The following is a 72,089-nucleotide window of genomic DNA, read 5'->3' as shown; positions in this document are numbered from 1 at the left end:
CTCTACCTAAAAAGACTGAGTGCTCTGCTACTCTACCTTTTAAGATTCAAAGAATAAAGGGAGTGCTTCGCCATGTGCTTTTTGCCAGGCATCCCCCTTGGTCTGCAGGAGGAATGGGAGAAGAACATGAGGGACTGAACTTTTGCAACAGAGGAGGGAACAAGAGCCAGGTCAGAAACAAACCTCTGGTCAGAAACTGATTAAAGTCAAGATTTTCACAGGAAGCTCTCAATTGATATGGAGATGGGTTTCCTGTCCAATTAGAGCCAGTGGGGGTGGGAACGGTGGGGGGGTGGCGGGATGTAGGGGTAGAGTCAGATGAAGTGGGGGACTGAGTTATGCACCCCACAGCAGCCATCACTGAGGCTGCTGGTTATCCTAAGGGAGAGATCTGCTGATTGCTCCAAAGCCTTCCATAGCACCACAGAGAAGTGAGATGTCACAGGAGACCCAGAGGCCTGGCACCCAGCCAGGGCTACCTCTCGCTTCATTGATGTTAATTTGGATCTAATGCTATGAGGGAGAGGAGGGAGGTCCTCTTGCAGGAGGTGGCCACTTTGTCATGCAGCAGAGCTGCCTTTCTGTTCAGCGTCATCTCCCTCTGCCTCCTCTTCCTCCTCCTCTCTTCTGCTCCTTCTCCACATCCAATCAGCTGTCTCCTTCCAGGGCCTCATCATTCTCAAGGTCTACACCTCTTTGGAGGGCCATGTAATGGAGAGCACAGCAGACCACCACAATGACCGATACCCTTGCAGGAGGACCGGAATTGCATCTGTAGAAGCCTAGGGGTCTGCTCAATGGTTGTCCTACTGAGCAGGTGGCCTTGGCTGTATTGCCTCTGTACCTTTGTCTGGGGGTCCTGTAGAGGGTGAGTAGTCGTGTCTTCAAGGGATATCCCTTGTTCCCTAGGATCCATTCATGCACTTTGGGGGTTGGAGCAAAGATCTAAGGCAGTCTGGATTGGCAAAGGATGAAAGAGTCATGGCACTGGGGGAATCCAGTGATGGCAACAAAACCCAATGCCCACTGTCCCTGTGATGGTGTGTCTGTTGTGAAATGAATGTGCTGTCAAGCTGTAGAAAAGAGGGCATCAGTAACCTGCAAGTTGCAGTAGTTTGCAGCCATTTGTGAGATGCGACCAAGGTCTGCAGTTGATCCTTGGAAGGAACAAGAAGTGAAGACGTTCAAGGCCACAGTGACTTTGACAGCCACTGGCAGGGTATGGTGACCAATGCTGTGAGCTGCAAGGTGCAAGGTCTTCCCGTCAGCTGATCAGAAACTGACAGCTCCTGAAATCTGTGCGCCCCTTTAAATATTCCTCCACCCCCTCCAACAAACTCTTAGCGAGCTTGTAAACTAATTTAGTTGGTCTGAATTGGGAAGGGAACGGGTTTCCTGTCCAATGTTAACAATGCTGGCGTCAGGAGCAGCATCTTGTAACTGACATGCTGGCCGGTGCCATTATTTTCAGGCCCCCCCACCCACTGTTCCTGACTTCGGGGGGAGGGCTCAAAAATTCAGCCCAAGGTCAGGCAGAACGGCACCAGGAGAGAGGGACAGGAGGGCAAGGTGGACTCCTTCCCTTCTGCGGGTATAGGACCGCCTTCCTTCTCTGGCCTTCCATTGCCACATCCAAGAATTTGTGCACCCTCTCACTCAGTCCTCGAGCCATCCTAAAACCTGCTGCTGTATTTCAGCCAGCACACTCCACATCTTCACTGAAAGTGGGAATCCACAAATAGGACTTAATTTTGAAAGCTCGCCATTGATGACATAGAGGGCGCAGCCACTGCATCCCCGGCAACAGCGTCCGGCGTCACCTTGCAGGTGCCGACGCCGTTTTTAAAGGGCTTCAAGCCCTTCAGTGACATTTAAATTTTTAAAGGCCCTGGTCTCCAGGAAATAAAAATAAAATATTATTGCAACTTTGACTCCCATCTCCCACTACCCCCCAATGAGTGATCTGTATACAAATTTCCCTCTCCCCCAGAAAAAACTTTAATTCATATCCCAAACTTTCCCCCCCCGAACTCTTCCCTTTGACCCTCAACCCCTTTCCACCAAAAATGCAACCAATCGCTTTCTTTTTTGCCACCCCACGGCCCTAAAATATTCACTCCTCCACCCTCCTCACCAGTTTCATGCCTCAGATCTCAGAACGGAGGTCCGAAGGTACGGGAGTTCTGGCCACCAGCCAGAATATCGGTGTGGGACGGCCGTCAGGAGAAGGTAAGTGCTTTTGCATGTATTTAAATTTATTTAAATATTTAAATGAAGGCTCCACTACCGAGCGGCGGGGGTACCACCCCGGGGCCTCGCCACTGCCGGTAAAATGCAGCGGGACCTTCCCGGCATCGAGGCCTTTGGGGGGGATCTCCTGGAAGTATTTTCTGGGCCCCACCGCCATGACCCCTGACGTCAGGGGGCTTACAAAATTCAGCCCATACTGTTCCATGGACATTGTGTCTAATCAAAGCAGCTGATTTAGCACCTCCAGAGAATTTCAAATTATGGTGATCAGAAATTATGACTAAAATTGCATGTTAAAACCAAACTTTCAAACAGGCACTTGTTTAGGGCCTGTTTTCACGTTTTCACTAAAATATCTCCCATAATATATCTGCTATGATGTACTTAAAAGGAACAAGACATCAAAATGCATCTTCAGTTCTTTTTAACCATAGCGCCATAGACTCTATAAATCATTGAAATGCCAATAAAGCTGTATAGTTGATATGAAATATTTAGTTACAAAAGATGTAATAAAGGTTATTGCAAAAAATAAAAGCTCATGGTGTATGGGGTAACATATTGGCATGGATAGAAGATTGTTTAACTAACAGGAAAGAGACAGTAGGCATAAATGGGTCATTTTCTGGTGGGCAAGATGTAACGAGTGGTGTGCCACAGGGATTTGTGCCTCAACTTTTTGCAATTTATATAAATGACTTAGATGAAAAGATCGAAGGCATGGTTGCTAAATTTGCTGATGGCCCAAAGATAGGTAGGATAGTAGGTTGTGAAGAGGACATAAGGAGGCTACAAAGGGATATAGATAGGTTAAGTGAGTGAGTAAAAATCTGGCAAATGGAGTATAATGTGGGAAAATGCAAAGTTGTCCATTTTGTCAGGAAGAATAGAAAAGAAGCATATTATCTAAATGGTAAGGGATTGCAGAGCTCTGAGATGCAGAGGGATCTGGGTGTCCTAGCACATAAATCGCAAAAGGTTAGTTTGCAAGTACAGCACGTAATTAGGAAAGCTAATAGAATATTATCGTTCATCACGAGGGGAATTGAACACAAAAGTAGGGAGATTATGCTTCAGTTATACAGGGCATTGGTGAGACCACATCTGGAGTATTGTATACAGTATTGGTCTCCTTATTTAAGGAAGGATGCAAATGCGTTGGAAGCAGTTCAAAGAGGATTTACTGGGCTGATACCTGGAATGGGCAGGCTATATTATGAGGAAAGATTGGACAGATTAGGCTTGTATCCGCTGGAATTTAGAAGAGTAAATGGTGACTTGATTAAAACATAAAAGATCCTGAGGTGCCTTGACAGGGTGGATGTGGAAAGGATGTTACCCTTGTGGGAGAATCTAGAAATAGGGGTCACTGTTTAAAAATAAGTGGTCGCCCATTTTAAGTGGGCGGCACAGTGGCGCAGTGGTTAGCACCGCAGCCTCACAGCTTCAGCGACCCGGGTTCAATTCTGGGTACTGTCTGTGTGGAGTTTGCAAGTTCTCCCTGTGTCTGCGTGGGTTTTCTCCGGGTGCTCCGGTTTCCTCCCACAAGCCAAAAGACTTGCAGGTTGGTAGGTAAATTGGCCATTATAAATTGCCGCTAGTATAGGTAGGTGGTAGGGAAATATAGGGACAGGTGGGGATGTTTGGTAGGAATATGGGATTAGTGTAGGATTAGTATAAATGGGTGGTTGATGGTCGGCACAGACTCGGTGGGCCGAAGGGCCTGTTTCAGTGCTGTATCTCTAAAAGACAGAGATGCAGAGAAATGTTTTCTCTCAGAGGGTTGTGAGTCTTTGGAACTCTCTTCCTCAAAAGGCGGTGGAAGCAGAGTCTTTGAATATTTTTAAGGCAGAGATAGACAGATTCTTGATAAGCAAGGGGGTGAAAGGTTATCGGGGTAGGTGGTAATGTGGAGAAATCAGTTCAGCCATGAACTTATAGAATGGCGGAGCAGGCTCGAGGGGTTGATTGGCCTACTCCTGCTCCTAATTCATATGTTCATATGTCTGTATTAAAAAGCATAAAATCAGAGATTTATAGGTCACTATTTATGAAAATCATTAATGTTTCATTTGTATTATTCATACAGACTTTAATAGGCACCCAATAAGATTAAGCAAAGCTAACATAAAGCTGTGATTAAGGCTGAAGATCAACTAAGGGTTAGAGATTGAGGTATTTATAAAGATTCAGCCCTAAAGGTTGCCAGAGATAACAGATTCCATTACCTTGCTGCCACAAAGAAATAGACTGATATGAAGAGAGATGCTGAGAAGAGATTTCAAACCACTTTGTTAAGATGTGGATGATATTTTCCACAATACAGTAGAAGGCAAACAAATATCAAGCAATTGCTTAAAGGAGAATGTTGCTCTAATTCTGCTGAAATGTTTCAAAAATTTCAAGCTCCCAGCAAATCTGCTGTGGCATTGCTTACAGGAGGTAAAAATATTCTCTTATTTATGCCATGGAACACATGCCAGGGCCATTATATGGAAACTGCTATCCTCATGCTAAACCATGCAGGACATAAGTAGGTAATCAGACACGGAGGTTCTTGCACTCAATTTGATATGATCTTGATTTTGCAACTAAAAATGTGTACAAGCATTTGGAAGCTGTGCTGCCATCCAATATGAGCTGATTTCCTTCTCAAATACCATGCAAATGCATGGAAATGTCATCTGAGCATTTGGAAGAGACCTCTGCTCCAGTAGTGCTGTTTGCCCACGTTAAACTGGAAATAAGACTTACAAAGGACAGTTTGGCCTTTGAAAGATGGCTTCTTGAAGATGTATAGCAGTTTTCAGAATTGCTTGCTAAGGTTTTTTTTTTGCTTATTCTATTGCCTTATTTGCATTTTCATTGGTACGTCATGTTTCATTGCTCACTGAAATGATATTTTTTGTCTTGCAACACTTGTATTTATAACGCCAGTTCTGCAACAGTTTTGCTTCTGGCCACTATTCCACTCATAGCAAGCAAAGCATCAGGATGGGGTTCCTTTGGAGATTCCATTGGCAATCCTAGATTTAGAGGAGGGATAAGGAAGCAGGGTGCAACTGTTATCTACACTCATGTCATTAACACAGGACCCACATTTACTAATCCGGACAGTCCTTCCTAGGTATGTCAGAGAAGGCCCCATTACTAGGGAAGCTGTCACATAATTACATCATCTCCTGTAGATAATTTTGACCATAGGGGTAGCTGCTCCAAGTTACCACCAGTGAAATATGTCAAATCAGTTGGATCCCCCCAAGTAAAGTAAATGACAGAGCCTTGTTTGCAAGCTGCAACATGCTCATCATTTTCCCAATGACAAAGGAACATTAGCTCAACACACTACAGTCTGTTTTGTTCCGTGGTAACCCAGGATTCCAAGGAGGATAGATAGCACCCATGTGATCATCCAGTTTCTTCACAGTAACTCCAGAGACAGCATTACTGAAAGGGCTTCAATTATATTTCCATTCTATTAACAGGCCCATGTTGTCAGGTCTTGGAACCTTATCACGTAAGTCAAAAACTAATTTCCGTGAGGCACCTATGGTATCTTCATTATGAAACAGTCTACCATGTCAGATTATTTGAAGGAGTAGGAAGAGTCCACATCAATGTAGCTTTTGGAAAATGGTCAGGTAAGCCCGGGGACAGTACAATGCCAGGACCAAAACATCGGAATGTGTATCATGATGGTTAGAAAGGTTATTTCACTTTCATAAAGTTCTTCATCCTCACCTTGTAGGAAAAAAAGCACACATGCCCATGAGAGGCATTGTTCCAGGGTAGAGTGGCCCACCTGGCAATATTAACGTCAATGGAGGAGAAGGCCATCGACCTTGGCAGGGCAGCCACAGTCGCCAAGGGCGAGATTATAGGATCATAGGATCATAGGAAATAGAAGCAGGAGTAGGCCATTAGGCCCGTTGAGCCTGCTCTGCCATTCAAACAGATCGTGGCTGATCATCTACCTCTATGTCATTTTTCCCGCGCTATTCGCATATCTCTTGATGTTATTAATATCCAGAAATGTATCAATTTCTGTCTTCAACATGATCAATGATTGAGCTTCCACAACACTCTGGGGTAGAGAATTCCACAGATTCACCACCCTCTGAGTCAAGAAATTCCTCCCCATCTCAGTTTTAAATGGCCTACCCCTTATTCTGAGACAGTTTCCCCTGGTTCTAGACTCACCAGCCAGAGGAAACATGATATCCACATCTACCTTGTCATTTATTTATTTTATTTTATTTAGAGATACGGCACTGAAACAGGCCCTTCGGCCCACCGAGTCTGTGCCGACCATCAACCACCCATTTATACTAATCCTACATTAATCCCATATTCCCTACCACAACCCCACAATTCTCCTACCACTTACCTATACTGGGGGCAATTTACAATGACCAATTTACCTATCAACCTGCAAGTCTTTGGCTGTGGGAGGAAACCGGAGCACCCGGAGAAAACCCACATGGTCACAGGGAGAACTTGCAAACTCCACACAGGCAGTACCCAGAATCGAACCCAGGTCGCTGGAGCTGTGAGGCTGCGGTGTGTTCTGAAAGTTTCAATAAGATCACCTCTCATTCTTTGAAACTCTAGAGAATGCAGGCCCAGTTTCCAAAATCTCTCATCATAAGACAATCCCGCGAGGTATGTCTCCAACCAACAGAGAGTTTTCCCCTTGATTCCCATTGACTCCAGTTTTGCTAGGGCTCCTTGATGCCATACTCAGTCAAATGCTGCCCTGATGTCAAGAGCAGTCACTCTCACCTCACCTCTTGAGTTCAGCTCTTTTGTCCATGTTTGAACCAAGGTTGTAATAAGGTCAGGAGCTGAGTGGCCATTGTGGAACCCAAACTGAGTGTCACTGAGCAGGTTATTGTTAAAGAAGTGCCACTTAATACCACTGTCGACGACACCTTCCATCACTTTACTGATGATCAAGAGTAGACTGATGGGGTGGTAATTGGTCGGATTGGATTTATCCTGCTTTTTGTGTACAGGACATACCTGGGCAATTTTCCACATTTCCAGGTAGATGCCACTGTTGTTGCTGTACTGGAACAGCTTGGCTAGGGGCACAGCAAGTTCTGGAACACAGGTCTTCAGTACTGTTGCTGGAATGTTGTCAGGGCTCATAGCCTTTGCAGTATCCAGTGCCTTCAGTTGTTTCTTGATATCACGAGGAGTGAATAGAATTGGCTGAAGACTGGCATCTGTGATGCTGGGAACTTCAAAGAAGGCTGAGATGGATCATCCACTCAGCACTTCTGGGGGAAGATTGTTGCAAAAGCTTCAGCCTTATCTTTTCCACTGATGTGCTGGACTCCCTCATCATTGAGGATGGGGATATTTGTGGAGCCACCTCCTCCTGTTAGTTGTTTAATTGCCAACACCATTCATGACTGGATGTGGCAGGACTGCAGAGTTTAGATCTGATCCGTTGGTTACGGGATCGCTTAGCTCTGTCTATCGCATGCTGCATTCATTTCCAGTATATCTCATTTGATGTGCTGCCAGATTGTCTTATGAAGCAGCTGTTGAGAGATAGGGGGGTGAATAACTGATGTGTTCTCTCTTCTGCAGGCCAATGCTCTAGGAGCAGCAGCTGCTGGTTGTGGCAGTCGTGCCAGCCTCAGAGGACATAGAAACATAGAAAAATAGGAGCAGGAGTAGGCCACTCGGCCCTTTGAGCCTGCACCGCTATTTAATATGATCACGGCTGATCATCCAAACTCTGTACCCTGTTCCATCTTTCTCCCTGTATCCTTTGATCCCTTCAACCCCAAGAACTATATCTAACTCTTTCTTGGGCGGCACAGTGGCGCAGTGGTTAGCACTGCAGCCTCACAGCTCCAGGGACCCGGGTTCGATTCTGGGTACTGCCTGTGCGGAGTTTGCAAGTTCTCCCTGTGTCTGCGTGGGTTTCCTCCGGGTGCTCCGGTTTCCTCCCACATGCCAAAGACTTGCAGGTTGACAGGTTAATTGGCCATCATAAATTGCCCCTAGTATAGGTAGGTGGTAGGGAAATTTATAGGGACCGGTGGGGATGTTATTGGAATGTGGGATTCGTGTAGGATTAGTATAAATGGTTGGTTGATGGTCGGCACAGACTCGGTGGGCCGAAGGGCCTGTTTCAGTGCTGTATCTCTAAACTAAACTAAACTTGAATATATTTAATGATTTGGCCTCAACTGCTTTCTGTGGTAGAGAATTCCACAGGTTCACCACTCTCTGGGTGAAGAAATCCCTCCTCATCTCAGTCCTAAATGGCTTACCCCTTATCCTTAGACTGTGACCCCTGGTCCTGGACTCCCCCGCCATCAGGAACATCCTTCTTGCATCTAGCCTGTCCAGTCCTGTTAGAATTTTGTAGGTTTCTATGAGACCCCCTCTCATTCTTCTAAACTCTAGTGAATACAAGCCTAATCTACCCAATCTCTTTTCATACGTCAGTCCTGCCATCCCAGGAATCAGTCTGGTAAACCTTCGCTGCACTCCCTCCATTAGCAAAAACATTCTTCCTCAGATAAGGAGACCAAAATGGCACACAATACTCCAGATGTGGTCTCACCAAGGCCTTGCATAATTGCAGAAAGATATCCTTGCTCCTGCACTCGAATCCTCTCGCTATGAAGGCCAACATACCATTTTCCTTCTTAACTGCCTGCTGCACCTGCATGCTTACTTTCAGCGACTTGTGAACACAAGGAAACTCAGGTCTCGCTGCAACTCCCCCTTTCCCAATCTATCGCTGTTCAGATAATAATCTGCCTTTCTGTTTTTGCCACCAAAATGGATAACCTCACATTTATCCACATTATACTGCATCTGCCATGTATTTGCCCACTCACTCAACCTGACCAAATCACACTGGAGCTTCTCTACATCCTCCTCACAGTTCAGACTCCCACCCAGCTTTGTGTCGTCTGCAAACTTGGATATATTACATTTAATTCCCTCATCTATATCATTAATATATATTGTGAATAGCTGGAGTCCTAGCACTGATCCCTGAGGTACCCACTAGTCACTGCCTGCCATTCGGAAACCAACCTGTTTATTCTTACTCTTTGTTTCCTGTCTGCCAACCAGTTCTCTATCCATGTCAGTACCTTACTCCCAATCCCATGTGCTTTAATTTTGCACATTAATCTCTTATGTGGGACCTTATCGAAAGTCTTCTGAAAGTCCAAATACACCACATCCACTGGTTCTCCCTTATCTATTCTACTCGTTACATGCTCAAAAAATTCCTGTAGATTTGTCAAGCATGATTTCCCTTTCGTAAATCCATGTTGACTTTGTCCGATCCTGTCACTGTTTTCCAAGTGCTTTGCTATTACATCTTTCATAATGGACTCTAGCATTTTCCCCACTACTGATGTCAGGCTAACCGGTCTATAACTCCCTGTTTTCTCTCTACCTCCTTTTTAAATAGTGTGTTACATTAGCTACCCTCCAATCCATTGGAAGTGTTCCAGAGTCTATAGAATTTTGAAAAATGACCAGCAATGAATCTACTATTTCTCGGGCCACTTCCTTAAGTACGATGGGATGTTGATTATCAGGCCCTGGGGATTTATCGGCCTTCAATCCCATCAATTTCCCTAACACCATTTCCCTACTAATACTGATTTCATACAGTTCCTCCTTCTCACTGGACCCTATGTTCCCCAGCATTTCTGGGAGTTAATTTGTGTCCTCTTTAGTGAAGACAGAACCAAAGTATGTATTTAATTGGTCTACTATTTCTTTGTTCCCCATTATAAATTCCCCCGTTTCTGACTGTAAGGGACGAATGCACTCCAAGGTTCCACCCTCATGGGAGTCAAACACACCCTTCACCAACGCAGATATATGCATCTTGGTGGGGCTTCAGGTGACTTTAACTGACACAAGATGTCACATGTGAGCAGGATCATATGCTGGAGCTAGAGGAAGCTGTAGGCTGTCCACATCGGAGAATGGAGGACAGCTCCAGCCACGCTTATGCAGCTGGAGATGCAGCGCTTCGGGCGTCACCAACAAAGCGGGTGCTTGTGGACTACCAAAGGGAGATGAATGGTCATCAGTCACAGTTTCCTGAGCTAGTGCAGACCTTCGCGCAGGAAATGGAGGAGTCCACTCATGACATGAGCACCATTATGTCTCTGGCATATGAGCTCATGAGCTCCTCCACGGAAAGAGTGGCCACCCTCATGGAGAGTCATATGTGGCAGATGTAGGAGGAGTGAACTGGCATGAGCAGAATGTATGATGCATTCTGTAACGTTGACTGCTCCGTTGACACATAAAAGCACGGGCTGGCAATCAGGTTCTCTCGTACTCCTAGTAAGTGAGGACGTGCAGTTGGGTCATGAGGCAGGAAGCGATGATGTTGATGGTGCCACTACTTCTGACACTGGCCTGTCTGTTCCTCTGACTGAATCACACAATAAGCTTCACTTCCCCATGACCAAGGCGGTCCCTGCAGAAATGAAGCTGGCGCAGCCACAGGCCCTGTGTCTCCTAACAGAGGAAAATGTGAGGGATTTTTACCTTAAAATGTAGCTCTCTGGAGAGAGAGGAGAGAGATCACAACAAAAAAAAAACCTGTCCAGCCAAGAGTTGTGAGAGATCCAGCAAAAACCAAAGAAGGAACCCTGCTGCGAATTCTACACTTCAACTTGGTGCACCACGTGCACCACGCTTCAGAGGACAGGCATTTCAGTTGGCAGGAGACCTCTTGAGCAGCCTGCCTCCACATCTGCTTCAGCCATGGGGCAGCACCCCTTGGGAGCTCTCGTATGCAGCGGTCGCATCACTTTGGGTTTCACCTGGGTGCAAATTCTGCGCCTGAGGGAATCCTGCCCTAGAGCCAAACCCCCTGGCCCTCTGTGCTTGACTGGCTGCATCTGTGGCAAATGTGATGAAGTCCGATGCCCTCTCAAGACGTGCATCCGTCACCTGCGTTATGCAATGGCCGGCTGATTGCGAGATCCCACAGAGATCTTTTGCTGACCCCTGAAACGAGCTAGATGCTGGAATGTTAAAGGTCACTGTCACCTTGACAACCACTGACATAAGGTGTCCCCCTGCGCCTTGAGGCCGAATCTCCTCCTCCAGGCATGCACACAGATCAGCCACCATTTCCCTTTTGTACGGCCACGTGGTAAGGAGTGTGGGTGGTTCCCACTGTTCACCTCCCAACTGACCACAGCAAGAGTTTTTGCTACAAGGGTTTTAACCCATTGTGTGTAATTTGTCAAATAAACAGACAGTGGCAGATTTTCTTGTAGGTTTAAAACAGAAGATTAACTATTTATTAACAGTATTCATTCCCGAAATGGTCACAATCGCACCCACACACGCATTCACTTGCGCACACACACAAGAATAGATAGTTAGAGAGGAAAAGGGTAAGTGGCTTGAAGTGAAGTATGTGTTTGGGGTTCAGGGTAGACCTGTGGAATCTTCTCAGAGGACAGTTTCTCTTTTAAATTTGCAGACCTGGGTTGTTGTAGATTTTTCTGGTGACTGAGACTTCAGTCTGGATTTGGTGGTCACATTCAGTTCTTTGCTGCACCAAATTGAAGTGTAGAATTCGCAGCAGGGCTCCTTCTTTGGTTTTTGCTGGATCTCTCACAACTCTTAGCTGGACAGGTTTTTTGGTGATCTCTCTCCCCTCTCTCCAGAGAGCTACTTTAAAAGGTAAAAATCACTCACATTTGCCTCTGTTAGGAGACACAGGGCCTGTGGTGACAAAATATGGATCTGGATGTGGTAACTTCACACCTTCTTTGTTTCAGAGGAACCCATTCAATTCAGGAATGTCTCTGAAGAAGGGTCACTGATCTGAAACGTTAACTCTGCTTCTCTCTCCACAGATGCTGCCAGACCTGCTGAGTATTTCCAGCATTTCTTTTAGATTTTTTTTTAGATTTAGAGATACCGTACTGAAACAGGCCCTTTGGCCCACAGAGTCTGTGCCGACCATCAACCACCCATTTATACTAATCCAACATTAATTCCATATTCCTACCACATCCCCACCTGTCCCTATATTTCCCTACCACCTACTATACTAGGGGGCAATTGCTAATGACCAATTTACCTATCAACCTGCAAGTCTTTGGCATGTGGGAGGAAACCGGAGCACCCGGAGGAAACCCACGCAGACACGGGGAGAACTTGCAAACTCCACACAGGCAGTACCCAGAATTGAACCCGGGTCGCTGGAGCTGTGAGGCTGAAGTGCTAACCACTGCGCCACTGTGCATGAATGTCTCTTGATGGTTTCAGGATGGGTGTAATTGACATCTCATAGCTTGGACTATAACCTTTAGCCCTTAATGGACAGTGAGACAGTTTGAATATACAAGCTCAGTCAGCCTGACTTTTGGTGGCCATTTTACAGCACATTGTCCACTTTTTTCTAAAAACAAAAGTTGATTTTTTAATAATGCTTCAGGTTGGTTCTGTATTTTCATTGCTGCTCTTCTTATGAGCATGACACTTTATAGGCACAGCTGTCAGGGGCATTAATGTTCAGACACGAAGCTGATCTTTTTGCAGTACACTCTATGCAGTGGGTAATGCCTCCTTGCCCCTCCTGCCCCTCGCCCAGCATCTCTGCGTCCCTCTGCACCTGGGCACTGCTTGTGCTGCTAAGGATGCTTCTCCTCATCACTGCTCCGGCCCAGTTCTGAGTAGGTGGCCCCCATGTCCCAACACAGACACCTCGAATGCAGAAACTACCTGGCACCTTATAGTGACCAAGATTGACCACAACTCCAATAAACCCCCTCTCTTTCAGAACCCTCAGTAGAAAGTCTGTGTCCATGGGCTCCTCTTTGCAGTTTCCCCCTTATGAACAACTATTGCATGGCTGCCACTTACCTCAATGGCCTCCTGCTGTGCAGCTGCGCATTTGCTTGTACAAGGTTCTGACACAGTGTGTGGGGCAAAGTGCCCCTCAATTGGCTGCCGAATGAGTTTAATTGATGGCCAGCTGCTTTCTGACAGTTAATCGTTCTGCCCGAGATGCTGCCTCTGGAAAAATCGTGCGGACTTGTCAACACATTGGGCAACTGGCATGCCACGCTCCTGCATGAAATTTCTGGCACACCTGCCGCTGAATCTGTGTCCGCTTCCATGGCAAAATCCAGCCTATTGTGTCCATCGTTGTTTATCCTAGTTTAGGAAGAATATCAAGGACATGGTGAAGGTACTGAAGGGATTAACTGAGCTGCTACCAGAATTGAGAGGCTTCACTTATGAGGAGAAACTAGGGCTCTTTTCAAGTGAATACAGAAAATGAAGAAAAGATAGAGATGTTCAAAATTAGGAACTGTTTTAATAAGGTAAAAAGAGGGAAATTATTTGCATTGGCCATTGATTTGATGAATGGCAGGCATACATTTAAGATCACCACCAAAAGCATGAGAGAAGAGGTTAGGAGATTTTTCTTTTTAAGCAGAAGATTATTAATAGAATTCCCAACACAAATCAGTGCTGGCAACAGAATTTATTAATGCTTTTGTGGATAAATATTTAAAACTGTAACACTCTATGATTGATTGGTCAGCGTATTTGGATTTCATGAAATAAACAGGATCTATGGGAAAGTTCAGCTGTGTTGACACAGTAGAATCCCTGAACTGAAATAGGTATGAATGAAGTTTTTCAAACCTGCTTACCATCGCTGAGTAATCTTTTGCTGATGTAGGCTGTTGGATTTTGAATTGTTCATACTGCAAAACACCCACTGAGAATTAATAAATTGCTGTTTAATACTACTGAAGATTTGCTTTATGAAGAATTTTGTAGTTTTCTGTGTTTGGTTTCTATCTGTGCGCTGACAGAGGTAATAGATTGCACAATCAGTCATGAACTTGGTTTCAGACAATAACCATGATCTTATACGTCATTGTTTGAATCTGTTAGAACATATAAACCTCTCCACAGGATGTCCTGGGGCCATAGCTGTGGTTCACTGATCCTCGCAGCTCTGGGAAGGGGGAATTTAAAGGAGGCCTCACTGGCTCCCTCGCCTGACGTCAAGAGGCGACTTCCAGGCAACGACTAGGCTTCGGACTCAACGGGGAACCTGTCCGTCATTGGGAAGATCCTGGAGGTGTCACCAATTTGACCCCAAATCGGGGCTTAATCAAGCATAATTGAGCCGCTGTTATGCAGGTAGCCGTGGCAGGTCAGACCCTGCCTCTGGCAGGATCGCTTGGAGGTGGGATCGCGACGGGGAGCTGCCCTGATGCGAGATTCTCTAATTTTGCACGTGGTTCCACCTCCAAACTTGTCTCCGTGGGACTGGGACAATTCAGCCCAGAGCCTCTAAAATCTGGAAAGTCCGGAGATGCAGAGGTCCTACTGATATTAACAACAGGATCTCATTAACATTTACTTCGTCTGTTTTCCGCCTGGTTGACAGCTCGATTGACTGGCTGGCCAGCTGCTGGGCAGGAAGATCAATTGTTACGATCAGGTGAGGAGGGGGTCACAAGGCTTCTCTCTTGTCCTTCTTCTTATTTGACCGCAACAGGGTTTTTTCCTTCTTAAACAGTGTTTACTACTTCAGTGAGTGTTTTACCTTTTACCTTTGTTGTAATCTAAAAGAACCAATCGGACAGGTTTTCCTGAGTTTAAACAAGGAGTGAGCACCTGGAGTACTGTGTGCAGTTTTGGTCCCTTACCTTCGGAAGGATATCATTGCCATAGAGGGAGTGCAACGAAGGTTCACCAGACTTGTTCCCGAGATGGCGGGACTATCCTATGAAGAGAGATTGGCGAAACTGGGCCTGTATTCTCTAGAGTTTCGAAGAATGAGGGTTGATCTCATTCAAACCTACAAAATACCTAAAGGGATAGACAGGGTAGATGCAGGTAAGATGCTTCCCTTGGTTGGGGAGTTTAGAACCAGGGGACACAATTTCAAAATAAGGGGGAAGCCACTTAGGACAGAGATGAGAGAAATTTCTTCACTCAGAGGGTGGTGAATCTTTGGAATTCTCTACCCCAGAGGGCTGAGGAAGCTCAGTCATTGAGTATGTTTAAAGTAGTGTGGGGAAAAGGCATTGAAGTGGATGATTAGCCATGATCGTATTGAATGGTGGAGCAGGCTCGATGGGCTGAATGGCCTACTCCTGGCCTATGTTCCTGTGTTCCTATGTTCCTATTATACTTAAAAGTCTAAACACATTCTAAATAAAATAATAAAATTAAGCTAAACTTTCACGCACACACCCACACGCAAATCACACACACACAAATAGATTACAGAGTGATGAAGAGTAGATTTGTGTTGGTTTAGAGTCCAGAACAAATAAAAATAATACACCGTCTATGGTCTGGTAGCCTTAGTGGTCTTCTGGTTGAATTTGTGGTTCTGATGTTCTGCGTTGATAGTTGTTCTTGGAGACAGTTAAGCAGATGGCTACCTTATCAATGTCTTTGTCCTGGATCTAGCAGTCAGCAGCTGGGCTTTGCATGCCCCACCAGGCCTGCTGGAGAGTGAGAGAGAGAGAGAGAGAGAGACATTCCTTCTGGCTTCTGCTCAGATTGAGTTTCTGGCTTGTCTGCTTGTCCAAGGGAAACTCCCTGCTTTCACAGAGATGCACATGACTGTCTCAGTGTATACTCTGGTATCTTCTACTGAGATTCAAGTTTAGGAATTTCCATCTCTCAAGCCTCATGGTGCCACTGTTTTCCCCTGGAGGGGTTCACCCTTTCAATGTTCATGTTCCAGGATGGCTTTAAATGTCTTGCTAATAAAAGCAATCTCAGGCAGCTCAATCAATACGACAAGCCATTATTTTAGGTACAGTCAAATCAGACATGTGTCTCCACTTTTGACGCCTTGGAATGTGCAAGTTTTACAAATGCAAATGATGGCGGCCATTTTTAGCTGTGGCAATGTCTTTGTGAAAGTTGTCTGTAATATTCCAGCTTTCCTCCTTTTTTAAATTTTAATGTAAGTTTCCAACCAATGAATTAAAAATCCTAATTTCCTTGACACAATTGAGAAGGAGAGATTGGACCTTTGAATTGGAACTTGGTGGGAGGGGGTCAGGGCTCAGCAGCTGGCTGGAGATTGGAATTTGACAGAAGGAGGATTGCTGAATGTGGCAGCAGAGAGAGACCATGATTGGTAGGCTGGAGACTGAAGGTTTCTGTAAGGGGCTAGGAGAATCACTTCTGCACTTCCTGGTCCACATGGAGTGCCATAAAAAGCACTAACCTGCCAGAGCCGGCAGATTCATTTCACTGTCGGGTTTTCTAAACCCTGGGAAACCTGGTCAGCAGCTGTTATATTTGAATCAGGCTCCTGAATGCATTGTGGGAGCCTGATGTAAATATTATAACAAAGTTCCCACCTCTCCAAGATGGGAGACACGCACGCCACGTAACCCGTGGCAGAAAAATGGCGAAAGTCGCTGTAGTGTATTGTTCATTCGATATGTAGTGCATTGTTATTTGAGGCCACCATCTATGCATGGTGTATTATGTGCAGTATGCCACTAGAGGGAGGTGATATAAAGTTCCAGTTTGCAGCAGAAATACAGAATGTAGTGCCATGTGTTTCATCCAGAGATTTACAACACCAGATCTACAATGTGAGATCGTACAGGCATGTCCTTGGAGAGTTGGTGACGTGTTCCCTGATTTTAAATTTTAACACCCTCTCCCTATCTCTGTCTTGTCTGTTTTGATGGGTGAAGGGGGGAGGGTTAATACCGAGTCCACAGTAATTGTGTATGTATTGATCCTGTGTAATCAAATAGTCCTTACATCTTTCTTTTTAATATTTTTTTGAAAAGGCTATTTGTTTCCAGAGGCTGGTTGTTAGTAGAGTGTTAGTTTTGAAATGAATGTAGAAGCTAGTCAAAATCAACACCTTTGTTTGAGAATTAAAATAGATGACTGATGTTAATAAACCAGTCTGTTCAAGTTCCCATTGCCAGCTCCTATTGTTTCTGTGCTGAATTTTTTAGTGCTGTGCAATGCAACATTTGGCATTTTGGTCACCTAGGTGTCAATATTAATGAGACTTACAAGCCCACCACCCATCCCTTGGGCAGGATGGTGTGTGGGAGGGGTTTACATTATCCAAGTCAACTTACTGACTGCACCATTCCTGGTGACATTTTATCTTCACCATCTTTGAAATTGGCTGAGGGTCCCATTGCAGGCAGGTCTAATATAAATCTAATGATGTTATTGTCCCTACATTTAACACTCAGATTCGGGAGATCCAGTCGGGGCCAACCCTGAACGCACTACCATAGCATGAGTTTGAGAAGTGGTCAGAAGAGGCCAAGGTAAATTTTTAAAATATACTTTTATATGTAATATATGAGCTCCAGGAGAAGCAGGAGAGCTGTCCTAGACCCTGGAAGGAGTCCATGGGTCTCCCCAATCCTGGCCTAGTTTTTCTCTCCCTCCAGCCACATTGTCTTTGCAACTACCCCATTGCCCCCTCCTAATCACCACAACACTTAGCTTATGCTGTTCCCCATGATGCCTGGCTCCCGCCCTAGTCCCAGCACCTGCTTGCTTACCCTAACCATTCCCATCGGGCTTCAGACTTAGAGTTGCCAACTCTTGTTGGAGGCATTCCTGGAGTCTTGATCACGTGGTATTTTGACCACATGGCACCTGTCCATGTGATCATATGACATCTGACCATGTGACATTCAAGCACATTTGTCACATGCCTTCTACAAATATTACTGCATTACTGCATATACCTTGGGTCTCCTGTAGTTGAATATTTTTGCTTCTGTTTTTGCAACAGCAGTTGTTGTGAGACAAGTTCCAAGAACAGAAACCATCCATGAGCATGAGAAGGGGGGACGCTGAGGAAAGAGGGAAAACCTGAGGGTGAGGAACAGGGGAAACTGAGGAACCCCATCCCATTTCAGAGATGCCCCCACTTCAGACCCCCCTCTCCCGATTTCAGAGCTCCTCCCAATGTGGAAATCTGTAATTCCTGAGCTTTCCCGACTTCCATCTCTCCAGCCACTTGCAGACGATCGCAGCTTTTCTGCAAGTAACATCACCAAGCCGGAGGCTTCTCTAACACCAGCTGGTGATGTCAGGAAGCTGGGGGTGTATGGGGTTTAGGCACACCACGGCAGGAAATGTAAATTGCTGAATCTCCCGAGCTGCTGGAGGCAGCTCTAGGAGGAGGAACTCCTGACCTCAGGCAACTCCTGGCCATTTCCACGAAGTTTACATGAGGCTCGGCAGTTAAAATGATCTGAGCCACATATCCGCCATGACTTGGGTGCGCCAGGCTGTTCAGACACCCTCTGCCCCCCCATGCACCAAACTTACCCGGAGCTGAAATTGTCCCCCTAGATTCAACATCAAGCACTCCCAGATCAGGTATATTATCGTAAAATGTGCCTCAGTTCAGCTTTGAATGACTATCTGCCAATATATAAGAGCTCGGCATTCACCTTGGTGCAACATCCAGTCTCTGCTGATTTTGTTTTTCTTTTGGGGGACCTTTTTTTTTTACATTCTTCTTCACTCTTTCCAGTTTATTTCCTGTCTCATCACCTTTCTGTAAATTCCCTTTGGCCAGATTTCTACCTTGCATCACTCACTTTTTCTGCAAACCAAGCAATACTTGAAATAGCTCTGCCCCTCATATGAATAATGGAAAAAAAGAACATGAAAGGAATGGGTCAAAATAATAAATGGTGGAAAGTAAGGTATATAACTAAAATAACCAAGATAAAACAGCTACTACAAATGGAACTATTTATTTTGCTTCATATAAAATATTCTGAGTCAGGCACAATTTTGTGGAATGAAATCATCAGCAGAAGAAACTCCAAAGGAAAGTAAAACAATAAATTCTGTAAGAAAAAAATGTACTAAAGAAACAAAGAAAAATAGCTATACTGTACCCAAAACCATGGGTAACTCAACAGACTGACATCCAGAATAGCAGCACCTGGGAATCTACTGACATCAAAAGAAGAACCAGATTTGGATGGCAGATATCCAGAAGCATTGGGACATCACTAACTTTAGAACGAAGGACTAATGGCTTTCACTAAATCTGTTTTACCCATCTTATTTGTAACTTAAACACCCAAGGCCTTGAAATTATGCTACAGGATATGAATGTATGAGCACTTACTGTGCTTGCCTGAAATTCCTCTCTCCTAGTTAATGGGATAAAATTCAGTTCAGCACAAAATGGGTTGTAGCAAATTGGCCACTATTATATGCCCCTCCCCATTTTTCTTTCTATTGACTTCAGCCCAATTCCATAAAAGGGCTCCACACAAGGGTAGGACCCTTATTTAAATAGTTCAATCGCTGTTTAACTATTTTTGACATGCTGCCTGGACATCCAATCCAATATGGTGGGCAGTGCATTTCCAGCATGGGGTGGTCATGTGTGTGCGCCAACCGTAATATTGGATTGGATTGTCCTATGAGCAGAGATTGAGGAGCCTGGGCCTGTATTCTCTAGAGTTTAGAGAGGTGATCTCATTGAAACCTACAAAATTCTTACAGGGCTCGACAGGGTTAATGCAGGAAGAATGTTTCCCCTGGCTGGGTGTCTAGAACCAGGGAACACAGTCTCAGAATAGGGCGCAGGCCATTTAGGACTGAGATGAGGAGTAATTTCTTCACTCAAAGCGTGGTAAATCTTTGCAATTCTCTACTCCAGAGGGCTGTGGAGGCTCAGTCATTGAGCATGTTCAAGACAGAGATCGATAGATTTCTAGATTTTAAAGGCATCAAGAGATATGGGGATAGTGCAGGAAAATGGCGTTGAGGTAGAAGAATGGCACAGCAGGCTCGAGGTGTTGATTGGCCTACTTCTGCTCCTATTTCCTATGTTCCTATGTTCCTTTGGTGCCGGTGGACACTTGCGTGGACACTGGGCAGTAAATTATCACCTTCACCGCATGGGTGGTAATCTGACGGAATGGGTTGTTGGCCCGTTGTGCAACCCAACTAATTTTTATTGCACTAAAATTAATGGAATTCTAAATAGAGCAGTTCTACAATGGACAGGTGATCCACTGTAATCAGATTACTACGTAGGTGGTGAAGACAAAACGTTATCTTTAGGTGTGGTTCAGATCAGCCGCTCCTTCTTTTGAACAATATGCACTACAAAGTTCCATAAACAGCAATGAGATGAATGTCAAATGGTTTTTGATGTTGGTTGAGAAAAGAATTCTGACCAAGGCAGAGAGAATTCCTTGTTTTCCTTTGAACGGTGTCATGTTGGTATTTGTCATCCATCTGAACCACTGGAACAGGTATTTGAGGTTTGAATTTAACAAATCATCATTGCCTGCATGGGGGAGACTATCACAACTATTAGAAAATCCATGACAGCTGGGAATGGATGTATCATAGCAAGACAAACAATAAAAGGTCAGGAATGTATTCTATAGGACATAAGGTTATACAGACATTCTGGTGTTGTGCCTGATTTAATTATCAGGACAGGAGGTATTAAACAAAAACTTTTCACAGAAGATTAAATAGGCTGGATAGTATCCAACATAGAGCAGATTGTATAGAATCTGTGGGGAAAATGGGCTAGATGGGAAATATTCTTTTCTTATGTTCTCATGGAACTTTGAGATTGAACTTTTGAGGGTCTCCAATCAATTGCGAAGAAACAAAATATTGCCATTGTGCCCATCCTTTTGCGACTCCATAGGTTTTGGCTTGAAGATGCATTCATTTGCTATTCAAGTGAAGCTTGGAACACTTTTCAGTTTGGTTTCCTAAACTCACAGTATTTTATTTTCTGTCAAGTAAGTGTTTATGCAGCGATATCACAGTACTATGGGGTAAGGAAATAAACTGCTTGGACCACCTAAAGAGAACATCAGCCCCCTCTTTAAAAAGTTAAGTAGTCTTTTGTATGACAAAGGTAATCAGATGCTTCCTGAGAGGATGCAGATGCAAAGAAAGCCAAGATCGTGATGATTCTGTCCTTTTGATGGGAGTACACTGCAGCTCTGCACCCAGCAGCTGCCATATCTTCCCAATAGAAGACTTCTGAGGCAGTGAAGTACAAAGAAATCTAACTAAGACCCTTAGATCTCTAACCCTGCTGAGTCGATACCAACATGTGGAAAATAAACATATTTTGTGATGACATTTCATATCTAAGATCCTTCTTCAAGACTGGAAGATATTACAGAGAAAAAGCTTTTAAAAAAGGAATAGAACAAGGGAAAGGGGAAGGGAAAAATAAAATAAAAAAGGCCCAAGAAAAGAAATAGAATGACCTGTGAAGTGCCTGGGTGGCGAACAAGATGAAATTTACCTGTTACCTCTTGCAAATGGTCTCATACTAGAAAAATGCTAAAATGATTTGTGTTCTTTGGTTGTACTTCAGCCATTTGTGCCATTTGGAATTATTTTTAACTACTTGGAATGGCTCCTATCACTACGCTTGAGTTGTGTCGTCAATCTGGGATCGCAATCACTCAGCAAGAGCTGTACAAATGTTTACAGGGAGAACAATATGAATTACATGGTGCAATCTATCTGGAAGGATACAAGAAGATTCACAGCATTGTGCAAAATTCAGGATTCCAGTCATTGCAAATAAAGTCACTAATAACACTGTTGCTAGTGCTCCTGCTAATAGAAAATGTAGCCTTACATTTAACAACTACTTAAATCACTAATGTCAGAATATAATCATATGATTTGTTGTAAAAGGTGTTCTTTTGGCCATCGGCTTAATTCTGTTAACAGAACTGGTTGATTCAAACACATACGCCATGTTCGAATGAATGAGCCTTTTTCAAGCAGCTCACTAAAATCAATTTTTATTTGATGATATTCTCTTCCTTGTGCGTACTGCATGCACTGCACTCTCAAACATTCATGTATTCGAAAGATTGTTTAGAGAGGATTGAATTTCATGAGCTCTGTAGGGATGAGCAGGATGATGGCGGGGGGATGGGGGTGGGGGGCAGGGGAGCCCATAAAATTGCAAGGGAAGGTGGGGTGAGGTGGAGTGCCCTTTGCCTTCCCAACACCATGTAATTTAGTCTGGGGCGGGGAGGCCGAGGACAGTCTTCCTGCCTGAGGCCAATTGAGGCCCTTATGTGGCCAACTAATGGCCACTTGCTTCATCCTGCTGCTGCTGCTGGCATTTTGCCAGTGGCAAGGGGTGCCTCTGCCACATGAGCAGGCCACCCAGTAACTTCAGGCGGCCTCCATGTGGGCTCATGAGGGGGTGTGGGGGTTCTCCTCCATGTACAATCTGTGGCCCACAGAAGGTACCCGGCAGCAAAGGCCATCCCTGTGCCATCACTCAAGCCCTGCCCTCAACTACCCACCCACCCCACCCCTTGCCAAGGCCTGCCTCACTGACCCCGGTGATCCTGCCCCCATTTACCTGCAGTTCAAGGCTACATGGCTGCTCAGTCCAATGACTGTTGCCGTTCCATAAGTGGCCACCATGATCAGTGGTGCTGCTGGGACTGCTGAGCTGCTGGCCCTCTTAATCGCCAGCAGCTCTTGGAGGTTAATTGCCCGAGCACCATAAAATGCAGCCGGGGGTCCGCCAAACAGCTGAGGCTGGTTCCCTGTCTTTATGGTCGGTGTTGGGACTTCCACCAGTTACATACAATCCAGCCGTGTGTGTATGCCTTTGTTTTCCCACAGTGGTGATCAGACACTGTGCGTCTAGCACCTGGCACTTCTATTTCCACTCGGATTTGATACAATGGATTTTAATGCATTTATTGCACGCTGTAAAACCACCCCCCATTTTTCTGAAGTATTTCTTCAAGTTAAAAATGACAGGTGATAACTATCCAATTTCATGGGAAGACAGAGGTATGTGTTCTGTCATGTGTTCTTTGTGGTATCTTAAGCAACACAATGAGGTACATGGATTCCAGTGCCTTGAAGATTTCGATAAGGTTTATTAACAGCTAAACTAGTATATACAATATAGAGCAAACTAAATACAAAATCTTTGTCTAGGGTGTTACAGTTGCAGAGTGACTATGGCTTCTAGTCACATGACTAAATTCTGGTACTTAGCTCAGTACATTATCATGCAGGGCCCAACCCACCAAGAATGATGCACGCTAATTTTGACATGTGAACCTTGATTTTTAAACTGTTACTGAAAGAAAGAACTTCCTTGGCTGGAGAGTCATTTCTTTTTTGCAGATAGTGTTGGAACAAAGGAACGGCACAGTGGCGCAGTGGTTAGCACCGCAGCCTCACAGCTCCAGGGACCCGGGTTCGATTCCGGGTACTGCCTGTGTGGAGTTTGCAAGTTCTCCCTGTGTCTACGTGGATTTTCTCCGGGTGCTCCGGTTTCCTCCCACAAGCCAAAAGACTTGCAGGTTGATAGGTAAATTGGCCATTATAAATTGTCACTAGTATAGGTAGGTGGTAGGGAAATATAGGGACAGGTGGGGATGTTTGGTAGGAATATGGGATTAGTGTAGGATTAGTATAAATGGGTGGTTGATGCTCGGCACAGACTCGGTGGGCCGAAGGGCCTGTTTCAGTGCTGTATCTCTAATCTAATCACTCCCTGTCCCAATTTAATCTACAATGGACTTTTGATTACTAGATGTTGGGGGTGGAGGAGTTCGCATTCCAGGTTGACTGCCAAGATGGCTAAATACACAAACGGATGTGGTCAAACCCCTTAGTCGCCTGACTAACTTGCCAGGCAACCTGAGCTTTCTGAATTTGAACTTGCCACAGAGATTTTGAACAGAGAAAGCTCTTTGCTCCTGGACCTCATAATTGGAAAGCGGTGAATAAGGATTCACCAAGGGGGAGCTCAAAACACGGTGTGTTAAAAATTAAATCCTGTTATAGTAAGACCAGGTGAAGGCTGAGAAAGACCCCTGGACACCTTTCTCACCTGGTCGTAACAGAAATTTGGGTGCTAGCATCTGGAATTTTACCCAAATTGTTCCCAATCAAAAAAGAGCAAGATTTCAATACAGGTTTTCTTGTGGTTGTGTGTGCTTGAATACTAACATGTCTGCAACTGAAGCAAGTAGCTCTCCAAGCCAGGGTGAAGTAACTTGGGATAAGTTAAAAGCACTGTCTATGGAGGAGTTTCAAAAAATGGCTGAGCAGTGTGGAATCACTGTACATGGCAAGGCTAGGAAGTCTGAACTCCTAAGGCTAGTGGCCCACCATTTTTTCCTTGAATCTGAAGAAGCAGAAACAGGGTGAGAAGCAGACTCTGACAAGGTAGTGTTAGCAAAAATACAATTGGAACAGAGGCAATTTGAATTTGAGGAAAGAGAGAGGGAGAAAGAGAGAGCCTTCCGGATGGAACGTGAAAAGAATGAAAGGCAGGAGAAAGAGAGAGAAAGAATATTCCAGAAAGAATCGGAAGAAAGAGAGCTGAAGTGGCTCAAGTTAACTAGGGGGGGACAGAGCAGCCCCAGTGAAAGCAAGGCCCAGTATGGAGAAGCATAATTCAGGGCTGGGTACAAAATTGCTAAAACTCGTCCAAATAATTCCAAAATTCAATGAGGAAGATATGGAGGCATTTTTTGTGTCTTTTGAGAAACTGGCAAGGCAGCTAAAATGGCCAGCTGAGATATGGTCTCTTTTAATGCAAAGCAAGCTAACTGGAAAAGCCCATGAGGTTTATTCCTTGTTGCCAGATGAGAGTTCATCAAATTATGAACTGACCAAAAATGCTATCTTCGGGGCATATGAATTAGTACCCGAAGCCTATCACTAAAAGTTTAGAACCCTCAAGAAGCAAGCTAATCAAACTTATCTGGAGTTTGAAAGAAACAAGCAGCTGGCTTTTGACCAGTGGCTGAGGGCTCTTTAAATACAATGCAGCTATGAGACTCTCAGAGAAGTAATACTGTTAGAGGAATTTAAAAACTCTCTTCCATTCTCAAAAAGACCCACGTGGAGGAGCAGCAGGATCAGGGAGCCCAGCAAGTGGCTGTTTTAGCTGATGAGTTGGCTTTAATTTATGAGTCGGCTTCCCAGGGGAGAATCTTTCCTAATCACAAATCCGGAAAGGACAAAGAGTGGGAAGGTGATCTCCGCCCAGGCAGTTCTGGGAGAGAAAGGAAAACAGGAGACACAGGGGGCCCTCCTCCAGCCAAAAAGGAAGGTGCTGTGAGCAAGAGTGACACCCGGAGACCTGTGTGCTTCCATTGTAATAAGGTAGGGCATTTAAAAGCTGACTGCTGGAAACTGAAGGGAAAATCGGTAAGGTTAATCAGGGCACACCCGCTCAATGAAGAGGGAACCCTAATGGAACGCCCAGCAGAAAAAAAACGTGGCTTTAACTGCAGTAAGAGTGAACAAAAACAAAGAACAAAGAACAGTACAGCACAGGAACAGGCCATTTGGCCCTCCAAGCCTGCGCCGATCTTGATGCCTGCCTAAACTAAAACCTTCTGCACTTCCAAGGACTGTATCCCTCTATTCCCATCCTATTCATGTATTTGTCAAGATGCCTCTTAAACATCATTATCGTACCTGCTTCCACCACCTCCCCTGGCAGCAAGTTCCAGGCACTCACCACCCTCTGTGTAAAGAACTTGCTTCGCACATCCCCTCTAAACTTTGCCCCTCTCACCTTAAACCTATGTCCCCTAGTTACTGACTCTTCCACTCTGGGAAAAAGCTTCTGACTATCCACTCTGCCCATGCCGCTCATAACTTTGTAAACCTCTATCATGTCGCCCCTCCACCTCCGTCGTTCCAGTGAAAACAATCCAAGTTTATCCAACCTCTCTTCATAGCCAACGCCCTCCAGACCAGGCAACATCCTGGTAAACCTCTTCTGTACCCTCTCCAAAGCCTCCACGTCCTTCTGGTAGTGTGGCAACCAGAATTGCAAGCAATATTGTAAGTGTGGCCTAACTAAAGTTCTGTACAGCTGCAGCATGACTTACCAATTTTTATACTCTATGCCCCGACTGATGAAGGCAAGCATGCCGTATGCCTTCTTGACTACCTTATCCACCTGCGTTGCCACTTTCGGTGACCTGTGGACCTGTACGCCAAGATCTCTCTGCCTGTCAATACTCCTAAGGGTTCTGCCATTTACTGTATACTTCCCACCTGCATTAGATCTTCCAAAATGCATTACCACACATTTGTCCGGATTAAACTCCATCTGCCATTTCTCCGCCCAAGTCTCCAACCGATCTATATCCTGATGTATCCTCTGACAATCCTCATCTCTATCCGCAACTCCACCAACCTTTGTGTCGTCCGCAAACTTACTAATCAGACCAGCTACATTTTCCTCCATATCATTTATCTATACTACAAACAGCAAAGGTCCCAGCACTGATCCCTGCGGAACAACACTAGTCACATCCCTCCATTCAGAAAAGCACCCATCCACTGCTACCCTCTGTCTTCTGACCGAGCCAGTTCTGTATCTATCTTGCCAGCTCACCTCTGATCCCATGTGACTTCACCTTTTGTACCAGTCTGCCATGAGGGACCTTGTCAAAGGCTTTACTGAAGTCCATATAGATAACATCCACTGCCTTTCCTTCATCAATCATCTTTGTCACTTCCTCAAAAAACTCAATCAAATTAGTGAGACACGACCTCCCCTTCACAAAACCATGCTGTCTCTTGCTAATAAGTTTGTTTGTTTCCAAATGGGAGTAAATCCTGTCCCGAAGAATCCTCTCTAATAATTTCCCTACCACTGACGTAAAGCTCACCGGCCTATAATTTCCTGGATTATCCTTGCTACCCTTCTTAAACAATGGAACAACATTGGCTATTCTCCAGTCCTCTGGGACCTCACCTGTAGCCAATGAGGATGCAAAGATTTCTGTCAAGGCCCCAGCAATTTCTTCCCTTGCCTCCCTTAGTATTCTGGGGTAGATCCCATCAGACCCTGGGGACTTATCTACCTTAATGCTTTGCAAGACACCCAACACCTCCTCCTTTTTGATAATGAGATGACTGAGACTATCTACACTCCCTTCCCTAGGCTCATCATCCACCAAGTCCTTCTCTTTGGTGAATACTGATGCAAAGTACTCATTTATCACCTCGCCCATTTCCTCTGGCTCCACACAGATTCCTTTCTTGAGCGGGCCAACCCTTTCCCTGGTTACCCTCTTGCTCTTTATATATGTATAAAAAGCCTTGGCATTATCCTTAATCCTGTTTGCCAATGAAATTTCATGACCCCTTTTAGCCCTCGTGACTCCTTGCTTAAGTTCCTTTCTACTGTCTTTATATTCCTCAAGGGATTCGTCTGTTCCTAGCCTTCCAGCCCTTACGAATGCTTCCTTTTTCTTTTTGACTAGGCTCACAATATCCCGTGTTATCCAAAGTTCCCAAAACTTGCCAAACTTATCCTTCTTCCTCACAGGAACATGCTGGTCCTGGATTCTAATCAACTGACATTTGAAAGACTCCCACATGTCAGATGTCAATTTACCCTCAAACAGCCGCCCCCAATCTAAATTCTTCAGTTCCTGCCTAATATTGTTATAATTAGCCTTCCCCCAATTTAGCACCTTCATCAGAGGACTACTCTTATCCTTATCCACAAGTACCTTAAAACTCATGGAATTATGGTCACTGTACCCGAAATGCTCCCCTACTGAAACTTCGACCACCTGGCCGGGCTCATTCCCCAATACCAGGTCCAGTATGGCCCCATCCCTAGTTGGACTATCTACATATTGTTTCAAGAAGGCCTCCTGGACGCTCCTTACAAATTCTGCCCCATCTAAGCCCCTAGCACTAAGTGAGTCCCAGTCAATATAGGGGAAGTTAAAATCACCCACCACTACAACCCTGTTACCTTTACATCTATCCAAAATCTGTCTACATATCTGCTCCTCTAACTCCCGCTGGCTGTTGGGAGGCCTGTAGAAAACCCCCAACATAGTGACTGCACCCTTCCTATTCCTGAGCTCCACCCATATTGCCTCACTGCATGACCCCTCCGAGGTGTCCTCCCGCAGTACAGCTGTGATATTCTCCTTAACAAGTAATGCAACTCCCCCACCCCTTTTTACATCCCCCTCTATCCCACCTGAAGCTTCTAAATCCTGGAACATTTAGCTGCCAATCCTGTCCTTCCCTCAACCAAGTCTCTGTAATAGCAACAACATCATAGTTCCAAATATTAATCCAAGCTCTAAGTTCATCTGCCTTACCTGTTATACTTCTCGCATTGAAACAAATGCACTTCAGACCACCAGTCCCGCTGTTCTCCGTAACATCTCCCTGCCTGCTCTTCCTCTTAGTCTTACTGGCCTTATTTACTAGATCCCCCTCATTTATTTCACTTGTTGCCCTACTGCTCTGGTTCCCAACCCCCTGCCACACTAGTTTAAACCCTCCCGAGTGACACTAGCAAACCTTGCAGCCAGGATATTTGTGCCCCTCCAGTTTAGATGCAACCCGTCCTTTTGTACAGGTCCCATCTGTCCCTGAAGAGATCCCAATGGTCCAGATATCTGAAACCTTCCCTTCTACACCAGCTGTTCAGCCACGTGTTTAGCTGCACTATCTTCCTATTTCTATCCTCACTGGCACGTGGCACAGGGAGTAATCCCTAGATGTCAACCCTAGAGGTCCTGTCTTTTAACTTTCTACCTAACTCCCTAAACTCCCACTGCAGGACCTCGTCACTCTTCCTGCCTATGTCATTGGTACCGATGTGTACCATAACCTCTGGCTGTTCACCCTCCCCCTTCAGACTGCCCCCTGTCCGTTCAGAGACATCCTTGACCCTGGCACCAGGGAGGCAACATACCATCCTGGAGCCTCTTTCACGTCCACAGAAGCACCTATCTGTGCCCCTGACTATAGAGTCCCCTATAACTATTGCTCTTCTTCGCTTTGTCCCTCCCTGCTGAACAACAGTGCCAGCCATGGTGCCATTGCTCTGGCTGCTTCTGTTTTCCCCTGATAGGCCATCCCCCACCAATAGTATCCAAAACGGTATACTTGTTCGAGAGGGGGATAGCCACAGGGGATTCCTGCACTGACTGCCTGCCCCTTCTCGTGGTCACCCATCTATCTGCCTGCACCTTGGGTGTAACCACTTCTCTAAAACTCCTGTCTCTGACGCTCTCTGCCACCTGCATGCTCCTAAGTGCATCCAGTTGCCGCTCCAACCGATCCATGCGGTCTGTGAGGAGCTACAACTGGGTACACTTCCTGCAGATGTAGTCGTCCGGAACGCTGGAAGCGTCACGGACCTCCCACATCTCACAGGTGAAGCACTTCACCTCTCTAACTGACATTTCTAGCACTAATTAATAAATTAATTTAAGATAAATAAATACTTATTAAATCCTTACTAAATTGTTATAACTATATGGTCCCTCGTGCTAGATTCCTACTATAAATATTAAATGCTAACTAAATACAGTAATCTGCTCCCTCTGGTTTAGTTACTCTACTTATTATTTAATTAATTAAGGTTTTAATCAATTTTTATCAAGGTTTTATTTTCAAATTCAGTAAAAAAAAATTCCCTACCAGCCAATCAGGTCACAGCTTTCCTGTTATGTCACTTTCAGCTTTTTTTTACCAGAGGTAGGTTTTTTATACGTACCAGTCCGGAACTCTGCCCTCGAGTCTTCTCCCAGTCAGCTGTGCTCTTTGGAAGTTCTGGGCTCCCCTCACTCTGAGGACAGGTAGGAAATGAAAGGAGCTCCTCGCTCCCTCCTTACCGAACTTCCTCACTTACCAAACTTCCACTGTAGCACTCTAGTGCAAACAAAGTCAGCACTGTAAGCCCAGGATGCTTACTGCAGCCAGTGCAGAGAAATATAATAGGATTCCTAAAGGTTATCAGGGTTTTGTGTCTGAAGGGAAAGTAACCCCATACCCCTCAAGTGGGGCAAGCAAGCCCATAGTGATTCTCAGTGACACAGGGGCCACCAGATCCTGTTGACTGAGAAAAAGCCTGACCTTTCCCCCAGAGAGTGCAGTGAACACCAGAATGGTGGTGAATGGTATTGGAGGGCAATGTATGCCTGTACCTGTACACCAGGTGCACCTGGTGTGCAACCTAGTTTCAGGACCGGTAACCGTAGGGATTGTCCCTAGTTCGCCTGCGGACGGGGTTTACCTGCTCCTAGGTAATGATCTGGCAATGGTGGAAGTGATAGCCTCCCCAGTAGTGAAAGAAAGACTGTAGGAGGTCAGACAGACAGGGCAGTGGCAGGAGATGGTTCCCTGCAGTTTCCCTGAATGTGTAATGGATCAGGCCATGATCAAACCAGCTCCCCCAGAGGATACTGCATTGGCACTGCAGGAAAATGACCATGAGGTCTGCTTGTCTGGGACTTTCTTTGGAAAGTTAGGAGACCCAGGGAATGAATTAAATGGATTTTCCTTAGCTGAGGCTCAGCGAGCTGACCCAGTATTGTGAGAGTTAGCTGCTCAGTCTGAAAGTAAAGCAGAGGGAGTCCCTGATTGCTACTATTTAAAGAATGAGGTACTGATGAGGAAATGGAGTTCTCCTCACAGACCAGAGAGCAAGGAGTGGACAGTAGTTCACCAGTCAGTGATGCCACAGAGGTACTGGGGAGAAATATTAAGAAGGGCCCACAAGACTACAGTGGCTGTACACGCCGGTATATGAAAGACCAAAGCCCGCAGAAGACAGCAGTTTGACTGGCCAAAACTCTACAAAGATGTGGTGGAGTGCTGCAGGAGTTGCCACATGTGCCAGGTTGAAGGGAAACTCCAACCTACAGTGAAACCTGCACACCTAAGTCCTGTACCAGTGTTAGGAGGACCGTCCAGCAGAGGGCTGGTGAACTGTAAGGGGCCCCCACCGAGTCCAAAAGGGGACAGGCAGGCACCAGGCTGGCAAACGTTTAGAAAGAGAAGGGGAAAAGGTGACCAAGAGGGCAGGTTAAAGGAAGTCCGGGAGGAATCCTGGATGAAAACCCCTACTGTCCGGTCAGCCAACCCCAAAAAATGTGAAAAGTTAGACCTCACATCCTCCGATGTAAATGCAGATACTAGAAGCACTCCACCAGAGTTGCTAACAGCATTTATAGGAACCTGCAGAGACAAAGAGAGACTTCTAGGGGGCAGAGAAACCATGAGGGTGATGCTTCACCTAGTTGAAGTGCCACAGGAGAGTGCAGTCAAGTCTGCACACATAGCTGCAGGCAGGAATGTCCCAGAGAACAAAGACGAGATTAACAAAGAATCCGTCCCCACAGTCAGAGGAATAGGGAACTGCCCATCTCCTGCAGTCAAAAGGTTTTGCATGGCTCAGCAAAGCACTGAAAGAGAGTTCAATAGACCCGCTCACTATTATCTTTCCTGAAAAAAAACATTAAGCAGGAACCAAGACCCTAGGCAGTCATGACAATCGGCAAACTGAAGAAAAGCTTCCCCAAAGAAGCACGTGGCTACTGGGATGCCAAAAAAGGGGAAATTAAAGCAGCACTGGCACCCAGAAAAGACAATTTTAATAAGCTTTAAGATTTATGAATGAATGGAAATGAATGCGTGAAATGCATGGTTTTTCTTTCTGTAACTTATATTTCTCTCAAATCGTTTAATGAAATGCTTTGTTTTTCAAATCGCATTTCATTTCCCTCGGTGTGGAGGTGTCATGCAGGGCCCCACCTGCCAAGAATGAAGCATATTAATTTCGCCATATGAACCTTGATTTTTAAACTGTTACTGGAGTAAAGAAAGAACTTGCTTTTTTAAAAAAGCAACACCAGGTCCTTGGCCGGAGAGACATTTTTTTGCATACTAGCAGACAATGTTGAAGTAAAGGAACCACTCCCTGCCCCAATTTAATCCACAATGGACTTTTGATTACCAGACGTTGAGGGTGGAGGAGCTTGCATTCCAGGTTGACTGCTAAGATGGCCAAATACACAAACGGATGTGGTGATGCCCCCTAGTCACATGACTAACCTGCTGGGCAACCTGAGCTTTTTGAATTTGAAATTGCCACAGAGAATTTGAACACAGAAAGCTCTTTGCTCCTGGACTAAGAACATCTCTCTCCTGTCTGCTTTCATCTCACTCTCACCAGCTTTGGAATCCATTGAAGACATATGACGCCAAGAGAGAAAAGTCTCCAACAGTGAACAAGGTTTAAGAAGAATACTGGGCCCCAATGAAAAGCAAGATCTACCTACAAGCAAGGACTACAGTATCTCTAAACATAAACAGCGAACTCGAAGCACAGTAACAAAACCTCTCTTCAGAGATTGTCTCAAACCTCTCTACTTATCTTTTCTTCTGCTCTTTTCTGTCTCTATTTGCATATGTGGATCGCATATGCATGCTAGCGTGGGGCATGGCGTGTATCCGTAGTTGTTAACCGAATTAGAGTTTAAGTTTAAGTTTTAATAAATTTCTCTTTTCCTCTTTAAACCTAAGAAAGCCTGTCTGTGCTCATTTATTTGCTTTGTAATTGGAAAGCAGTGAACAAGGATTCACCAAGGTGGAGCTCAAAACACAGTGTGTTTAAAAAGCAAAACCCTGTTACAATAAGACCAGATGAAAACTGAGAAAACCCTCTAGACATCTTTCTCACCTGGTCGTAACAAGCATACTGAGTTCTTAAAGGGACATCCCTCTTAAGGCGATCACACAAAATAAACTATTATGACGGGTCAGTGCAAAAGCCATTTAACCCACCTAAGGAACACACAATTCAACTTAATAGTAAGCAAGACAATACAATAATTTCACATTCATTAGGCACAGTGTGAACATAGCAGCACATCACATCAAATAAATATCATAATGCCTATGACTAATAAACTCGATAATAAAATTGTTACTTTATATTTTATTTCTGTCAATGAGCTTGCATCTGCATATTGTGATTTTCACCACTAAACTCTGATGAAGCTGACTCTTTCAAAATGTGAACTTGGGGATTGTCTTCACAGGACAATATTTCAGTTTGTATTTTTCCCCTTGCTCTCCATATTAAACTGCTATACTTAACATAATGTCCTTGAGAATCTGACTTTTTATTCAATATATACTCTCAGTGGGAATATCAATGTAAACTCCTAAGCCTATTTTGTTAAGCAACTGAGCACTTTCATTTGAAGCCGCATATAATAGGAATGTGCTTCCTCAACAGCATCAAGCTAATTGGCTAGGGAAGGAGACACAATCCTAAGACAGGCTCGGGCTTTTAAGACATGACCAATAGAAAAAAGGAAATACTGTTAGGGTTTTTCAAATGACGTAAGAAGTGAAATGAATTACTATCAGGGGAAACCAGTTTAAAACTCTTCGGTCTGCTAACAATTTCTATAACAGATCATTTTTGGTGAGATATTGGTGTGGAGCTCATTTCCATTCAGAATGCTTTTGCACCAGTGCTAATCTTAAACCTTCTTCACTTGCCAAAAATCTATAACAGGAAACTCATTTAAATTGTTTAAACTGACACTATGAAAGGTTTGCTGTGCATAGCCTGCCTCAGATCATTCAGAATTAAATGGGAGGCATTTCATTTGGATTCTTGCTGTCAAAGAAATAAAAGAATGTAGTGAATTTAAGAACATTTCATGTACATATAAATCAAAGGATTAGCAGATGAAGCAAAATAGAAGTTGATTTTTTTTTACAAAACTGTACAGAGAAACAGTGTTGCAAAGTTCCCTCTTTCCTTTTGCTCACAGAGGCATCTATTGCTTCCAAATCCTAAATTTATAACTTTTTCTGAATTAAACTTGCTGGTGTTTTCGATTCTAGACCAAATTTCCCTAACACAGTTAAATTCACAGGCATTTCTACCCCAAGGTAGAACAGGCAATATCCAAACATATTTTTGAGTCAACCTACAATAGCTAAGCGCCACAGCAGAACGATGAGAACTCCTTTCAACTCTTTATCAGTCTCCAAGCCTTACCTCAATCAATGTTCGATAAACTTCCCAGTTAAATAATTAGTAAAAGTGAACAGATGGATACAAAAAAGACTCTATACTATTCTTATCTAAGCTTGGAATAGGCTAAAAGATGTTCCAGTCAAATCTTATAGATTCTCAAATACAATATAACTCTATCTGCTCTGTTAATTCTGCTTCAAACAAAAATGTGTAAATGATCTATATTGGTATTTCTCACACAAATGTTTTTCTTTTTTAATGGAGCTGTGCAAACGGAAACAACTATTGGCATACAGCTTCTCGAGTTGAATTGTGTCAAAAGGATATGGAAATTATGCCTCACAAATCATGGTGTGCTTGGCTTAAAATACGTCCTGCTGCTGTAAATCTGCTCTGCTGATGTCATGTCTTTTCTTATAATTTTTAAATGCACCAGTCAGATAAAAGTTAAGTAAAGAAAATCCAAAATTGACTTCTTTCGTTCCGGCCTTGGAATGTCAATTTAATACACTCATTCTTATTTGAAAAGCCTGTCTCAGTGCAAGTTAATTGTCTCAAGCCTACGCTCTTCCCATTTTCCAAACAATGCACAAGAGTTCACTGGTGGAATTATCTCATCTGTGGTAACACTTCTGGCTGTTTAACGATTGTAGCAAAATGATTGCTTTGTCCTTGACTCTATCTCGCCAACAGCAGCCCTTAATTAAGTCTGGGGGATGGGAGAAGAATGGAAGGATAATAATTGTTGGCCAGCAGTGACCATTAGCAGTGCTGTGGAGTCAGAAAGAGCACTTCTGCTCCTTCTGGTTCCACAAGCCATTCGCAAGGTTGCAGCAATCCCACTAAAACTTGAGTAGTGTACACCCAGTCCCTGCACTCCTCAGCGCTGAGGGCCTTTAAACAGGTATTAGATCCTTCATTGGCATATTCAAGAAGCCTGATGCCCAGGGCATCAGAAAAATTGCCTGAGGTCAACATGGTATTGGATGCATTTTGGACATTCTTCGAGTGTTTTGGCCATTTTTGTCTCCATTTTCCACCTGGAAAACTGTAGAAACAAGGATCAATTTCTACCGCTAAATATTGGAAACATTTAAGGTTCAAAAGCCTCAAGTGTTTTCAGCTTTCTCTAAATAGCTGCCTCCTGATTTCCACCACAAATGGAAGAAACTAAAATGGGTCACAGTGGTAACTATGTCATCTGACCTGTATTTGTATTCGTACATGAGGCTCCTTTTTCAATGCAGGAGGTGCAGTTGGCAAGAATGAGTCAGAGAAGTGGTATATCAGTACATAAGAACGTAAGAATCTAAGAAATAGGAGCAGGAGTAGGCTATTTGGTTTCTCAAGGCTGCTCCACCATTCAATAAGAAGATGGCTGAACGTCTACCTCAACCCCACCTTCCCACACGATTTCCATATCCCTTGATTCCCTTAGCGTCCAAAAATCAATGGATCTCTGTCTTGAATATACTCAATGAATGAGCATGCCCTTTGGGGTAGCGAATTCTAAAGATTCACTACTCTTTAAATGAAGGAATTTTTCATCATCTCAGTCTAAATGGTCAACTTCTTATTCTGAAATTGTGACCCCTAGTTCTGTAGCAGTATCCACTATGGCCCTGAATTTAGGTGCAGACAGGGCATTAGGATCACAGAATTCACTCTAAATGTGATTTTATTATGAATCACAAGAATTATTAGGAGTTTTAAGTAATCTCTGATTTGTATAATTAACTAAAATTAACATGTAATTTACAGTTTGTTTAATAGTGCCATAGTAAATGAAACATAAATAGAACCGATACTCTGACAAACTATTTCAATAATTTAAACAGCCTAGTCATAGAATTGATGGATTACTTTTACTAAAACAAATATAATGGAATTAGATTGATAATTTTACATAGTAAAAAGATTAAAGATTAATAGTATACTTCAATGCTGATTATACTTGTATAGCCCTGCTATAGTCAAAACTGAATACATATGGAACCTTACACACCACTCCCTGAATGCCCCACACCCCCGACAACAACTCAAAAGGCTTGATACCTACACGTGATACAGCAAAGCACAGTGGATATATTTCAGGTCTGTTCTATTCCCATTGTGCTAATCACAGATAAGGCCATCTCTGGTCACTTCCTTGTGTCACTCTCCACCCAATACACCTTCCCCCTCCCAAAGCCACTTCCATCCATTGTTGGTAAAATATATCCCACAATTCAAGTATAACTGCACTTTTGAAATACCAACTGTCCAGCCTTTGGCCCTCTGTTCACCACAACATTTCTGCAGCTACTGATTTGCTCAACCACACCCTGATGCCATTGTCCCCAATGAAATTGTTAATCTCTCTCAGCTTGGTTGTTGCCCTGGTACAGCCCTCATCTTTGCTCCCTTAAGCCTCAGGGACACAAACTTGAATGGATATGGTGGAAAACTGGTTTAGCCATTCACCGCTAGATCTGACTGGATCACATAAGCACTATTGGGTTCTGCTCTCGTCTGCTAAAACTGCTCACTATTCTAGGATAATCCTGGAGTGCAAAGATAGTCCCCAGCTTTTTTTCCCTACTGCAAGCAATCTTCTTAAACCCCTCTCTCCTGTCTCTTCCACCCTCACCTCTATAGGTCAGTGCAAAGAACTCATGGAATATTTTGTCAGTAAGGTTGAGACCACCTGATCAGCTGCCTTTGCCACTTCCCTCTCTTCCCCTAGCTCACTGGGCCAAACATCCTCCAAAGTTTCACCCTGTCCTAGTCCTGAACTCGCATCAGCCTGTGTTTTTTCTCCTATGTCTTTGCCCTCATGTTAGCTGATGTTAATGGTTTACTCTCCTCAGTACTACTTCCTCCCCTTCAACCCCTTCAAATCTGCCATCATGAGCCCCAACTCTTCCAATTAAATATTGGGAAGACCAAAGTCATTGTCTTTGGCCCCAGCTACATACTCCATTCCCTAGCCAGCCACACATCTCTCTCCCTGGCAATTGTTTGAGGCTGAACCAAACCGTTCATAACCATCATGTTATATTTAACCCTGCGATCAGCTTCCGACCACATATCCACACCACAAGAAAATAAGAACATAGAAGTAAGGAGAGGAATAGACCACATAGCCTGTTGAGCCTGCCCTGCCATTCAATATGATTATGGCTGATCTTGGGCGTCTCCACTTTCCTGCCCACCCCCCATTTCCCTTAACTCCCTAAGAGACCAAAAATCTGCCTATCCCAGCCTTAAATATAATCAACGATGGAGCGTCCACTGCTCTCTGGGGTAGAGAATTCCAAAGATTCATAACCCTTTGAGAGAAGTAATTTCTCCTCATCTCAATCCTAAATGATCTGTCCCCTTATCCTGAGACTGTGCTCCCGTGTTTGAGATTCCCCAGCTAGGGGAAACAACTTCTCAGTGTCTACCCTGTTAAGCTCCTTCAGAATCTTGTAAGTTTCAATGAGATCATCTCTCATTCTTCTAAACTCAAGAGAGTATAAACCCAATTTACTCAGCTTCTCATCATAGGACAACCCGCTCCCAGGGACAAATCTAGTGAACCTTCACTGTACTGCCTCTAAGGCAAGTATATCCTTCCTTAAATATGGAGACTAAAACTGCACACAGTATTCCAGGTGCAGTCTTATCAAAGCCCTGTACAATTGTAGCATCTTCTTTATTCTTGTATACCAATCCCCATGCAATGAAGGCCAACATGCCATTTGTCTTCCTAATTGCTTCCTGTACCTGTATGCTAACCTCTTGTGTTCTTTGTATGAGTACACCCAAGCCTCTCTGAACATCAACATTTACAAGTTTCACACCTTTTAAAACATATTCTGCTCTTCTATTCTTATAACCAAAGTGAATAACCTCATACTTCCCCATATTATACTCCATTTGCCATCTTGTTGCCCATTCACTTAACCTGTCTATATCTGTTTGCAACCTTTCTGTGTCCTCCACAGAGTTTGCATTTCCATCCATCTTTGTATCACCAGCAAAGTTAGATACATTACTCTCTGTCTCTTTGTCTAAGTTATTAATATAGATTATAAATAGCTGAAGCCCCAGCACTGATCCTTGGGACACTCCAATATTCACTGCCTGCCAACTTGAAAATGCCCCATTTATGCCTACTGTTTGCTTCCTGACCATTAACCAATCCTCTATCCAAACTAATATATTACCCCCAACTCCATGAGCCCTTATCATGCTATTAATTTTCTGTGTGGCACCTTATAAAATGCCAGGTATACTACATCTACTACTCCCCCTTTATCTACCCTACCAGTTACATCCTCAAGAAACTCTAATAAATATGTCAAACACAATTTTCCTTTCAAAAAACCATATTGACTTTCGTGATCGTACTATGATTTTCTAAATGCATTGTTATATCATTAATTAATAATAGTTTCCAGCACTTTCCCAATGACTGAAGTCAGGCTAAATGGCCTGTAGTTCCTTCTTTTCTCTCTCCCTCCTTTCTTGTAGCGGTGCTACATTTTCCAGCTTCCAATCTGCTGGGACTGTTCCTGAATCCAGGGACTTTTGGAAAATGATAGCCAGCGCATCCACTAGCTCTGCAGCTATCTCTTTTAGAACCCTAGCATGCAGGCCATCGTCCTGGGGATTTGTTGGATTTTAGTCCCTGACGTTTCTCCAGACTGATTCCTGGGATGGCGGGACTGACGTATGAGAAGAGATTGAGTTGGTTAGGATTATATTCACTGGAATTCAGAAGAATGAGGGGGGATCTCATAGAAACCTATAAAATTCTAACAGGACTTGACAGGGTAGATGCGGGGAGGAAGTTCCCGATGGTGGGGGAGTCCAGAACCAGGGGTCATAGTCTAAGGATAGGGGGTAAACCATTCAGGACTGAGATGAGGAGAAATTTCTTCACCCAGCGAGTGGTGAGCCTGTGGAATTCATTACCACAGAAAGCAGTTGAGGCCAAAACATTGTATGTTTTCAAGAAGGAGTTAGATATAGCACTTGGGTCTAAAGGGATCAAAGGGTATGAGGAGAAAGCGGGAACAGATTACTGAGTTGGATGATCAGCTATGATCACAATGAATGGCGAAGCAGGCTCGAAGGGCCTAATAGCCCCTACTCCTGCTCCTATTTTCTACATTTCTATGTTTCCAACATTTTTTTCTCTATTGATATGAATTACCTTAATTTCCTCACTCTTTTTAGTCCCTAGGTTACCCTTTATATCTGGTATGCAACTTGTGTATTTTATTTGTTCAATGTCTCTGCCATTTCCTCATTCCCCATAATAACTTCTCCTGTCTCTGCTTTAAAGGGACCAATGTTTACTTTAGCTACTCTCTTCCTTTTTATATACTTATAAAACCTCTTACAATCTGTTTTAATATTCCTTGCTGGTTTACTCTCATATTCTATATTTTCCCCTTTCATCAACTTTTTGATGGCCCCTTTCTGGTTTCTAAAACATTGCCAATCTTCAGACTTGTTACAATTCTTTGCAACATTATATGCCTCTTCTTTTAATCTAACACTATCCTTAACTTCCCAAGTAAGTCATGATGGATGTTTCTTGCTGTGTTTTTATTTTTCAACGGAATGTACTTTTGTTGAACATTTTGAGTTGTTTCTTTCAATGTTTCCCACTGTTTATTTACTGCTATTCCATTTAGTCTACTTACCCAATCAACCTCAGCCAGCTCTCTCCTCATACCTATGCAATTGGTTTTGTTTAAGTTTAATATTCTTGTTTGTGATTGGAGTATGTTGCTTTCAAAATTAACATGGAATTCAGTCAAATTATGATCACTATTTCCCAGTAGATCTTTTACTATGTGATTGCTAATTAACCCTGCCTCATGACACAATACTAGATCTAAAATAGCTTTATCCCTACTTGGTTCTATAATGTGTTGCTCCAAGAAATTGTCATGAAAACATTCCACAAACTCATCTTCTAGACCACACTTGCTGGGCTAATTTTACAAGTCTGCTGCTGAAATCGGTGGCGGATGAAAACAATGGCGCCCCGCCCATGTGGACCGCACATTGCAGAGTCGCCACGATATTAAGCACGTCGGCTCATTTAAATAGCCAGGGTGGACTGCCTCGCACCCCCCCCCCACACTGATGGCATGGAGGGGGCAGGCTGTCTGTCCCCGGCAATGGTGTCAGCTGCCTGTGCACAGGCACTGACACCATTTTTAAAGGGCTTTGAGCCCTGCCATTCAAATTAAATATTTAAAAGAAACATACATTTATTCTGTCCCTCTCGTACCCCCCATAAGAATTAAATTAATTACTTGCCCTCACCCCCGCCAAAACACCTTGTCCACCTGACCTCCCCCCCACAAAGTACATAAATTTAAAACTATAAACCTTCCCACCATCCCCTACACCAGTGGTATTACTTTGACCCAGCTCTCCATGCCCCACAGTGAGAAACGTACCTCCTCCCCCCTCCGCACCAGTGTTACGCCTCGGTTCCCCGGACGGGGATCCAAAGACACGGGAGTGCTAGCCAGTGGCACGACCATCGCACCAGGACAGATGGCGGGAATGTAAAGGTAATTAATTCATTAATTTAAATTTATTTCAATATATTAATAGCGGTTCCAACACCAAGCAGTGGTGGGGGCCACCACGAGGCCCTGCCGCCACCAGCAATATTGGCCCGGGCTCTTGTGGCGGCGGGGCGCATGGCGACCCTCTCCCGGAGGTTTGTAAAATTCAGCCCGCCAATTTGATTGGTCCAGTCTATAGGAAGATTAAAGTCCCCCACAATTATTACATTGCCTTTGTTACTAGCTCCAATAATTTCTTGTTCAATGCAATACCCTACGGTATAACTACTGTTAGGGGGCCTATAAACTGCTCCCACCAGCATTTTCTGTCTCTTGCTATTCCTAATTTTTATCCTTACTGATTCTACTTCATGATCTTCTGAATCAAGGTCCTTTCTCACTAATGCCCTAATGTCATCCTTTACTATCAGGGTTACCCGTCCTCCTTTGTCACTCTGTCTGTCTTTTCAAAATATTGTGTACCCTAGAATATTTATTTCCCAATCTTTGTCACCTTGTAACCATGTCTCTGAAATGGCGATTTGATCTAAACCATTTATTGCTATTTGTGCAACTAGTTCATCTACCTTAATATAAAAACAAAATACTGCAGATGCTGGAAATCCGAAATAAAAACAGAAAGTGCTGGAAATACTCAGCAGGTTAGGCAGCATCTGTGGAGAGAGAAGCAGAGTTAATGTTTCTGGTCTATGACCTCTCGTCAGAACTGGCTAAGGTTAGAAAATAATTAGGTTTTAGGCAAGTGAACGGGGCGGGGGAGGGTGAGTGGGGTTGTTGGTGAAGAGAACAAAAGGGCAAGTGTGTGATAGGGCAGAGGGCAGAAGAGATTAAATAATAAAGCTGTCTTGGGACAAAGGCAAAGAGTGTGTTAATGTTTGTGGTGAAAGACAAAGCATTGGTCCAGAGAAAGTGTTAATTGCGGAATAAGCTGGTGGATGGGATGCCGATCAAGCGGGCTGCTTTCTCCTGGATGGTGTTGAGCTTCTTGAGTGTTGTTGGAGCCACACCCATCCAGGCAAGTGGCGTGTATTTCATTACACTCCTGACTTGTGTCTTGTAGATGGTGGACAGACTTTAGGGAGTCAAGAAGTGAGTTACTTGCCACAGAATTTCCAATCTCTCTCATGCTCCTGTAGCCACATTACTTAGGTGGCTGGTCCAGTTACGTTTTTAGTTAATGGTGATCTCAAGAATGTTGATGGTGGGGGATTCAGCAATAGTAATACTGTTGAATCTCTAGGGGAGATGGCTAGATTCTCTCTTGTTGAAGATCGCCATTTCCTGGAACTTGTGTAGCATGAATGTTGCTTGTCACTTATCAGCCCAAGGCTGAATGCTGTCCGGGTCTTGCTGTACGCGGGCACGCTTCGTTATCTGAGGAGTTGCGAATGACACTGAACATTGAACAATCATCAGTGAACATTCCCACTTCTAACCTTTTGATGAAGGGAAGGTCATTGATGAAGCAGTTGCAGATGGTTGGACCTAGGACACTACCCTGAGGAACTCCTGCAGCAATGTCCTCCATCGATTCCACATCGCCATATCCCATGATTCCCTCAATGCCCAAAAATCTATCAGTCTCAGTCTTGAATATATTCAATTACTAAGCATCCACAACTCTCTGAGGTGTAGAATTATATAGATTCACCACCCTTTGAGTGAAGATATTTCTCCTCATCCCTGTCCTAAAAGGCCAACCCCTTATACTGAGACTATGACTCCAGCTTCTAATATCATTGTCTGATGCTGCTCAGTGATTCACCTCTTCATCAATGGCCCCAAGGTACAGCATCTGTGTCCAGCTGAGCAGAGCTTGGAGATGTCTGTGCCCTCTGATGAGCATTCTCCATTATTGTTCCTGTCAGTATCATCTGCTCCTGCCTACTTGCAACGTGTGAATCGCCAGGTGAATACCCAACCATCTGTCTTACTGGTCCAACCAAAGTGTGAGCATCTGAGCTGGTGTATGGTCTACATGAATCCTGTGATGCTGCACCCTCAGAAGGACCCAGCTACTGACTTGTGTTGCACGCATGAAAGGCCCTAAGGGCGATAAAGGCAATAATTAGTCCTGGTGAGGTAAGGATTTTGCAAGTTATCATAATGAAGACGATCATATTTCACTTGCAACCAACTGATTGAGCACCATATGACATGCAGGTAGCTTTTATTTAATTGTATCACCAGGTAGCTGGCAGCTCTCCATCTCCCCATCTCCAATGGCCAAGGACACCATAACTCCACTGAGTTCCAGTGCCTTTGCCACTGCAGTTGTCAGCTGGGTGACCTCTGGAGGGTCCAGTCTGGTTCTCTCCCTCTGCCTGATGTTCTGTGATCTCTTCTCCAAGAAGGGAAAGAAAAGACATATGAGTGAGTGTAAAGGCAGTTGTTCATCCGATGGAGGCAGTGTATTTGACGAGGTTGACTATCAGGGAGACATGTTGCATAAGGGTGAGGATGAATAGGTATGGTGGCTGGATAGATGAGGATGTGAGGAAGTAGATAGAAAGAGAAGGATGAGTGCGCCTACTAGGTAAATGGGTGTGAAGAGCAATGTGATAGAGCAGGCTTCAGAAGACAGAGTGAAGAGTTGGGGGTGATCTGAATAGCAGGATGTAGGTGAATGTGGCGCTGTATTCACCTGCAGTGCTTAGGTCAGTAAAATGATTCCTGCATTGTATCCTGGAGTGTGACACCACATTCCTGCTGCTGACTTCCTCAGCAACCTCCAGCCACTCTTTCTTTGTCTCAGCAGCAGGCTTCTTTGTCCTATTGTTAGGGAAGAGTATCTCCCTCCAGCTCCTCACAGCTCCCAACAGCACATCCAGGAGGCATATGTGAAGCTGGATGGAGCTTTTGCCATCTTTAATCCTTTGCAACACTTTATTGAGAGTCAGCTCCAACTCCTTCAACTTGTGTGTTTGGAGGATCTGTTTAAATACAGGATTTGAGACCGCGCCACATGGGTCCACATCACACCCACTTCGGCCGAATGGGTAGGAAACTTGGAAGAAAAATGATGATGAGGTGCCTGAGTTAAAAAGTCACTAACATCACGTTTAACATATTTCCCACATGCTATCAGAAACCATCCCTCCACCTCCACTCCATGCATTAATGCAGTTCCCAGAACGTCTGCACATTAAAATGCCGCCCACGCCCCCCCCCCCCCACCCGCCATATCTCCACCTTTGACTTGGCATCCATTTTTGTCTGAATATATTGGAATGTTTGGAAGAATTATATTTAAAGATAAATGAGCTAATATTGTGCTTTGTGTGCCATGTTGCTGGTGCTGTGTGTGTCAATGCATAAGTGAGCTAATCGCAAAAAATATAACAAACATTGACAATTTAAGTAATTTTACTGCACTCCTGGTATCTTTTCCACAACGTGCTAAGGTCAGAATGTTAGGTGCAAGCAGCCAGTCTTTCCAAAAGCATACTTTAAGGGGAGAGCACTGCTTCGGCACTCCAACCTCGTCTTGATGAGCAGCCTAATTTTCATTGAAGTTATGGGTAAAATTAAACATATTGAGAGCAGCTTGGAAGTGCACTTGGCCCTTTTGAGCTTGTGAGCAGCATAGAGCTACATGGAGTATCTGTAAGTCACAAGTCAAAATCTTCACGCCCAATTTTCCAGACAGCCGGTGCCCAATGTACTTCAGTGCATTGGGTACCCACCATTGTCTTAATCAATCAAATGAAATAAGCATTTTCCCACCAGTTCCTGGAAGTAAACAAATAGAGGCTGAAATCTTCTGCCTTTTCGGCATACTGCTAATATAACTGCAGTGGCAGTATTCTGAAAAGGTCTTTGCAGCATGTTGGGGTTCTTGTGGACCTTGTAAAAGGTGGAGACTCTGCCTAACTTTACAGAACCAATGGAAAAGGGAGGCCAGGCCTTAGGGCAGAAATTCCCAATGGCAGCAGTTCCTGGGTCTCAGCTGTCAAGAATGGGCTCCACCTGGAGTCCAGACTCAGATTGTCTGGCCTCCTCACAAACAGGCTGCTAGGGGTATCTCAAATTTATTTTCAATGAGTAATTCTGGTTCTGGCAAGTTGGGCCAGGCTTTGATTAGGCAGAGTCAACATAGTTTTATCAAAGGGAAATCACATTTGACAAAACTATTTGAGATATTTGAGGATGTAACTTGCATGGTAGATAAGGGGGAACAAGTGGATGTAGTAAATTTTCAGAAGGCATCCGATCAGGTGCCATACAATAGGTTGTTACACAAGATTAGGGCTGAAGGAATTGGTGGTAATTTATTTGCATGAATTGAGGATTGGTTAATGGACAGAAAACAGAGTAGGAATTTTCTGGTTGGGAGGGTGTAATTAGTGGAGCACTGCAAGGATCAGCTCTTGGGCTTCAGCTATTTACAGTCTATATCAATGACTTAGATGAGGGGACCAAATGTAGCATATCAATGTTTGTTAATGATACAAAGCTAGGTGGGAAAGTAAGCTAATGAGGAGGACACAAAAAGACTGCAAGGGATATAAACAGGTTAAGCATGTGGACAGATGGAATATAATGTGGTAAAAGTTAAAGATGGGGTACAGTAACATACCAGCTAAGCTATTGGACTAGTAATCCAGAGATATGAGTTCAAATACCACCGCGCAGCTCAGCAATTGAAATGATTATCAAATAATTAAATAAATCTCGACTAAAAAGCTAGAGGCAGTAATGGTGACCATGGAACTACTGGATTGTGGTTAAAAAAAAAATCTGGTTCACTAATGTTCTTTAGGGAAGGAAATATTGACAGTCTGGCTGATTTGTGATTCCAAACCCACAGCAATGTGGTTGGCTCCTAGCTGCTCTCTGAAATAGCCTAGCAAGGCATTCAGATGTATTCAACAAGTCGACTCACCGCCACCTTCCCAAGGGCAGTTAGGTATGGATAATAAAAGTTGGCCTTGCCAATGATGCCACTGGCTGGACTGCCTTTCTATGATGTTCTTGTGATCTCCCTCCCTCGCTCTCTGGCCAGAGGGTTACCTTTTAAGTTCACAATTCATCATTAGTATTTCTGTACCTGACATATGTTTTTTTCTCCCCTGGTGTGACAACACAATGGACCAGGATGTGGCCAATCGCATAACTAGGATTGTGGATGGGCTTTCACTTAACTGAGGGGGGGGGTTGGGGGTGGGGGGTGGTGACGGAGGATTTGGGTAAAGGGAAATTTAGAAATTCAATGAGAGAGGTCAGGGCATCGAAGCAGGATTGTGATGTGGGTAACTCCCAACAGAATGGGACAGGAAGGGACAGAGAGTTTAACAAAAATTGTGCATTGGCAAATAAGGTCATTGCAGGGAATAGAGATTTAAATAAAAATGAAATTGAAGTTCCTTTATGTGAATGCACGAAGCATCTGTAATAAGATAGATGAACTAATGACACAAATAGAGGTAAATGATCTAGATCTAATCGCCATTACTGAGACATGGTTACAAGGAGATCAAGGTTGGGAAATAAATATTCCAGAGTACACAATATTTCAGACAGACAGACAGAATGGCAAAGGAGGAGAGGTAGCCCAGATAGTAAAGGATGGCATAAGGACATTAATAAGAAGGGATCTGGCCTCAGAAGATCATGAATTAGAATCAGTTTGGGTGGAAATTAGGAATAGCATGAGTCAGAAAACACTGGTGGGAGTAGTTTACAGGCCCCCTAACAGTAGTTATATTATTGGACAGAACATTAAATGGGAAATTATTGGAGCTTGTGACAAAGGTAATGTATTAATTGTGGGGGACATTAATCTGCATAAAGACTGGGACAATCAAATTGGCAAAAGTGATCTACAAGACGAATTTGTAGAATGATTTCATGACAGTATCTTGGAGCAATATGTTATAGAACCAACTAGGGATAAAGCTATGTTCGATCTCATATTGTGTAATGAAGCAGGGTTAATAAGCAATGTCATAGTAGAAGATCCACTGGAAAATAGTGATCATAATACCATTGAATTTCATGTTAAGTTTGTAAGTGACACATTTGAATCACAAACAAGAATCTTAAACTTAAGCAAATGAAGGTATGAGGGAAGAACTGGATAAAGTTAATTGGGTAAATAGACTGGAAAGTATGGCAGTAAATGAACAGTGAAAAACATTTAAAGAAACAATTCAAAGGATTCAACAAAAGTGCATTCCATACAAAAACAAAAATTCATCCAGAAAGACCCAGGAAGTTAAGGAGAGTATTAGGCTAAAAGAAGAGGCTTACAATGTTGCAAAAATAGTAGCAAGTCTGAGGATTGGGAGTGCTTAAGAAACTAGCAAAAAGCCACCAAAAAGTTGATAAAAAGGGAAAAAATAGAATATGAAGCGTAAACTAGCCAGCAATATAAAAATTGATTGTAAGAGCTTTTATAAGTACATAAAAAGGAAGAGAGTAGCTAAAGTAGACGTTGGCCCCTTAGAGGCAGAGACAGGAGAAATCATCATGGGGAATGAGGAAATGGCAGAGGAATTGGACAGATATTTTGTGTCTGTCTTCACAGTAGAAGATACAAGTTCCATACCAGAAATAAGCAGTAAGATGGGCACTAAAAAGTGAGAAAATTAAAGAAATTGATATCAGTCAAGGAAAAGTGTTGGAGAAACTTGAGGGACTAAAATCTAACAAGTCCCCAGGACCAGATAGTCTACATCCTAGGGTTCTAAAAGAGATAGCTGCAGAGATAGTGGATGCGCTGGATTCACTTAGATTCAGGAATGGTCCCTTCAGATTGGAAGTTGGGCAATGTTACGTTGCTTTTCAAGAAAGGAGGTAAAGAGAAAACAGGGAACTCCAGGCAAGTTATCTTAATATCAGGCATTGGGAAGATGCTGGAAACTATTATTAAAGAAGTCTTAACCTTGCACTTGGAAAAGCATAGTATGATTAGAACAAGTCAGCATGGTTTTACTAAAAGGGGATCCTGTTTGACAAGTTTATTAGAATTTTTTGAGGATGTAACTAGTAGGGTAGATAAAGGGGAACCAGTAGATGTAGTATACCTGGATTTTCAAAAGACATTCGATAAAATTCCATATAAAAGATTAATAGGCACGATAAGGGCTCATGGTGTTGGGAGTAATATATTAGCATGGATAGAGGTTCGGTTAACAGACAGGAAGCAGAGAGTGGGCATAAATGGAGAATTTTCAGGCTGGAAGGCAGTGAATAGTGGTGTGCCGCAAGGATCAGTGCTGGGGCCTCAGCTATTTACACTTTATATTAACGACTTGGATGAAGAGACAGAGAATAATGTTTCTACATTTGCTGATGATATAAAGCTCAGTGGAAAGGTAAGCAAAGAGATATAGATAGATTAAGTGCGTGGGCAACAAGCTGGCAAATGGAGTATAATGGAGGGAAGTGTGAAGTTGTTTACTTTGGTCGTAAAAATAGAAAACCAGAATATTTTTTAAAGGTTTGAAACAGGTAAGTGTTGATGTTCAGAGAGACTTGTGTGTACTCGTACAAGGAATGCACAAAGTTTACATGCAGGTACAGCAGGCTATGAGGAAGACAACTGGCATGTTGGCCTTTTTGCAAGGGGATTGGAGTACAGGAATAAAGAAGTCTTACTAAAATTGTACAGGGCTTTGAAGAGACTGCACCTGGAATATTGTGTGCAGTTTTGGTCTCCATATTTAAGAAAGGATATACTTGCACTGGAGGCAGTGCAGCGAAGATTTACTAAATTGGTCCCTGGGATGAAGGGGTTGTCCTATGATGAAAGGCTGAGCAAATTAGGCCTATATTCTCTGGAGTTTAGAAGAATGAGAGGCGATCTAATTGAGACATACAAGATTCTGAAAGGGCTTGATAGGGTCGAAGCCGAAAGATTGTTCCCATTGGTCAGGGAATCTAGAACATGGGAACACAGTCTCAGGATAAGGGGTCAATCATTCAGGATTGAGATGAGGAGAAATTACTGCACTCAAAGGGTTGTGAATCTTTGGAATTCTCTACACCAGAGAGTTTTGGATGCTCCATTATTGAGGCTGGGATAGATAGATTTTTGGTTTTGCAGGGAATCAAGAGATATGGGGAGTGGGCAGGAAAGTGAAATTGAAGCCCAAGATCAGCCATGATTGTACTGAGTGGTGGAGCAGGCCCGATAGGCCATTTGGTCTACTTCTGTTCCTACTTCTTATGTTTTTGTGTTCTTGTGAATCTATGGCCATCCAGTAATGTCTGGATGAGTGAAATCCTTTTATGATGTAGCTACTTCACACCTTCCTTGTTTCAGAAGAACACATTCAAGTCAGAAATGCCTCTTGATGTTTTCAGGATGGGTGTAATTGACACCTCTCAGCCTGGAAATCCTTTTGTCCTTAACAGACAGTGAGCAGTGTTCAAATACCCAGGCCAGGCCATCTGACCTTCGGCAGCCATCTTTTTGCAGCAATGTCCACCTTTTACGAAAAGGTAAAGTCAATTTGAATTCAGTTTGTATCTTAAAAGTAGGAATATGAATGTCTTTACTGGACATGACAAGGATTTTGTTGATGCAATAAAGATAATTTTCGACTTTCCCACCTCGATCGTAATCTGATGGAATGGATCTTCAGGTGCAATTCAATTTCTAGGCCATAACTCCAAAGATTGTTATCTGCAATAATAAGAGCAAGCATGAATGACACCCCTACAAAAGATAATCCATTGATGCTTCTCAAGCAGCTAATAATCCACTTAACATCAATAACTTGCATTTATATAGCACTTTTAGCATTGAAAAATATCTGAAGATGTATCACAGTGGGAGAAAATCAGGCTGAAAAATTAATTTATTTTCCCTGTAATGAAAATCCATTGGTATTTGTACCTAGGACAATTATTTGTGTACAAATACCTAGTTTAAAGTTATGCCAATTTTTGAATTCAAATATAAGGTTCCAAACCATGAATTGAATAAGTAAATTTGGTTTGAAGCCTTTAGCTGGGAATTTGAAACCTGTCTTTAGCTGGGGCTCATCAAAGTAAATGCAATCACTAGAGTGAAGAATGCAGAGGAATAGTTAACTCCATAAGATGGTATTTAAAAATGCAACATACAAGAGAAGAGAGTGCTCAGGAAAGATAAAATGGCTGGAAAAGAAACTGATGCAGCCCCGGATGACAGGGGCACTTAAAGGTTACAGAAGTAGATCCGCGTGATGTGAAAAGCTACAAAATGAACTACCCTGCCGGTATATATTTATTGTGAAAAGGTCAAACTAACACTAGAGCTATGCCACATACTGCCAGGCCAGAATAAGAAAGAATAGAATCTCCTCTATGAATAGATAAGAGGATGTGAAAAAAGAAAGGTTAAATTAATAGGGGATATCAATCAGCAGAATTTAAATTGGGAATGCCCAAGTGGTTTAGAGTTTGACTTCGTAAATGTGATGTTCAACAGATTTTTAACTCAGTGCATCAGCAAATCCATGCATGATAGTGCAGATGGAGGTAATGGTAAATGACGTAGATATTGCATAGACAATGAAAGTCATTGCAACCTTGAGAAACAAGTGATTGCAAAATGTGAAAATAATTTGGGATTCAGCCACCAGTTAAACGACTTAAGGAGAGCTCACTTCAAATCATATATTTTCAGGAAAAGAACAGGGGAACGTAATTTTGGTGCAGCAACAGAAAGATTGCTGCTTGTTGAATGTTGTGTCCACTTGCAGTACTCTGAACTGACATCACACTATAATGCGAGGTCACATCATTTACGTAATATCAGTATTTCCGCTGTACAGTGCACAACGTGGCGGAGGGGGCTCAGAGAGTTTTATAAATATCTTCCCTGTTGATTAATGTATCCAAAGCAATGGTTATCATTTCAATTGTCTATTCCACCAAGACTGTGGTAGCTACATTGCCTAATTGCATTGCTCTTTAGATTTTGTCCATGGATATTTCAAAGAAGTCATGGATAATCTTGGTCCCTTGGTAACCATCTAGCAGACTTTCTGGCCCTTGAAGTAATGGCAGAAACATTGACTGCCATAAATTAAAGGAGTCATGGCAGCTACCAAGAGAGCAGGAATTAGAATCATAGAATAGTACAACACAGAAGGAAGCCATTCAGGCCACCAAGCCTGCATTAGCTCTTTCCAACAGCAATCCAGTTATTTCCACTCCTGGCTCTTTTCTGATATCGCAGAATGTTTTTCTCCTCGAAGTATTATCCAACTTCCTTTTGAAAGCTACTGTTGAATCTGTTTCCACCACCCCATCAGCCATTGCATCCTGAATCCTCATTACTCTTTGCATAAAAATGACACCACATGTCACCTTTCACCATTCACCTTAAATTTGTGTCCTCTGGTTATAGAACCTTTGGCCATTGGAAACAGTTTCTCTTCACTTACTCTATCTAAACCCTTCATGATTTTAAACACATCTAGCAAATATCATCTTAGCCTTCTCTGCTCGAAAAAGAACTAGCCCAGCTTCTCCAGTCTATCCACATATCGTAATCACACATTCCTGGAACCATTCCAGTAAAATCTTCTGTAGCCTCTCCAAAGCCTATATGTCTTTCCTAAAGTGTGGCGCCTATAATTGGACACAATACACCAGTTCGGGGCCCAAGTAGTGTTTTATAAAGGTTCATCATAGTCCCCTGAAATTTATACTCTTTGGCACCGAAGCTGGGTTCTATAGCACCCATTTCTTGGGTTTCTTTTTATTCATTCATGGGATGTGGATGTCGCTGGCTAGTCCAGCATTTATTGCCCATCCCTAATTGCCCTTGAGTAGATGATGGTGAGCTGCCTTCTTCAACTGCTGCAGTCCATGTGAGGTAAGTACACCCACAGTACTGTTAGGAAGGGAGTTCCAGGATTTTGACCCATTGACAATGAAGGAACAGCAATATAGTTCCGAGTCAGGATAGTGTGTGCTTGGAGAGGAACTTGCAGGTGGTGGTGTTCTCATGCATCTGCTGCCCTTGTCCTTCTCGGTGGTAGAGGTCGTGGGTTTGGAAAGTGCTGTCTAAGGAGCCTTGGTGCATTGCTGCAGTGCATCTTGTAGATGTTACACATGCAGCCACTGTGCGTCGGTGGTGGAGGGAGTGAATGTTTGTAGATGGTGTGCCAAGCAAGCGGACTGCTTTGTCCTGGATGGTGTCGAGCTTCTTGAGTATTGTTGGAGCTGCACCCATCCAGGCAAGTGGAGAGTATTCCATCACACTCCTGACTTGTGCCTTGTAGATGGTGAACAGGTTTTGGGGAGTCAGGAGGTGAGTTACTGGCCGCAGGATTCCTAGCCTCTGACCTGCTCTTGTAGCCATGGCATTTATATGGCTACTCTAGTTCAGTTTCTGGTCAATGGGAACCCCAGGATGTTGATAGTGGGGAATTCAGCGATGGTAATACCATTGAATGTCAAGGGGAGATGGTTAAGTTCTCTCTTCTTGGAGATGGTCATTGCTTGGCAGTTGTGTGGCACAAATGTTACTTGCCACTTATCAGCCCAAGCCTGGATATTGTCCAGGTCTTGCTGCATTTCTACACGGACAGCTTCAGTATCTGAGGAGCCCCAGATGGTGCTGAACATTGTGCAATCATCAGCGAACATCCTCACTTCTGACATTATGATTGAAGGAAAGTCATTGATGAAGCAGCTGAAGATGGGCCTAGGACACTAGTCTGAGGAGCTCCTGCAGTGATGTCCCGGAGTTGAGATGACTGACCTCCAAAAACCAAAACCATCTTCCTTCGCGCTAAGTATGACACCAACCGCGGAGAATTTTCCCTTGATTCCCATTGACTCCAGTTTTGATTGGGCTCCGTCATGCCATACTTGGTCAAATGCTGCCTTGGTGTCAACTCACCTCTTGAGTTCAGGTATTTTGTCCATGTTTGAGCCAAGGCTGTAATGAGGTCAGGTGCTGAGTGGCCCTGGGGGAACCCAAACTGAGTATCACTCAGCAGGTTATTGCTAAACAAGTGCTGCTTGGTGGCACTGTTGACGACACCTTTCATCACATTACTGATGATTGAGGGTAAAATGATGGGACGGTAATTGGCCGGGTTTGGATTGTCCTGCTTTTTGTGTTCAGGACATAACTGGGGCAATTTTCCATGTTGCCAGGTAGATGCCAGTGTTGTAGCTGTACTGGAACAGCTTGGCTAGGGGCATGGCAAGTTCTGGAGCACAGGTCTTCAATACTATTGCTGGAATGCTGTCAAGGCCCAGAGCCTTTGCAGTATCCAGTGCCTTCAGTCGTTTCCTGATATCACACGGAGTGAATTGAATTGGCTGAAGACTGGCATCTGTGATGCTGGGGACTTCAGGAGGAAGCCGAGATGGATCATTCACTCGGCACGTCTGGCTGATTGCAGTTGCAACTGCTTTATCCTTATCTTTTGCACTGATGTGCTGGGCTCCCCCATCATTGAGGATAACGATATTTGTGGATCAACCTCCTCCAGTTAGTTACATAGAAAATAGGAGCAGGAGTAGGCCATTCGACCCTTCGAGCCTGCTCCACCATTCATTATGATCATGGCTGATCATCCAACTTAGTAGCCTGTTCCCGTTTTCTCCCCATACCCTTTGATCTCTTTAGAGCCAAGAGCAATATCTAACTACTTCTTGAAAACATACGATGTTTTGGCCTCAACTGCTTTCTGTGGTAGTGAATTCCATAGGCTCACCACTCTCGGGTGAAGACATTTCTCTTTATCTGAGTCCTGAAAGGTTTACCCCATATCCTTAGACTATGACCCCAGGTTCTGGACTCCCCTTCCATCGGAAACATCCTTCCTGCATCTACCCTGTTAACTCCTGTTTATATATTTTATAGATTTCTATGAGAACCCCCCTCATTCCAGCGAATATAATCCTAACCGACTCAATCTCTTCTCATACATCAATCCCACCACCCCAGGAATCAGTCTGGTAAACCTTCACTGCACTCCCTCTATAGCAAGAACATCCTTCCTCAGATAAGGAGACCAAAATTGCACACAATATTCCAGGTGTGGCCTCACCAAGAGCCTGTATAATTGCAGCAAGACATCCCTGCTCCTGTACTCGAATCCTGTTGCTATGAAGGCCAACATACCAATTGCCTTTTTTACCTCCTATTGCACCTGCATGCTTACCTTCAGCGACTGGTGTACGAGAACACCCAGGTCTCGCTGCATATTACCCTCTCTCAGTTTATAGCCATTCAGATAATAATCTGCATTCCTGTTTTTGCTACCAAATTGGATAAACTCACATTTATCCACATTATACTGCATCTGCCATGCATTTGCCCACTCACTCAACTTGTCCAAATCACCCTGAAGCCTCTCTGCATCCTCCTCACAACTCACCCTCCCACCCAGTTTTGTGTCATCTGCAAATTTGGAGATATTACGTTTAGTTCCCTCATCTAAATCATTAATGTATATCGTGAATAGCTGGGGTCCTAGCACCGATCCCTGCAGTACCCCACTAGTCACTGCCTGCCATTCATAAAAAGACCCATTTATCCCTACTCTTTGTTTCTTGTCCGCCAACCAATTTTCTATCCATCGCAATGCACTACCCCCAATCCCATGCACTTTAATTTTACATGCTAATCTTTTATGTGGGACTTTGTCAAAAGCCTTCTGAAAGACTAAATAAACCACATTCACTGGCTCCCCCTGATCAACTCTACTAGTTACATCCTCGAAAAATTCTAGTAGATTTGTAAAGCATGATTTCCCTTTCATAAATCCATGCTGACTCTGCCTGATTCTACCACTGTTCTCTAAGTGCTTTCCTATAAAATCTTTGATAATGGACTCTAGAATTTTCCCCACTACTAGGTTGTTTAATTGTCCACCACCATTCACGACTGGATGTGGCAGGTGTGCAGAGATTAGATCTGATCCGTTGGTTATGGGATCGCTTAGCTCTGTCTATCACATGCTGCTTGGCACGCAAGTAGTCCTGGGTTGTAGCTTCACCAGGTTGACACATCATGGCATACCCTCCTGCACTCCTCATTGAGCCAGGTTTGGCCCAGTGGCTTGATGGTAATGGTAGAGTGGGGGATATGCCAGACCATGAGGTTACAGATTGTGGTTGAGTACAATTCTGCTGCTGCTGATGGCCTACAGTGATTCATGGATGCCCGGTTTTGCATTGCTAGATCTGTTCGAAGTCTATCCCATTTAATATGGTGGTCGTGCCACACAGCACGATAGAGAGTATCCTCAATGTGAAGACAGGAATTTGTCTCCACAAGGACTGTCTGGTGGTCACTCCTACCCGTGCTGTCATGGATAGATGCATCTGCAGCAGGCACATTGATGAGGACGAGGTCAAGTATATTTTTCCCTGTTGTTGGTTCCCTCACCACCTGCCACAGACTCAGTCCAGCAGCTATGTCCTTTAGGACTCAGCCAGTAGTGGTGCTACTGAGCCACTCTTGGTGATGGACATTGAAGTCTCCACCCAGAGTACATTCTGTGCCTTTGCCACCCTCAGTACTTCCTCCAAGTGCTGTTCAACATGGAGGAGTACAGATTCATCAGCTGAGCGGGGGTGGTAGGTCGTAATCAGCAGGAGGTTTCCTTGCCCATGTTTGACCTGATGCCATGAGATTCATGGGGTCTGGAGTCGATGTTGAGGACTCCCAGGGCATGCTCTTTTGCATCTTAATTAGTTTTAGTTCAAGTCTGAGAATTCCAATCTCTCTCTTGGGTCCCACTGTTTCAATGTTTACCCTTTGAGGTTTGTCTCCACCAGTGTTAATGTTCCAAGATGGCTTTCAATGTCTTGTTAATGGAAGTGAGGCAGGTAGCTCATTCAAAATTTGTAAGCCATTGTTCTAGTGGAAGATTAACCAGACATTCGCCTCCATCTCAACACCTTGGAATGTGAGGTATTTCAACGCAAATTGCGGTGGCCATTTCAGCTGCTTTCTTTTTAAAGTTTAATTCAAGTTCTTTGTCTCCTTTCTTTTTAAAGTTTAATTCATTTTTCCAGCCGATGGATTAAAAAAAATCATTTGGCATAGCACGTGTTCATGACACTATCTTCTCACCCTGTCCTGGCATCAGTAGACTCATTCCCAGTGTCTTCCACATTTAGAACTTGTCTCTATCTTATCCTATAAATTATGTGCAGTGTAAGTACCTAACTCAGTGGTCAGACTATGAAATCGAGTGACGGTATCCCTTCTTCTTCACTTTACCTGCTCTTCTCCACTACCTGGGCAGATTTCAATTCTTGAATATTTGAAATGAAAGAGTGATAAGAGTTGGGTTGTGGTGAGGGGAAAGGAGAAGGAAAGAAATGTGTGCTTACACCATCTGCAGCTTGAAAGTGAGAAGAGATTGCATGATGAGGGAGAAATGGGATGAGAAAAAGAAGATTAAGTACGAGTACACACTCATATTCAATTTCTTAAATCCCACCAATGACCACAGCCTCAACAATAGCCCTTTTTATATCGGTCAGCACTGCCTCCTCCATGGTTGTTAAAATATGCAGGTTCGCCTCTCCCTCTACTATTAATCTTCACTACCTCCTGTTGTGTGCCACCTCCTCCTGCAATAGAGGGGGGAGCATGTCAATGAGTTTTGTACAATCCGTTTCGGTGATGTGGCTGTCATGCTTGAATATTGCTGAGGCTGTGGTCATTGGCAGAGTTGAAGCAGTTGAATATGAGGGTGCACACATACTTAATTGTGAGATGTGGGTGTGAGGCTTGCAGTCATGTTAAATGTATGGGGGTGAGGTGAAGATATAAATGTGATGTAGAGTCCACATTGATAGACATTGTTGGTAGGTGAGTGACAGAGGTGTAGTGATTTGAGCAGTGTGTGAGGCTAGTAGTGCAGTTGGTAGCATATGAAATTTGAAGATGTATTCACTGCCCTTGAGCACTCTTTTGAGATCACTGCATAGAGGTCCATGGGGTGCTCTCCTGGCATTGACTTGTGCCATGATCTGTTTCCACTGTCTTCTGAGCACGTGTTTGGAGGGCCTCTTGGCCCCACAATGGATATAGTGCATTGCTCTTTCTTTCTGCCTCTTCCACCAGGAACTCCAGTGCAGCATCCACAAACCTTGGTGCATGCTTTCTCCCATGGTTAACCATTGTTGACTCTGCCACAGCAGAATATTCAGAATTATCTCAGCACCAACAGCAGTCACAATACAACTCTCCTTTAAGAGATGCCAGCTAGCTTTAAGCAGTAATACAAAAGCTTCTATAGGTATGTAAAAAGGAAACGTTTGGCTAAGACAAATGTGCATCCATTACAAGCAGAGTCAGGAGAATTTATAATGGGGAATAGAGAAATAGCAGAGAAGCTGCCATTACTTTGTGTCTGTCTTCACGGAGGAAGATACAAGAAATGTCCCAGAATTAGAGATCCAAGGGATTAGGGTGAATGAGGAATTGAAGGAAATTAGTATTAGCAAGAAGGTTGTATTGGAGAAATTAATGGGGCTGAAGGTTGATAAGCCCCGAGAACCTGATATTCTACATCCCAGAATGTTGAAAGAGGTATCTATGGGGATAGTGGATGCATTGGCGATCATCTTCCAAAATTCTGTAGATTCTGGAGCGGTTCCTGCAGATTGGAAGATCGCAAATGTCATCCCACTATTTAAGAGGGAGGGAGAGAGAAAACAGGGAATTACAGATCTGTTCGCCTTACATCAGTCATTGTGAAAATGCTAGAATCTATTCTAAAGGATGTGATAAATGGACACTTGGATAATAATGATCTGATTGGGCACAGTCAACATGGATTTATGAATGGGAAATCATGTTTGACGAACCTGTTGGAGTTTTGTGAGGATGCTACTAACAGATTGATAAAGGAGAGTCGGTGGATGTGGTATACCTGGATTTTCAACAGGCCTTGATAAAGTACCCCACAGGAGGTTGGTTAGCAAAATTAAAGCACATGGGATAAGAGGTAATGTACTGGCATGGATTAAGGATTGGTTAACAGGCAGAAAATAGAGAGTAGGAATAAACGGGTCATTCTCACGATGGCAGGCTGTGACTGGTGGGGTACCGCAGGGATCAGTGCTTGGGCTCCAGCTAATCACAATATATATCAATGTTTTGGATGTGGGGACCAATTGTAGTATTTCCAAGTTCACGGATGACACAAAACTAGGTGGGAATGTGTGTTGTGAGGAAGATGCAAAGCGGCTTCAAGGGGATTTGGAAAAACTTAGTGAGTGGGCAAGAACAAGGCAGATGGAATATAATGTGGAAAAATGTGAGGTTATCCACTTTGTCATGAGCCTGTAGTTTTTTTTTCAGAATATGCAGTTTGCCTTTCAGGCTTGCAAGGGATCAGTATTGCTTTAAGAGCCAGCAAGCCTTAAGAGTTTTTGGAAGGTGCATTTTCATTGCCTTAGAAACAGCCATTTGGAGACTGCGATTCAAAGGGTGCATTCTCGTTACCATAGATATAGTCACTGGGAGTGAGCCTGATGAGATACATTTGTTACAATTCAGTTTTGAACTGGCAGTTGGTAAGACAGTTTGTTCTGACACAGATTGACACAGACAGCTGTGATGAGCACACCGGAAGAAAGAGCTCTCAACCATCTCAAAATTCTAAGAAAAAGTCAAGCCAAAACAGACATCTCTGGTAGTTTAAATTGAAGAAAGAGAAGTTAGACTATGACAATCTTTTATCCTCAAAAACTCTAAAGTCAGATTGATTCTGTTGAAAGTGTTGACAAGTCGTTAATTGTTGAAATTCGCTGGAGAAGGAAAGCAACATCCTGTGAGGACTTCGAGCAACATCCTGTCAGGAGTTCGAGCAACATCCTGTTAGGACTTCGAGCAACATCCTGTCAGGACTTCGAGCAACATTGGACTGTTAATTTGCAAGTACTCTAATTTTTTCTATTTTAAATGTTGTTTAGATCTTCATAGTGTTTAAGAATTTAGTTCTTCTAATTAAAGAGTTAATTTGTTGATTTAAAGACACCTGATTTGGTGAGCCTCGTTCGGGGGTTAATAGATGGTACAATTTAGCTGGGTCTTTCTTTAATTTGGAAAGTTTTAAATGATATGTTAGCCGATCTGTGGAACGGCGGGATTGAATTAACAGTGCGTTAGTCCCACCACAATCAATATCGTATATTTTGATTGGGGGCTTTGACAGGACCGGTCAGTCGTAACAACTTTTGTAGGAGCAATAGATGTGCAGAGTATTTCTTAAATGGCAAGAGATTAGAAAGTGTAAATGTACAAAGGGATCTAGGTGTCCTTGTCAATAAGTTACTGAAAGCTAACATGCAGGTGCAGCAAGCAATTAAGAAGGCTAATTGTATGTTCGCCTTTATCGCAAGAGGATTTGAGTACAGGAGTGGTGAAGTCTTGCTTCAATTGTATGGAACCTTGGTTTGACCGCAACTGGAGTACTCTGTGAAGTTTTGATCCCCTTACCTTCGGAAGGATATTATTGCCATAGAGGGGGTGCAACAAAGGTTCACCAGACTTGTTCCCAGGATGGCAGGACTGTCCAATGAAGAGAGATTGGGGAAACTGGGCCTGCATTCTTTAGAGTTTCAAAGAATGAGAGGTAATCTCATTGAAACCTAAAAATACTTAAAGGGATAGATAGGGTAGATGCAGGTAAGATGTTTCCCCTGGTTGCGGAGTCTAGAACCAGGGGACACAATTTCAAAGTAAGCCACATAGGACAGAGATGAGGAGACATTTCTTTACTCAGAGGGTTGTGAATCTTTGGAATTCTCTACCCCAGAAGGTTGTGGAAGCTCAGTCATTGAATATGTTTAAAGCTGAGATTGACATATTTCTAAATACCAATGACATAAGGCGATATGAGGATAGTGTGGGAAAAAGGCATTGAAGTGGATGATCAGCCATGATCATGTTGAATGGTGGAGCAGGCTTGATGGGCTGAATGGCCTACTCCTGCTCCTATGTTCCTAAAAGCAAATACTGCAGCTGCTGGAAATCTGAAATAAAAACAGAAAATGCTGTAAAACTCAGCAGAACTGGCAACATCTGTGATGAGAGAAACAGAGTTAATAGGCTGGATTTTAAGAGTTCACCACCGATCTTGGAGCGGGCGAGCTGTCCATCGCCGGAAATGGCATCAGCTGCCTGTGCACAGGCGCTGGCACCATTTTTAAAGAGCAGTTAGTCCTACCGACAGTTTTAAATTTTTAAAGAAGTAAGCCCCAAAATTAAATAAATAAATTTATAATGTCCCTTGCCCATCCACCCCAATTACAATTATAGTAACTATTTGCCCTTTCCCCCCCCCCACAAAACACTTACCTTTTACACCTGACCATCCTCCCACAAACTGCACAAACTTTAAAGGTCAACCCTTCCCATCATCCCCTATACCCATTAAGTTTATTTGACCCCTTACCCACCCCCTCCCCCCTGCACTGAAAATATGAGCTCCTCCCCCCTCCCCACGAGTGTGGCACCGCATTTCCCTGGATGGGAATTTGAAGGCACGGGAGTGCCGGCCACCGCGTCGAAGATTGCGGCAGGCCCTCAAGATCGCAGGTAAGTTCATTTAAATGTATTTGTTATATTAATTTGAATATTTTAATTGAGGTGCCGCTGCCCAGTGACCACCAAGGAGTCTTACTGCCGCTGGGAGGATCTGGCTGGGCCCTCACGGTGTCGAGGTCCATGGCGGGCCTCATCCAGAGCCATCTTCAGAAGCCCCCGCCACGGAACGTGAAGCCTGGGGAAAACAAAATCCAGCCCGTGTTTCAGGTTGACGACCTTTCATCAGAACTTTAAACAATGCTGACTAGCTTTAAGTAAAGCTAGGTCCTAATGTTGGACCCCCCTCCTGATGCACACAGCCAATAAACAGCATGGAGAGTATGGGCTACATGCTAAAATTAAAAAAAATGAGCATGCATCACAAACGTGGAATTCTGCCTGCATTGCACTCGACCGGTGTGAATTAATCACACATTATGATCCTTGTTGTCCAATGTAACTCCCTATGCATCTATTTATTAGGCTCAGGATTCCATATGCTTTATCAAATGCTTTGTTAACTGTCCTGCCATCTTCAAAAACACTCCCCAGTCTCTCTGTTCTTGGACCCCCTTTAAATTGTACCATTCGCTAGTGTTGTCTCTCCTCATTCTTTCTACCAAAATATATTGCATCCCACATTTCTGTGTTGAATTTCTTTGGTCATGTGTCTGCCCATTCCACCAGCCTGTCTGTGTCATCTTGAAATCTATTACTGTCTTCCTCACTGTTTACTGCACTTCCTCACTGTTTATTACACTTCCAAGTTTCATGTCATCTGCAAATTAATGTGAATTATTCTGTACCCATTGTCACAGACCAGATGCCTGTTTATGGAATGGAATACCCTTTCCAGTTCTGAGGAGGGTGGCTTTAGGAATTAGAAAATTAATGGATACTTCAGCGTCATAAATAATGCCTTGCATTTAGTGAATTCAGTCAGCCATAAAAGCACAGGGCTCTTTCATATTGTCAAACAGTTACTATGGGGAAATGAATGAAATCCTTGGCCTGGTGTCAAGAAAAACAGTATGTCAAATAAAGAATATTAATTCATCGGTTGGAAGCTTACATTAAACTTTTAATGGAAAAAATATTGTATTGTACAAAAAACTGGCAGCCAAGATGGCCAACACAATTTGCATCTGAAACACCTTTCACATTCCAAGGCCCAATAGGAGACAGAGGTCTGACAAGCATTACCCAGAACAATGATTTGCTCTAAGTGATTGAATTACCTAAGATTGTTTCATTAGCACGGCATTCCTAACATCTTGACTTTGAAAGAGCAAATCCTTCCAAGTGTAAAAATTGGCATACTGGGGCCTGGGGAGCCAATTCCAAACCTTGAATATCATTAGAACGTTCCAGAGAATACACTGAGGCAGTCATGTGACCTTCTCTCCATCTCTGTGAAAGCTGGCAGTTTCCTTGAACAAAGAGTCATGCCAGTAATTCAGACTGTGCAGCAGCAGAAAGGCTTTGTGCCTCCCTCTCTCCCTCGCTCTCCAGATAACACCACAAGTTTGAAAACCATCTGCAACTATGGACCCTCCAAGCATACAGATTGCTATACACAGAGACCAGGGGAAGAGAGCCACCTACAAGTCTGCCACCAAGAAATCCCTAAGCCAAACAGGCCAGCCACAAAGTGCACTTAGACCAGCCAAAGACTTCAAGAATACAACTTCATCCGGAAGACCACCGAATCATCCAATCTCTCAGACTGTGTCTTTAATTTCCATTTATTCTGGGATCTAATCCAATGACAAAATCTTTTCATTCTGTAATCTATTTCTGTGTATGTGATTCATGTGCGAATGTGTGAGCGAATGTATATCCTTTTTTTAGGTTTTTTAGATCAGGCTTAGATTGTTAAGTATAATAATCTCACCTCTTTCTTGTTTAAACTAAAGAAAACCTGCCCGATTGGTTCTTTCACGATCAGATTAAAGGTAAAAGGTAAAACACTCACTGAGGTGGTAAGCACAACCGTTGTTTAAAAAAGAAATAAACCCTGTTGTGGTCAAATAAGGGGAAGGGCAAGAGAGGAGCCTGGGCAAATACTGCACTTTGCTTTTGCTTGGAAAAAACTGTCAAAACATTCAGGTTAGGGGGCACCATGACACCCATCATGACTGAATGAGCAAATGCTGTTTTTATATGGGTGCTGAAGAATTGCAGCATTGTTCAGGTGGAAGAATATGTCCCGCCTCATGCTGATCTATTCCCCAAGGATCTCCAGTGTTGCATCTGAGAAGTGGGAGGTTTTTTAAGCTTCTCCTTGGCCTGCCATCTATTCAATTCTCTTCTGGTTGCCTGTAGCCAAGGAACATCTGCCCTTTAAGAGATGGAGGTTTGCTTTAAATATCATCAGGGACCTCCAATATTCAAGTTTCTTGTTAGTTAAACTGCAAGTCAACAGTGGAACATAGGAAATAAGAGCAGCAGTAGGCCATTCGGCCTCTCAAGCCTGCTCCACCATTCAACTAGATCATGGCTGATCTTCTATCTCAATGCCACTTTCCCTCACTATCCCCATATCCCTTTAATATCTAGAAATCTATTGATCTCTGCCTTGAATATACTGAGTGACTGAGCCTCCACCGCCCTCTGGGGTAGAGAATTCCAAAGATTGCCACCCTCTAAGTGAAGAAATTCCTTTCATCTCAGTCTTAAATGGCCGACCCCTTATTCTGAGACTCTGTCGTCTGGTTCCAGAAACCCCAGCCAGCGGAAACATCCTTCTGCATCAACCCTGTCGAGCCCTGTAAGAATTTCATATGTTTCAATGAGATCACATCTCATTCTTCTAAATTCTAGAGAATACAGGCCCAGCCTCCTCAATCTTTCCTCATAGGTCAATCCCGCCAAACCAGGAATTAGTCTGGTGAAATTCAATTGCACTACATCTATGGCAAGTATATCCTTTCTTAGGTAGGGAGACCAAAACTGTAGACAGTACTCCAGGTGCGGTCTAACCAAAGCTCTATACAATTAGAGCAAGATATCTTTACTCCAGTACTCAAATCCTCTTGCAATAAAGGCAACATACCACTTGCCTTCCCAATTGCTTGCTGCACCTGCATGTTAGATTTCATTGACGCATGAACAAGGACATTCAGGTCTCTTTGGACATTAACACTTCGCAATCTCTCACCATTTATAAAATACTCTGCAAAGTGGATAACTTCCCATTTTCCATGTGATATTCCATCTGCCGTGTTCTTGCCCACTCACTTAGCCTGTCTTAATCCCCTTGAAACCTCTTTGCATCCTTCTCACAACTTACATTTCCACCTAGTTTTGTGTCATCAGCAAACTTGGAAATATTACATTTGGTCCTCACATCCAAAGCATTGATATAGATTGTGAATAGCTGGGGCCCAAGTACTGATCCTTGTGGTACCCCACTAGTCACAGCCTGCCAATCTGAGAATGACCCGTTTAGTCCTACTCTCTGTTTTCTGTCCATTAACCAACCTCAATCCATGCCAGTATATTACCACCAATCCCGTGTGCTCTAATTTTGTTAACTAACCTCTTGTCTGGTACCTTATGAAAAGCCTTCTGAAAATCCAAATACACCACATCCACTGGTTCTCCTTTATCATCCTAACCAATTTTGCCTGTTAGTTGTGCCTATATCATTAGGCATACTGCCAGCACTGGGCAGATTCTGGGCCTGAAAACAGTTGTCAGTGTTCAAACAATACCTTGGGTGTGTTGCAATGGATATTTCACAGCCCATTTGACTGAGATTTGGCAGCTTCATGCTGCAGTTTTAAAGCAGTTTAAGCTATGGTGCCATGCATTTAGCATGAAAATTGTGCTGTAAAATGTTGTGCTTCAGTGCTACAAAGGAATGATTTTTAAGCTATCATTGATTCATGTATCACCATTCACATCACCATCAGTATCCTGTTGCATCCAGTCAATGTATTTTTAAAGATGTTCTGCACATGTATTCAAATTGAGTTAAGTTGGGCATTAAGCACATAAAGGGGGCTATTTTCCCCACTGTAGCACAGGTAGTTTAGATGCTAAAAAAACCCTGAGGAGACCAAACTGTCTTGACCTGCAATAACAGTTTAGCTCACCTTTAGCAGAAGACACCATCATGGTAAAGAAATTTAAGTGCATGCTAGAAACAGCTGCCCAACAATGATTAAGCCTCTGGTTACCAATTAAATTGGATACTAATGCTCATTAAAGAGGATGCATGACATTTTCTTGGAATTACCAATCTCTCCTAACAGCGACCAGCTGAACAAGAGTAAGCAAAGATGTGGTGAGGGTTGTGAGCACTATTTAAAGCTTTGTTCAGCTTTCACTGTTCACTTGCTGATTAAGATCAACTGACTACATTGTGTTTGAAGAACACTTTTGATACACATCAGGAGACTTTCTGGGACTTTGTCAAGACTTCACCAACACTTTATCAACATTTTTTATACATGTGTGGGTACTGTGCTAATTGACCTTACAGGACTCACAAGAGAAAGGAAGCAGTTGGCCATAGGGATTTGCTGGGCACCACCATCCCCATACCCCCCAACTTAGTCTGGGTAAGGAATGGGATGAGGAGATAAGGCCAGACACCAGTTGCTGGTGGTGCGAGGGATAGGCGGATGAAGAGGGCTCTCAGTAGCAGGCCCTATCCAGCCATGGTATTCAGGAACAGCTATTCCTATAATTAGTGCATGAGGAGGCTATGTTTTACCAAGGAAATCATCACAGAGATCAGAGGTCTCATGGAAGGAAGACCAATGTTGTAGCACAGATAGAACTGCATTTCATGTGACTGCCAAAGTTACTGTGGCTCTATACACTCTTGACTATACATCATTTCATAATACCAGAGAAGACTTGAGGCAGCGAGCTCTAAGATTCAACAGGGTTGTAGGATTCCCATGGTACTGGAAGCCATGACTGTACACATGTGGCCATGGGAACCCCTCATTTAAACATAGAGGTGTTGAGGAAGGGATTCCAGTTCTTCAATGTGCAGCTTGTCTGCAACCACCAGCAATGCACCCTGCAGGTGAATGCCAACTATCCAGGGAGCTGCCACAATGCATTTATAATGAGATAGTCATCCATCCCACAGATCTTTGAGCCCAAATTCAATGGCTGGCTATAGGTGACAAGGGATATTCTCTGATGGCATAGCTCATGACTCCTGTGAAAAAGCTCCAAACATCAACTGAGCACTTGTACAATGAGAACCACTTGTTCACTAGCAATATCATTGAGAAGACCATTGAGGTTTAAGCCCAGCTTCTACACACTAGCGAGGTTGGCAGGCTGGCCATTGCACCAAGCATTTGGTTTGTCAAACCTACCAGCCTTCTTTTGAAGCTTGGCCCTGCGAGGTCCTCAAATGCTTCAGCGACACTAATGGAACAACAATAAAGTTCCAAGTCAGGATGATGCATGGCTTGGAGGGGAACTTGCAGGTGGTGGTGGTGTTCCCATGTGCCTGCTGCCTTTGTTCTTCTAGGTTGTAGAGGACATCGGTTTGGAAAGTGCTGTCAAAGGAAGTTTGGTGAGTTGGCACCTTGTACACCTCTACCAAATTTCCCCTCAGTCTCCTGAAGTACTGAAGACATGTGCTCCAGAACTAGCCACACCCCTAGTCAAGCTGTTCCAGTACAGCTACAACACTGGCATCTGCCCAAAAGTGTATGTCCTATCCACAAAAAGCAGAACAAATTGGCCAATTACCACCCCGTCAGTCTAGTCTCAGTCATCAGTAAAATGATGGAAGGTGTCATCGACAGTCCTATCAAGTGGCACTTACTCAGCCCAACAACCTGCTCACCGATGTTCAGTTTGGGTTCCACCAGAGCCACTCAGCTCCTGACCTCATTACAGTCTTGGTCCAATCAGGAACAAGAGAGCTGAATTCCAGAGGTGAGGTGAGGTGAGAGTGACTGTCCTTGACATCAAGGCAGCATTTGACCCAATGTGGCAACAAGGATCCCTAGCAAAACTGAAGTCAATGAGAATTATGGGGAAAATTCTCCACTGGTTGGAGTCAGACCTAGCACAAAAGAAAATGGTTGTGGTTGTTGGAGGCCAATCAGCTCAGCCCCATGACATCATCCATGAGTTCTTCAGGGTTGAGTCACAGGCCCAACCTCCTTCAGCTGCTTCATTAATGAACTTCCCTTCAATCATAAGGTCAGAAGTTGGGATGTCCACTGATGATTACACAGTATTCTGCATCATTTGCAACTCCCCAGATGTTGAAGCAGTCCCTTCCCATATACAGCAAGACTTGGACAACATTCAGCCTTGGGCTGATAAGTGCCAAGTAACATTTTTGCCACACAAGTGTCAGGTAATGACCATCTCCAACAAGAGAGAATCTAACCATCTCCTCTTGACATTCAACAGCATTACCATTGCTGAATCCCCCATTATCAACATTCTGGGGTTATCATTGACTGGAAACTTAACTGGACCAGCCATATAAATATAGTGGCTGTAAGAACGGGACAGAGACTACATATTCTGCAGTGAGTAACTCACCTCCTGACTCCCCAAAGCCTGTCCACCATCTTCAAGGCACAGTCATGGAATGAGATGGAACACTCTCCATTTCCTGGATGAATACAAGTGCAACAACAGTCAAGAAGCTCAACACTATTTCGGGCCATGTAGCCTGCTTAATCATTCACTCCCTCCACCACTGGCGCACAGTGGCTGCAGTGTGTACCATTTACAAGATGCACTGCAGCAACTCACCATGCCTCCTTCGGCAGCACCTTCAAAACCCACAACCACTTCCGCCTAGATGAACAAGGGCAGCAGATGAATGGCAATATCACCACCTGCAAGTTCCCCTCCAAGTCACACACCATCCTGACTTGGAACTATATTGCCGTTTCTTCACTGTCACTGGGTCAAAATCTTGGAACTCTCTCACTAACAGCACTGTGGGTTTACCTGCACCACATGGACTGCAGCGGTTCAGGAAGGCAGTTCACCACCACCTGCTTAAAGGCAACTAGGGTGGGTATTAATTGCTGGCCTGGCCTAGCCAAGCGATGCCCACATCCCAAGAACAAATTTTTTTAAAACTGACACTTTTTCATAAGCAATCTTCATCTACCTGCTTTCTTCTCATACGCCTCAATCTATTCTCTTCCCTTTCTCTTTCTAAATGACTGTTATTTGATATAACTGTCAATAATTTGGCAGCCTCCGAAGAAATAGAAATTGCATGGTTCACAATATGAGTAAATAGAAACTGCACAAGATAAAACTGATCTGAGGAAACAATATTTCAGTGAACGAATGGTCAGTCTATGGAGCAGCCACCCTCGGGAGACAGTGAAGCAGTTAGTATTGATTCATTCAAATTAGATGTATTTCTTTGAGAAAATAATATTTTGGGACACAGCATGCAAGTAATTTGAAATATGGCATATGGCATGTGTAGCATGCTTGGTAAATTTGGACTGATGGTTCCCAAAGCTCTCCACGACCTGGAGCATCATGTCTGGGTCTCTTGTAGACTAATTGGTAGAGATTGATTGCTATGATTAGTCAAAAACTCCATTAACATTGTATCAGGCGTTGACCAGGAAGGCAAACTAAATGGAGCTTGGTCTTTTCTGTCTAATAATTCCTATGTTCCCTATACCACCGTAACAAAATCAGTTTTTGTTGTACATTAAATAGGCAGGTACTACAAACCACAAGTTATTTATGTTGAAAATATTCTCCTGTCAACTTTGTCTTCAGCTTTGAATCCATTTCCCTTATTTCTATAGAATGTAAGTAAAAGAGAAACTCATCAGGTTGTATTTCTTCCAGTTAGTCTCAGGATAGCCCCAACAGAATCTGACAGACTTAGGGTTTAGATAAATACATTTGAGACAATTTTGTGTTCATTACCGGGCATTTTCAATCTCAAGGGCTGAAAAAGCATACTCACTCTAACTCATTACAAATCATTAGGGAACCGTGATAAAGCAAGGAAAGAACGTTTAAGCATTGCAAAGAATTTCACAGAAGAGCACTTTAATTCTATCAGAGTTTGCATTCGTTAAATAATAATCCAGATTATTAATGTGCAACCAAACTGACCTCTAGCTGTTTTTTTGCTTTGCTAGGTAAGCTGACGGTGTTCCTTTTTATGTATCAGAAATATCCAGCATCACAGAGTTTTGAAAAACCTATCATTCACTTACGTTTATATGAACATTATTGCTGTCAAATAACTTGGTTCTGAAAGTGCAGTCCATTGCCTTCTCTTCTGTAGAAGCAATGGCTTTACATCTTTACCTTTAAACTCAAGCCTGTCCCAAGTTCTTTAACTGCTAATATTTGGAATGGATAGCTGTCGCAAGTAACCGATAGCCTATATGTTGATACACTTCAGGTGAAGCACTGAGGTCATGGAGAGCACCCTATAAATCCAAGTTCTTGCTTTCTTTCATGTGTCACAAGCAGAACCTCAGGCTCACTCATACTCTGTGTCAGCCAGTGCACTTCTGTGTGGCTCACTCGTCAACACCCTACTAGGGATAATTGCCCTGGCTGCAACCTTCCATTCTCTAAGAAGCTCTACTTGGCTCTGTGGCATTCAAGGGTGGCACAGTGGCACAGTGGTTAGTACCGCAGCCTCACAGCTCCAGCGACCCGGGTTCAATTCTGGGTACTGCCTGTGTGGAGTTTGCAAGTTCTCCCTGTGTCTGCGTGGGTTTTCACTGGGTGCTCCGGTTTCCTCCCACAGAGCCAAAGACTTGCAGGTTGATAGGTAAATTGGCCATTATAAATTGCCCCTAGTATAGGTAGGTGGTAGGGGAATATAGGGGCAGGTGGGGACGTAGTAAGAATATGGGATTAGTGTAGTATTAGTATAAATGGGTGGTTGATGGTCGGCACAGACTCGGTGGGCCAAAGGGCCTGTTTCAGTGCTGTATCTCTAAATAAAATAAAAAATAAAATAAACAGGGAACAAGAGGGTTTCCCTTCTCTGCCTCAGTTCCTCTAACAAGGCTTCTATTATAGATTCTCTGAACTTGCGAGTTCTCTGGCATCTCTGTTCTCTGCACTCCTTCAGACCCACCAGATAGAAGTTAGAGGAGTAGGGAGAACATGGCATGGTTGGATAAATAAATATCATGTCCTTGAAAATCCATGGGCCCATCAACTCTTGAACAAGGGCTCCTACCAATGCCATGCATGCTGACTCTCTGTAAATCGCAGAGTGACTTCAATATCAATTGATGATTCAGTAGTACAATTCCCATGTAAAACAGAGGAGTGTGTTGGTGGGGGTGGCAAGGAACTTGGAAATTAGGAATGGAACCTTTAAAAAACCAAAGGGGTAATTTTGATGGCTCCTACGGCTGCTAAAAAGCTTTGGAGGTGGCCAAGAGGGGGTTTTAACCTAAAATGTTGGTTTCGCCTTTGTTTCGCACACAATGCCATCTTCGTATTGGAACTAAAGCTGCGGGTTATCTTATGAGGAAAGGTTAGACAGGCTAGGCTTGTATCTGCTAGAGTTTAGAAGATTAAAAGGTGTCTTGGATAAAACATATAAGATCCTGAGGGGTCTTGACAGGGTGGGTGTGGAAAGGATGTTTCCTCTTGTGGGAGAATCTAGAACTAGGGGTCACTTTAAAAATAAGTGGTCGCCCTTTTAAGTAAGAGATGAGGAAAAATGTTTTCTCTCAGAGGGCTGTGAGTCTTTGGAACTCTCTTCCTCAAAAGGTGGTGGAAGCAGAGTCTTTGAATATTTTTAAAGCAGCGGTAGATAAATTCTTGATAAGCCAAGGGGTGAAAGATTATTGGGGGTAGGTGGGAATGTAGAGTTGAGGTTACAATCAGATCAGCCATGATCTTATTGAAAGACGGATCAGGTTTGAGGGGTCGAGTAGCCTACTCCTGCTCATAATTCGTATGTTCGTATGTACATATCTTAAAGGTATATCACCTTTTATATACATCGGGAGATTTTCTGGGACACTTTGTCAAGACTATACCAATACGCTATCAGAATTTATTCTGGAAATTCTGAGATAATTCACCTAAAAAGAGTGAATGCTGTGCTGCTCTACATTATTGGACATCTTATAGGAGTCACCAGGAGAAAGGGAGTGCTTGGTCATGGGCATCTTGCATGGGGTCCCCTCGATCTGCAAGAGGAATGGGAGGAGGGCATCAGGCAGAGCAGAACAGTTGGGTCATAATTAGCACAAAGGAAGATGGCAGTGGTTGTCGGAGGTCAATCAGCTCAGCTCCAGGAAATCACTGCAGGAGTTCCTCAGGGTAGTGTCCTAGGCCCAACTATCTTCAGCTGCTTCATCAATAACCTTCCTTCAATCACAATGTCAGAAGTGGAGATGTTTGCTGATGATTGCACAATGTTCAGCACCATTTATGACTCCTTAAATACTGAAGCAGTCTGTGTAGAAATGCAGCAAGACCTGGACAATATCCAGGTTTGGGCTAATAAGTGGCAAGTAACATTCACACCACACAAGTGACAGGCAATGACCATCTCCAACAAGAGAGAATCTAACCATCTCCCCTTAACATTCAATGGCATTATGATCACTGAATCCCCCACTATCAACATCCTGGGGGCTACCATTGACAAGAAACTGAACTGGAGTAGCCATATAAATACCGTGGCTACAAGAGCAGGTCAGAGGCTAGGGATCCTGTGGCAAGTAACTAACCTCCCCAAAGTCTGTCCACAATCTACAAAGAACAAGTCAGGAGTGTGATGGAATACTCTCCACTTGCCTGGATGGGTGCAACTCCAACAACACTCAAGAAGCTCGATACTATCCTGGACAAAGCAGCCCGCTTGCTTGATTGGCACCCCATCCACAAACATGCACTCCCTTGACCACCGATTCACAGTGGCAATAGTGTGTACCATCTACAAGATGCACTGCAGCAATGCACCAAGGCTCCTTAGACAGCACCTTCCAAACCCGCGACCTCTATCACCTAGAAGGACAAGGGCAGCAGATGCATGGGAACACCACCACCTGCAAGCCACACACTATCCTGACTTGGAACTATATCGCCGTTCCTTCACTATCATTGGTTCAAAATCCTGGAACTCCCTTCCTAACAGCACTGTGGGTGTACATACCCTACATGGACTGCAGCAGATCAAGAAGGCAACTTACCACCACCTTCTCAAGGGCAATTAGGGATGGGCAATAAATGTTGGCCTAGCCAGCGATGCCCACATCCCATGAATGAATTTAAAAAACAGCCCCAGTTTCTGCAGGAGATAGTGACAGGAGGACAAGGTGGAATCCTTGGAAGTACAAGACATCCCTCCTTCTCTGAAACTGCTTCACCAGGACCTCAGCCCCTGAGCCATACTAAAATCTGTGCTGTGTGACAGCCGGCATATGCTACACCTTCATTGGAAGTGGATGTGGGCAGTCCACATATACACGTCTATGAAAATTGCATCTAATTATTGCTTGAGTGCAGTTCTCTGTTTTAGTATCTCCAGGCAAATTATGTTAATCAGCAATTAGGACCAAAATTGCATGCCAAAACCAGAGTCTCAAACAGGTGTGTTTTATCAGTATAGCACCCATTTAGAAGCTGTTTATACCAAATAACCACCAATAACTTTAAAATTTGCAGCAGCAGTCTGGGGAGCAGTCGGCAAGTATGAATGTAATGGATTATAATCCTAGCCCCTTTTTGGGAATATTCCCAGATCAGGCCTACTCTTCAGATGATCACTCTCACTTAAGGTTGAGAAAGACAGATCTCACAGACACTTGAATGGGTCTGAAGAACTGATCCAACTCTCCCTAAAGGAAAGGAACCAGCTGAAGATGTTACCATCCCCCACATAGCCTTTTTA

The sequence above is a fragment of the Heterodontus francisci genome, chromosome 3, assembly GCF_036365525.1.
Source record: "Heterodontus francisci isolate sHetFra1 chromosome 3, sHetFra1.hap1, whole genome shotgun sequence".
Classification (NCBI taxonomy): Eukaryota; Metazoa; Chordata; class Chondrichthyes; order Heterodontiformes; family Heterodontidae; genus Heterodontus; species Heterodontus francisci.
This window is presented reverse-complemented; position numbering follows the sequence as displayed.